The sequence below is a fragment of the Triticum aestivum genome, chromosome 7A, assembly GCF_018294505.1.
Source record: "Triticum aestivum cultivar Chinese Spring chromosome 7A, IWGSC CS RefSeq v2.1, whole genome shotgun sequence".
NCBI lineage: Eukaryota > Viridiplantae > Streptophyta > Magnoliopsida > Poales > Poaceae > Triticum > Triticum aestivum.
Window position 1 is genome coordinate 646,162,868 of NC_057812.1, and position 72,089 is coordinate 646,234,956.

A 72,089-nucleotide genomic window follows, 5' to 3' on the forward strand; every position below is an offset into this window, starting at 1 on the left:
GTGTCGAACTAAAAGTTAATTAGCTAAACCAAAGGACGCGATTATCTGGTGAACGATCGCTAAGGGTAAATTGGCAGCGAACGCCCCATTTGCCATGTTGAAATAACAATAGTTGCCAAGCATTTTGTAAGGAAATGCCATGTGATGTACGGGAAATTGCCATATGTAGGGAAAGAAATACCCGTGATATTTTTTTTACATGCATGTGATCTAGATCCAATGGCTGTGAGCGCGTTCCCTGGCACTGTCTTTTTAGCGAATGTCCGCACGTTAGCATTTCTAAAATAAAGAAAGCATTCGCCCATCAAGATCTTTTTTTAGTCGTGGATCATCGAGATCTTGTGTGCATGGACAGCTTCCAATGATCATATATATCATAGAATTGGGAACGAGTAGGTGCACTGTACAACATATATACACTCAAGCACCGGTGCACGCCAATAACTTAACTAGCTACTTGCATAGATAAAAAGGTACTTTCTCCATACTAAAATAAAGGACGTTTTTACGGTTTCAATTGAACTAGGAAAATGTCTTATATTTTAATACAGCGGTAATACAAAAGGGACATTAATGTTAGAATAAAATCTTATTTACGGGCCGTGGTATTACTAGGGCGCACGTACACCGCTTATATTAGCCACTGTGCTGCTACGGCTACTCTTTGAGCAGTGCTAGCGCGCCTTCCAGGACGGCGTGCAGAGGCATGTGTATCCATATCCATGTATGTGTTGTACTGTGATACACTGATACTGTTGTGCACGGTGACTAGTATACATATGGACATGCTCACATGCATGTACGTACTTCGCGGGCGTGCACAAGCGCACGTTCCGGTTGCAGAAGCGACAAATTGGAGTGTGCATGCTAGCTACTGCTCGGTCCTTTGCTTTTGAAAAGAATGCAGCACCGTGCCGGCCGTGGACTTTTTTTTCTTTTCAATATCATGTACAGCAAACTAATCTATTTGCTTATGGTATTATCACTTCGTTGTCACGATGTCGTCTTGAGCGCTAAACTTGGTCTTTGGTAGTGAAGGCATCTTCAACGAGGATCGCTAGAATACGCATAGATGTTGAATCGAGAGGTCCTGACACTGTTAGTCTTCCAACTCGGCTCATCAAATTGGTCCGGGCCAGTCTAGACACTCGAGATTTCACAAACCGCACGCGAACTGGAGGGAGGCCTAGGGGAGTCCGGACGTCTACCCCATCCTCTCTTTCTTCTACCGATCCGCCTAGCCCGTTGTCAGTCACAGCTCACAGTAATTTAAGGGACGCGGTTGGATGACGGGGCTATATATCCACAAATATGTTCCTGTACGCGAACATTTGACGAAGTCCGTTTGGTGATCCGCTTTCAAGATGATAACCGTATGTGATGAGAGACGAGAATTAGACAACTCCCTGGCAAGGCTAAGCACGTGCGTTTAGGTCTCTCTAACCCCAAGAGGATCTTGCTGCTGCTAGCTGCAAGTCTGCAATGCAAAGAGTATAATTTGGTTAGCACTAAGGCCCTGTTTGCATTGTCGTTTTCAGTCCAAATACACTTGTAAAGAATACAAGCCTCCACCCGTCGTTTTCGTTTCCTCCTGGAAACTGCACTCGGCCGGTAAAATACACCCGTATAGAAAATACACCCGCATTTCAATACATCCATTCCAAGCGCAGCCTAAGAGTTTCAGGTCCCGTGGTAGCTAGTTTTTTTTTTTTTGAGGGTCCCGTGGTAGCTAGTTAGGACAACAGAATATACCAATACTAGTTATCTACTAACATTTGGCATTGCCAATATTTGGCAAGCTAACATTTGGTAAAATTAAAAGTTGCCAACATTTAACAATTTTAATCTTTTGTGAGATTGGCAACGAAAATTGATATACAACCAATGTTTAGCCAACATCTGACCGTTGCTAAAATTTGACATGCCAACTTTTGTCATCAAAACAATTAGGCTCCTATTGCTACGATGTACTTAAGGAACTTGTAGCGCCAGCAGTGCCAGTAATGGTTTGAAGGCTGGAGGGTCTCTTGTACGCACGTCAAGATCCCTGGCCACGTACTAGGTTGATCATAGGTTATCATACCACTAGACCGAATAGAACTGAGCACATCTGCAGTCACTGGTGCACACTACTTGCGCTGCCCGGACAGTACATGTGCGTATACGTTTTGACTTTTCTCCCTCGAAATGCGTCCACGAGCTAGGGCAATTCATCAATCCAGTAGAGCACAAAGCTCAAGCGTACGCGTACGTCCATGTAGAGTACCTACTGCTGGCTATTGCTTCAAAAGCGAAGTATAGGGGTCGTACATGTGCACAAGCCTAATGTTTTTATTTTTTGAAACAAGGCAAAAGGCTTGCCATTTTCATTAATAAAGAAGAGGGTTTAAGACAAGGCTCCCTAGAGAGGGTAAAAAAAAGTCCATCACTCTCGCGGCATTACAACGCCCAAGTTTTTCGCTCCCGCCATCACCCATAATCTAACTTCCTCCTTAATGTTTCGCACTAGCACCGCGGTGGGGGTCGCCGAGTTGCGGAAGACTCTCGCGTTGCGCTCCTTCCAAATCTCCCAAGAGACGAGCATCAAAAGGGAGGTCATCGCTGACCGCGAAGGGGCCCTCGATTGGGCGATCTGGAGCCACCAGTCTTTCACCGAAGTAGCAGTGCTCCACTCCGTAGGGATGACGTCTTGGAGCCCAATCCATTGGACAATGTCGCACCACACCCTTACAGAAAAACGACAGTGGCAAAGAAGATGTGTGGATGATTCTCCGGTTTGCATACAGAGGGGGCAGAGACCACAGTTTGGCCATCCACGGCGCGCGAGTCTATCAGCAGTCCAGACTCTATTTTGCATCACGAGCCAGGTGAAAAATTTGCATTTCGGCAGCGCCCAAGATTTCCAAACAGTCACATGCATGGGCGAGCGTGTGTGTCCTTCAAATTGCGCATTGTAGGCTGACTTTGCTGAGTAGGTGCCGTCCATAGTGAATTTCCAAGTAATCCTATCAGGGGCATCAGCCACAAGATGAGTGGCACTGATCTTCTCCCAAAGGGAGGCGAACTGCTGAATGTGTTCCAGGGAGAGACCTTGATGCAGTTTAATTTGACTCACCCAGAAGTTGTTTTGCAAGGCTTCCTGGACCGTTGACTTTTTCTTTTTGAAACACTCAAAAAATTTGGGAGCAACATCTTTCGGCCTCCAACCGTCAAGCCAAGAGGACTCCCAAAAAAGAGCAGTAGCTCCATCTCCAATGGTGACGGTCGTGGCTGTGGCGAAAAGGACCTTGTCCGCCTCGGTACATGGGTTTCCCAGACCAATCCAGGGCTTCGATGGTTCGCACAAGCCTAATGTGGAGATAATTCATCACACCAATTACTCGACTCTCAGGACTGAAGCTACCACGAGGTATATAGACCATATTTCTCTTGACATGGTACACCATGGGCGAGTGGAGATGGCTACATGGGTGAAGAAAACAATGGACGGTGATGGAGCAACCAGGAGGTTGGATCTGGAATTCTGAAGTGGTGTTGGTGTAGCCAGCCCAACAACTGTCGTATGAAAAACGGAGATTCCGGCCATCTCAATGAGAAAAACTGAGATTCCAGCCGGGACAGTGCACACGTGAGATGTGATGGGACGTGACGACCACGCGCGCCCTCACCTCCGCCCGCCGCCTCCGCCGCCGCAGCCGGCCACCCCCCTCCAGCGACCAGCTCGCAGGGGGCAATTCACCCCGGGATCCACACAAAACCTTAATTTTCCTCGACCCTGGGGCTACGTCAAAGACTAAACTAAGCTCACAGACAGAAAACTAGACCAAAAGCGGCCAAGCTGGGTCGTCCACGCTTCCCGTTGCAAAAAACTTATCTAAGTGGTCACTAAATTAGTTGATCCATAGCACTAAGTACTGTACACAGAAGGTTTGACTGGGATTCAGTGTTCAATGATCCCTGGACTAATAACTAAGCATAATCTCTCATTGCCATCGTCTCGTTTTACTGCTGACTCTTGAGTGATAGTAGTTTCATTTGGAGATGAAGATGTAGACGGTGAAATCCTGCGATAACGAACCTATCGGATCACGAACCATAAACTACATGCCTGCGTTTACTCCCTGAGACTGTCCAGCGTAAACCAGCAGATCAAGTGAGCAAGGTGAAAAGTTTTCAGTCAGTTCAAGCAGGTCATCAGGTGAGTGAGAAGCGCAATCTTAAAGCACTCTGTATTCCACAGGTAGAGCTTAGACCGCGGTTAGTTTAGACGCCTGTTTCTGGTCCGGCGGTCGCTCGATCACGTGCACTCTTGCATCGTGTGAAGTTTTCTACTCGAATTTCGCTTTGCGTGTGCTTTGGACTTGGGATCATGGGGATCGGGGCACTCTCTAGTGTCGTTGACCCGATGCGCCATGATCATTTTTTGGGGGTCGGTGAGCTAGCAGCCAAGCACACGTGAAGCAGGGAGATCGAGTGAGCTCGAATCAAGGTCAGTGGCGTGTGTAACGTACCAGAATATCAGTTTCAGTTTGTCAATGAAGTTGGAACCTTCCTGGCACCCACAAATTCAGAAAAGAAAAGACCAAGTGAGGAAATGGATGGGCATGACACTGCTTACAAGTGCAGAGCACATAAAACAGAAAGAAAGAAAAAAACACCATGTTGGGAAAAGCTTTTTTGATAGTTTATGTACGTCCCACGAATGATCACTGACAAATGCATGCAAGTTGCATCAGAGCAGTAGCTCCTTGGTGAATTTGAGAGAGAGGAGCCACTTTACGCTTTACATTCTGTCAGAGAATCAAGAACATTGCACGATCGATCTTCATTTCATTCTGCAACCGGTACAACTCTCCAACTCAAATCTCCATGGATCCGCATTTGGCCATGTGCCGTGCCTCCCCCGCTAAGCTGTCCTCCTCTCGTCGTGTTCGATACATCAAAAGCATCATGCGACACCGCGCCGTGCGTGGAGTCACACTTTGGTCTTTTGACCACGGAAAGCTAAAAAGGAAGGCGATATGCAGGGAAAAGAATTATCCCGTACGTAGTACTCCCTCGTTCTAAATTACTTGTTGCAGGTATGGATGTATCTAGATGTATTTTAATTCTAGATATATTCATTTCTGCGACGAATAATTTAAAACAGAGAAAGTACGTGCAAAAGTACAACTTCCCTGTATACATACATGCCGATGGATCAACCACTTGGTTTTGCATGCGCATTGCATGTTTTTGGCATCTTGCTGCATGCATGCATGCACGTCTACCCACGCCACGTTCTTGGCTCCATATGAAAACGTCTGTTTCAGGCTGTATGGATGGAGCAGGTACGTCCACGTAGAAATTGACAACTTGCACCGTGTGGAGATACGCTTGCATGGCTATACTGAACTATTTTTCTTCTCGAGAATATAATACACTGGTTGACATGCACAAGCAAACTACGTGTGCACGTTCACGTGTGTACACATGTATAAACATAAATAATCGTAAATACCATGTTTCTTAGAAAGGGACTCTTGTGGTGCATCAGGCATGAGGTATCGATGAGCGGATCGCTCGTGTACATTGGCCAAGCCCACCCGCCTTGTGGTTGTGCGGGAGGGTTTCAGAGTTTTTTCTTAAAAAAAAAGGGTTTTTATCAATTATGCTATTGGTTGTGTTCCACTACTCAGTTTTGCCATTAGAAATTTTAACTGCTCAAAAATGCCATCGCTTTGTTAGACACATGCTTAAAAATGTCACTAGACATCATTTTTGTGATCTCAAATCTCTTTTGTCATGTTATAATGACATAAATACCTACGAACCACCATGCCAGCTCTCCCTCTATCTCACTACAATAAAGTGTGGGACCCACTTGATCCCAACAGTGTTCTTATTTTCTTTAAAATTATTCGCTTTGTTACTCCTGACAAGTGGGGCCACACCTTTCATTGTGAGACAGAGAAAACTGACATGTGGGTCTAGGCTTATTTTTGTCATACAACATGGTCAACGAGTTTGACGTGAAAATAACAATGTCTAATGGTATTTTTGAGCAAACATCTAAAGAAACGATGGCATTTTTTAGATATCTAATGTCATTTTTGAGCAAGCATCTCATGGATCGATGGCATTTTTGAGTAGTTGTAATTTTTAATGACAAAACTAGGTAATGGGACATAACTAATGGCATAAATGATAAAAACCCAAAACACAGTACAGACGCAAGCTACACACGCGCATATACTCATCCTTATGAAGGCACATGCACATATTTTATCCCTATGAGCACATCCGAAAGGCTGAGCCAGCATATCATCTTGAAATTTACGACTCCTCCCACTGAATACGCATCGCCGAAAATTCTGAAATAAATCTAAAAATAAATGCGAGCAAACATCTAATGGCATTTTTTAGATATCTAATGTCATTTTTGAGCAAGCATCTCATGGATCGATGGCATTTTTGAGTAGTTGTAATTTTTAATGACAAAACTAGGTAATGGGACATAACTAATGGCATAAATGATAAAAACCCAAAACACAGTACAGACGCAAGCTACACACGCGCATATACTCATCCTTATGAAGGTACATGCACATATTTTATCCCTATGAGCACATCCGAACGGCTGAGCCAGCATATCATCTTGAAATTTACGACTCCTCCCACTGAATACGCATCGCCGAAAATTCTGAAATAAATCTAAAAATAAATGCGAGCACCAGGACTAGAACTCTGATGGGCTGAGGATACCACGGTCCCTCTAACCATTCAACCACGGGTTGGTTCATGAAAGGCTTCAGAGTTGTTTCGCAGCTGAAGAGAGCAGTTTGTCACCTCTCCTGTCTTGCCCGCTCAGCAGTGGGGTTGGTTCATTTGGGTGCGCGCTGAACTGGATCTTCTTCCCGCGTGAGGTTTGATGGACAAAAAAGTTGGAAAAAGTAAATGGCCTCTACTATTTTTCAAAAAGTGACACGAAGAGCACGCCCTAAAAAAAATGGATGATGCACTTGCTTTGTGGTTGGGAAGGCCGTGAGCAAATTGAGTTCGCAAGGTTCACCCACTCAAGGGTCAGGACGGCCGACACTAGACTTAGAGCAACTCTAGCATACCCCGCAAAAGACGCGAAATTGTAAAATTTTAGTGAGAAATGCGGGTTCGGTCCAATTTTTCGTTCAGAACAGAACCTGCATACTCGTTCGGTCCTAAAAAATTTGGTCGCGGCACGCAAACCGCACACCCCGGCCACTATATCTACGGTTCCGCGGCGCGTTTACGGGTCGAAACTCTATCCCCCGCCGCCGCCGAGCCACAAAATTCCCCACCCCCTTCTCCACATTTCTCGCCGCCGGCGACCACCTTCCGCCTCCAGCCGCCATGTGGGTCCGCATGTGGAGCTCTGGACGCAGCTCCGGCAGCAGATCCGGCGGCGGAAGCGGCCCCGAGCGCGAGCGGCGCGTCCAGTCGGACGGCGCGAGGAAGCACGGGGCGAGGAAGTGGACCAACCGCGGCCTCTCGCTGCCGCCGAGCTTCCGCGTCCGCGAGACGGACGAGTACGACCGTCGGCACGGCCGTACCCCATCCTCTGCCACGTCCTTCTCATCTGCGGCGAGATCTTCCTATGTCGGGAGCTCCTCCTCTTGCGGCGCGGGCCATCTCCCCGTGAAGAGGGAGTGGTCGGAGGAGCCGGAGGACTTTGTCCCCGTCAAGGAGGAGCCCGAGGAGCTCAGCCGCCGCGGAGTCGTCGGGTCGGAGGACTTCGTCGCCGACGTCGACGTGGTTGCGGCCGCCATTGCCGAGCGGAGCGTGCGCGAGGAGGCGGAACGCCGGCTCCACCACGAGGAGCTCGAAGACCTCCAGTTCCAGCAAGCGGTCGCGGCCAACCTCGCCGCCAAGGAGACGGACGACGAATGGCGGCGCATCCGTGAGAAGTAGAGAGCGAAGTACATCGACCTCGGCAGCTCCGACGAGGAGGAATGAGCTCCTCCACCTCCTCGTCGTCCATGGCCGTGAGCTCGCCGCCGTGAGATCCCCACCCCTCTAGTACTAGTACTGATGTAATATGTAGTATGAACTAGTGTTTGTAGTGTTTGATCATGTAAAATATATGTAGTACGTGATGAACTACTCGCGTCCACGAGATGCAATTTCTCCCGCGAAATTGTTTTTTCAAATTATGTAGTTTCATCTACGATTTCTGTTCGGCCGTGCTAGTTCTCGACTCGCAAACGAGATCTTCATGAAACTGCAAACGCGTTTTGCGGGTCAAGATTTTGCGGGGTCTACTAGAGTTGCTCTCACGGGCGAGAAGTAAAAGAAATGGCTTCACATGATAACCCGCAAAAAAAGTGGTTTCACATGATGCGTGACTACATCTTGAAACGGCATGGAAATGGCGAGAGTCTTTGATGGGTTAGGGTGGGACCTCTTATTGGGCGCCTTCAGCGCCTAATGTAGTACGTGATGAACTACTCGCGTTCACGAGGTGTAATTTCTTTCGCAAAACTGTTTTTTCAAATTATGTAGTTTCATCTACGATTTCTGTTCGGCCGTGCTAGTTCTCGACTCGCAAACGAGATATTTGTGAAACTGCAGACACGTTTTGTGGGTCGAGATTTTGCGGGGTCTACTAGAGTTGCTCTCACGGGCGAGAAGTAAAAGAAGTGGCTTCACATGATAACCCGCAAAAAAAATGGTTTCACATGATGCGTGACTACATCTTGGAACGTCGTGGAAATGGCGAGAGTCTTTGATGGGTTAGGGTGGGACCTCCTATTGGGCGCCTTCAGCGCCTTATGTAGTACGTGATGAACTACTCGCGTTCATGAGGTGCAATTTCTCCCGGGAAACTGTTTTTTCAAATTATGTAATTTCATGTACGATTTCTGTTCAGCCGTGCTAGTTTTCGACTCGCAAACGAAATATTTGTAAAACTGCAAACACGTTTTGCGGGTCGAGATTTTGCGGGATCTACTAGAGTTGCTCTCACGGGCGAGAAGTAAAAGAAGTGGCTTCACATGATAACCCGCAAAAAAAAAGTGGTTTCACATGACGCGTGACTACATCTTGGAACGTCGTGAAAATGGCGAGAGTCTTTGATGGGTTAGGGTGGGACCTCCTATTGGGCGCCTTCAGCGCTGCACAAGGGAAGTGGCGCCCGCAGACAGTCAAAAATAGAACGCAACTGGGAATCGATCTCGCGCCGTCAACCTTCCCCACAGACAGCCTAACCATTGGACGAGCCAACTAGTAGTGAATATTAACAGTGCAAGATATTTTAAGAATAGAAATGTATACGCGCTATTTATTGCGTCTTACATTGTAGCGTTTGTATTTTCTAGTTATTTGAAAACATGTTCACATATTACAATTGACATTCATGAGCATGCAAAAAAAGTTCGTGTATTCGAAAAATAGTTCACCAAATCAAAAAAGTTCATGTACTAAAAAAAGTTCACAAATTCAAAAGAAGTTCATCGATTTTTAAAAAAGTTCATCAAATTTAAAAAAAAGTTCATCGAATTTGGAAAAAGTTCATCGATTTTGAAAAAAGTTCATCAATTTTGAAAAAAAGTTCATTGATTTTGAAAAACGTTCAAAGTTTTTAAGAAAAAGGTAAAAAATTTGTAAAAAGCTCATCAAATTTGAAAAAAAAGTTCCTTGATTTTGAAAAGGCTTCATCAATTTGAAAAAGTTCATGAGTTTCGTAAAAATCAGTTCATGGATTTAGAAAAGAAATTCATCTATTTGAAGAAAACAATTACGAATTTGGGGAAATAAAGTAGAAAAGGATAGAGAAAAGGGGAAAAAAGAAAAAAGAGGAATAAAGAAATGGACGAGAACATGTATATTATCATATCTCGCGAGGTGGTCGAGTTGGTTTGGTGTCGATTGTTCATAACCTACAACGCATGTTTGATTCCCAGCTCGTGTGGTTTTTTTTGCATCTTGTCTAGTGTGTTTTAGAAAAGAGGGAAAAATTGCAATATGGGCTGGCCCAACTAAGCTGCTGCAGGCGCCGGTTAGCGAAAAACAGTAAAAACCTGCGCCGGCAGCACCAAATAGGAATTGCCTGGGTTAGGTTTACGACCAGAGTGTAAATTTGGGCCAGGACCAGATTTCTGTTGCCAACCCGAAAGTTGCCGGGCTCTCTGCAATAAATTGGCGCTGCTTTGGTCTCGCTTATAGCGAGAGAGCGTTCCCTCGCCTCAGTGCGATCCTAAATGGTCAGCAATCGTCAATATTTTTTCTTAGTTTAAATATATATTTTGAAATTTTCTAATTTCATATATTCCAAAATCCTTATTTTCTTATAAGTACAAAAATGTTCACCTGAATTTGGAAAATATTAAACCAGTGTAAAAGCATTCTTGGCTTAATTGCAAAAAATGTTGTTAGCATTATAAAAATATTTGCGATATTAAAAAATGTTCTCGCGTTTTAAAAAAATGTATGTGACATTTTCAAATGATATTCAATGTAAAAAATACTTTTGTAATTCAAAAAAAACTCATAACGTCCAAAAAATTTGTATGTGCCATTTTCTAAAAAACATACAACATAAAACAATGTTTGTGTAGTTCAGGAAAAATGTTTCATGTCATTAGAAAAATTTAAATGAATATTAAATAAAACAATTAGGAAGGAAATTTTGCAAAACCTCTCCCGGAAAACCTCTCCCACCGGAACCCGAAATGGGCCTGGGAGCTCCTAGTCGGCACTTGAGACGCCCAATCATAGAACTGGCGTTCATGCAACTTCACTTGGGCAGGCCTAATAAAACGCATTTGCTGGTCGTAGCTTTCCTTCGCTTGCTCGTCGCATGTGGTTTGCTCGTTCATGGTTGACCATTGGCTTTAAAAAAAATAAAGACCATGAAATTGATTTTTTTGAAAAGAAGTACGTTCAAAATTTCAAAAATGTTAGTGTTAAAAAAACTGTTTTTAAATTCAAAAAATGTTCCTGTTTTCAAAAATAATTTGCATTTTTCAAAAATTTGAAAAATTGTTCGCATTTATCAAAAATTGTTCTAGAATTTAAAAAATATTCTTGTTTTAAAAAAAATGTTTGAATGTTTTAGTTTCAAATTTCTGACTATGTTCAAAAAATGTTCATATTTTAAAAATTCGTTTATAAATTTTAAAAATTGTTCATGTTTTCATTTTTCAGGAGTTTAAAAAATGTCCAAAACTTTCTTAAAAATCGTGTTTTCAAACTTTGTTCAGGAATTTTCAAATATGTTCACGTTTCCCAAATTTTGAAGAAATGTTCCTGTTTTAAAAATTATTCGCATTTTTCAAAAATTTCGGAAATTGTTTGCAGTTCTTAAAAATTGTTCTGGAATTTCAAAAAAAGCTCTTGTTTTACAAAAAATGTTTGAATGTTTTCTTTTCAAATTTGTGACAATGTTCAAAAAATGTTCATGTTTTTAAAATTTGTTCATGTTTTCTTTTTTTTTTTCAGGAGTTTGAAAACATGTTCACAAGTTTCTTAAAATTCGTGTTTTCTAATTTTGTTCAGGAATCTTCAAGTATGTTCGTGTTTTGGAATTTGGAAAAATGTTCCCGTTTCAAGAAAATTGTTCATGATTTTCAAAAAATTATCCTGTTTTTCAAAAATATTATAGTTCTCCAAAATATTTTTCACCATTTTGGCAAGTGTTTACGTCGCACGGAAAATTGCTTCCGAAATTCATAAACTAATTGGGATCTGCGTAGCGTGTTTGGTTCTTAAAGTTTGATACTCCATCATTGTCAAAGACGGCTTCTAGCTCAGCTGGCAGGAAGGGAGCTCCTAGTCAGCGCTGCAAGCGCCGGTTAGCGCTAACAGCGCTCGCCGCGGGAGCTAGCAGGCCGGCCCAAATCGAGGAGAAAAAACTATAGAAAAAGAAAACCTAGTGGTGTAACATGCAAAAACTGGGACTCAAACCATTCACCTAAGGTATAGCAAAATAACACACGGACCACCGGACTGAGAAGCCAAGATTGTCAACTACCATAAAGGAGGTTCATTTGACCCTTGCTCTAGAGATATATTATATAACCAGAGTTAATTTTTTGAAAAAGAAATTTCACAAAAAAACATGAATTCTGAAAAAGGATTCATGAAAAATGGAAAAAGATCATCAATTTCGAAAAAATCTTCATCCATTTTGAAACAAGTTCACAAATTTGAAAAAAAATCATTGTTTTCGAAGAAAAGTTCATCGAATTCAAAAAAGTTCATCAAATTCCAAAAATGTTCATGGATTTTGTAAAAAAAGTTCATCAAAATTAAAAAAGTCCGTGGATTCAAAAAATCATCGATTTGAAAAAAGTTCGTCAAATTAGAAAAAGTTCATCAGCTTTTTTACAAAAATCATTGATTTGAAGAAAACATTCACGTATTTGCGAAGAGTTCATCGAACCTTTAAGAAGAAGAAAAAACAGAAAACGAGAAACAAAAAAAGGAAAAAGGAAGAAAAAAGAAAAAGGAAAGAAAAAAATATGAGAAAGATAAATGGTATCAGATCCCAGTCGCTGGCGCGGTGGTTAGACCAGCTTACCTGCATGCGGGAGGTCTCGTTTTTTATCTACAAACGGCGCTGTTTTTGCGAATTAAGACATAAAAAAAATGGGCCGAGTCCAGTTAAAGTGGCTGCAAGCGCCGGTTAGCAGAAAACCGAAGAAACGGGCGCATGCAGCACCAAATAGGTTCTGCATGGTAGGAACGCATCGTCTATAGCAGTTGATCTTGTGTTCGAATCCCCTGTGGCGCAATTTTTCTTTTAAGCTATAGTGCGTGTCGCTATCTTTATGGGTCGGCCCAGTTGAAGACATGCTTGTGTGAAACCTCAGCAACTTGACGCAAAGAGCGTCACATAGGAGGTCCCTAGTACCAATGCTCTTTCTGTCTTGCCTGAAACTTTCTACCCTATTGTAGTTACAGGCCCGGGCCATTTTGTGTATTTTTTTATTAACTACTCCCTCTGTTTCTAAATATAAGTCTTTTTAGATATTTCAATACAAACTACATACAGATGTATATAGACACATTTTACAGTGCGGATTCACTCATCTTGCTTCGTATGTAGTCCCTTATTGGAATCTTTAAAAAGACTTACATTTAGGAATGGAGGGAGTATATTTTGTTCCGGTTCGCTGAGTTCCGTTTGTCGGGTTTAGATCATGGTTTTCTTTTACTTTTTTGTGTAGGTTTCTTCCAGGTATTGGCCAGGTTGTTTTGTTTTGTTTTTTATTTTCTTTAATATTTTTCTTCACCGTTTTTTTCTGTTTTCTTATGTTTTTTGTCCAGTTTTTCTTGCTTTCACTGTCTTCTTTGATTTATTTCTGTGGTTTTTTCTTTTCTATTTTTTTCATTTTTTTGTTTCCTTCTTAGTTTTCATCACTTGTTTGTCGTCGAGTTTGTTTCTTTTTCACTTTCTCCTAGGTTTTCACTGTTTTCTTCGGGGATTCCATTTTCTCCATTTCTGAGGTGTTTCTTTCTTACAGTTCTTTGGTTTTCACCATTTTTTTATGGCACATGTCTGCTTTTAGCATACATATTTTTATATTTTACTTATGCAATAAGGACATTTTTGTACATTTTTTATATTTACTATATACATTTAACATTTCTAACAAACTAATGTTTGATAACTACTCTTTTCATACACATTTTAGATTTTTGCATATATCATAACAGTTTTTAATACATAGTTAACATTTTTAAAATATATGATTTATATTTTTTACAAGTTCACCATTTTTGTAAATTTACGTTTTTGTTCAAAAGACTTCATACATGTTATGCATTTTTCTTATACATCAGGAGCGTATTTTAGAACAAGTTTTCCTTTCTCGAAATAATTGATTAACGTTTTTTTTTCAAATATTAGTGTTTCAGGACTGCTTTTTCGTAGACTTTGTAAATTTTTTGGTATACCTTAGGAACGTTTTTTAATGCATATTTAACAAAATTAAATTATATGATTAACACTTTTTGATACACGGTCAATTTTTTAAAATTTTGTATTTTTATACTAATTTTTTAAGACACATTATTTTTTTTATATACATGTTTAACATTTTCCAAATAAAATATTAGAATTTTTAAAACTTATTTTGTAATGTATACCTTTTTCCATACTCATTATACATTTTTTATACATTTTTCATATACATTGAAAACATTTTTTCTATACAGGTTTAACATTTTTTAAATACATGATTAACGCTTTTCAAAAATGTATACAAAGTATAGTTTTTCTCATATATCTTTTTAGAATATGGCCATATGGGAAACGCTTCTCATCAGCCGGCCGATAATCACGCACGCGTCCGCCCCATCGGTTTTCCGTCACGCGTCCCCTATGGATCCCACCACCACGTCTTTTGCAACAGTAGACCTCTACCTTGTATCTTATCCCCATCTCGCTTGATCCTTTCGTCCCAACACAGCACCTCGACGGAGATGCTTGCGCACGTCATGCGCTCGCCCGTGCTTCCCGCCGGCCTGCTCCGGCAGCCATCGTTCGCCGGCGAGGCAGGCCTTCGTCGCCCCACTTCCATACCTCCTCTTTTTTTCACCGCCTCACTTGTCGTCGCCTAGGCAGTCGGACGGCCGATGACGTTAATTATGCCTGAGCTCCACAGGGCCTAGTCGTCGTTCCAGTGGCGTGCGACACAATGCCCGACCTCTCTGTCGGTGATGTCTGTGTCAGGGGAGTCCTCCTGCTAGATCCATCCCAGCTCTGCGCGACATGTTCCGAAACAAAGTTTTTGTTGCAAATAGTCAATGGTGTTTTTGAAACATAGCTCTTGTTGAAAGAGGGATGATACGATAGAGATGGTTTGCAATGTCATCAATGTTTCTGTAACAAAACTCTTATTGCAATAGTCATTAATGTATTTCTAAAACAAAGCTTTTGTTGCAATAGTCATCGTTGTTTCTGAAACAATATCTTGTTGCAAAGAGAGATTGGACCCTGAGCAACCTAGATCGAACGGCTTGCGTGGCGGCGGATCTTTTAGAAAGATCCACCGGCCGATACGTAGCACACCCTTAGCCGACCGATCTTTTTAGAAGATCGGCCGGGTCGCGAGCCGTCCGTTTAGCCGCATCGAGTGGCCCACCAGCGCCTTCATTATTGCAACACAACTCTTGTTGCGGATTTTTTTGCAACGGAGAACTTGCCGCAGAAATGTTTGCAACAGAGGTCTTTTTGTGGATTTTTTTTGCAATAAGGGTCATGTTGCAGAAAGTTTTGAACATTTTTTTTTCTTTTTGCAAAATAGGCCTTGTTGCTGATATTTTGCAACAAATGACTTGTTGCAGAAACTCACAGCTTCGTAGTGCTCAGCATAACAGACAGGAGGCGGCAAGAAGCGACCACGACGGTAAAAAACATGAGCCGGCAGCGGATATGCCTCGAGCAGGAGCTCAGTCTGGTTCAGCAATGGAGGAGGGGTGTTGCGTACCGTAGTGTCATAATAATGGCACCGCTGTTGTTCACCTTATCCTACCTTTGGTTAGAGGAGGTGGGGGATGATGCTGAGCCGTGCGGCTACTCCTGTTTGGCTCATGAGGAGGTTGAACAGCGGCTAGGGCAGGAGCACAGTGCCGTGGCGTGCCGCGGGAAGCTGCAGAGCTGCTCAATGGAACATGTCACGACGCCATGCTCTACCCGGTGTGGAATAAGGAGGATGGATGCGATATGGAAAGAAGTAGAAGACGACCATGCGCATGGAGATGAGGATGGAGGAGGGAGTCAACGGGATTATAAAACGTATGGTTGTGGCTTGCTGCTAGGATAAGGAAGTGAAGAACGGTTCATGTGGACCCTACATGACATGTGCTAAGCATAGAAGGTGGCGGATGCAACTGGATGATCAGCCAGCCGAGGGAAAACATTTCCCAAACAAAAAAGGTGAAAAAGACAAAAAAAAACAGAGGCAGTGCATTACCGGGTGGCTGGGCCGGCCCAGTATGACACTCGCTTTGGGCGATGCTATCACCGAACTCGCGTCAAGCGAGGTATAGGTGTGCCCACGTATGAGTAACCCTTTAACAACGAAATCACAAGTTACCGGTCACCCCCTTGCAAAGGTCGTCACTCCCACCGGAGTAATGCTACATTCAGGGATTTTTACAGGGGTTTTACGGACTGGTTGAGATTTGGCATTGTGATTTGTTTAAGGGGGTGGGACAGGCCCCACCCACCTAAAAAACAGCGGCGCGAAGAGAATTAAGGGTATGGCCCGTAATACTCCTGTAACGAGCCCGTTGATTTAGCATTTTTGCTCCCACCGTCTCTCGCACTGAAAAGTGGTGCATTGCATGTGTGCAACTTGTCATAACCCAGGAGTTTTTTATTTTTCTTTCATACATATGTTTATTTTAAAAAAAATCTAGAAACTGTGCATCCAAATTCCCAACTGTTTGCACTGCTGAATTTCTAGCGTCGAGATCTTTGAAACTATATCCCATGTTAATTGGTTTCAACGAACTTGTTTTCACGAAAATATGTGCTTCTCGTGGAAGCACACAAAAAATCCATGCAAAATGGAAAATCACCATTTTTTCTCTTTCTGATAATCACAACTCTCGGGAACAAATATGTGTGTCCACATAAGCGAATATGCGCTTCTCCTAGAAACACAAAAAAATCCGCACAATTTTTTCCACCAAATTTTTCCTTTCCGAGAAGCACAACCTCCAGAAAAGCTATGTTGTGCTTCTTGTGGAAGCAAAAAAAAACTCACGACGAGCCAAAAAAATTCATGCAAAACAAATATCATAATTTTTATCCCTTTCCGAGAAGCACATTTGTGATTCTGGCGGAAAAAAGATGCTCCTCCACAAGCAGAAAATTTCTACTCTCTCATGGAAGTACACAAAAATCCTGGATTTTCTTTCATTTCCGAGAAGCACAACTTATGAAAGTAAATCTGTGTCCCCACAAAAAGCAAATATGTGCTTCCTATGAAAGCATAATTTTTTTTCTCACAAAAAAAATCATGTTTTTTCTCCAAAATATAGGAAAAACTAGGCATAGACCGAAAAGCCAAAACCCCCTCCAAAAAACTCATCTAAAACCTAACAACGCGTACAGGACAAAACGTGAAATCTAGAGGGTATGGCCACCACATGACATGTGGCGATGGATGGACGCACCACTTGACACGCTTTAAGGCCACCAAAAATGACCGTTGAAGGTTACTCGTTAACCTCATTTTTTTTGAGCAAATCTGCTAGGCTTTATTCATTAGTCGGTATTGCTACTGGTATTACATCAATGTCATGTGGTAGCCCCAACCAAATGTGGCGGCCATGATCCAACTTTACAGCATGCCTAGCTAGATTATGAGGCTCAACATTTTGAGCCTCTAGATTCGAATTTAAAACTGTAGGAATTAAATGAAGTTTGCCAAGAAACTGTTTCTTTCACTACTCCACCATAGTTTCCTTCCCATCTATCTTTGATATGCTTCACCACTGTAGTTTCTGTTGGGGAACGTAGTAATTTCAAAAAAATTCCTACGCACACGCAAGATCATGGTGATGCATAGCAACAAGAGGGGAGAGTGTGATCTACGTACCCTTGTAGATCGACAACGGAAGCGTTTGGTTGATGTAGTCGTACGTCTCCACGGTCCGACCGATCAAGCACCGAAACTACGGCACCTCCGAGTTCTAGCACACGTTCAGCTCGATGACGATCCCCGGGCTCCGATCCAGCAAAGCGTCGGGGAAGAGTTCCGTCAGCACGACGGCGTGGTGACGATCTTGATGTACTACCGTCGCAGGGCTTCGCCTAAGCACCGCTACAATATGACCGAGGTGGAATATGGTGGAGGGGGGCACCGCACACGGCTAAGGAACGATCATGAAGATCAACTTGTGTCTCTAGGGGTGCCCCCTGCCCCCGTATATAAAGGAGCAAGGGGAGGAGGCCGGCCGGCCCCTATAGGCGTGCCAGGAGGAGTCCTCCTCCTAGTAGGAGTAGGACTCCTACTAGGAGGGGGAAAGAAGTGGGGAGGGAAAGGGAAAGGGGGGCGCCGCCCCCCTCTCCTAGTCCAATTCGGACCAGGGGGAGGAGGCGCGCGGCCCATCTCTCGCAGCCCCTCTCTCTCTCCACTAAGGCCCATATGGCCCATTACTTCTCACGGGGGGTTTCTGGTAACCCTCCAGCTCTCCGGTTTTCTCCGAAATCACCCGGAACACTTCCGGTGTCCGAATATAGCCGTCCAATATATCAATCTTTATGTCTCGACCATTTCGAGACTCCTCGTCATGTCCGTGATCACATCCGGGACTCCGAACTAAATTCGGTACATCAAAACTCATAAACTCATAATATAACTGTCATCGAAACCTTAAGCATGCGGACCCTACGGGTTCGAGAACAATGTAGACATGACCGAGACACGTCTCCGGTCAATAACCAATAGCGGAACCTGGATGCTCATATTGGCTCCTACATATTCTACGAAGATCTTTATCGGTCAGACCGCATAACAACATACGTTGTTCCCTTTGTCATCGGTATGTTACTTGCCCGAGATTCGATCGTCGGTATCTCAATACCTAGTTCAATCTCGTTACCGGCAAGTCTCTTTACTCGTTTCGTAATACATCATCTCGCAACTAACTCATTAGTTGCAATGCTTGCAAGGCTTATGTGATGTGCATTACCGAGAGGGCCCAGAGATACCTCTCCGACAATCGGAATGACAAATCCTAATCTCGAAATACGCCAACCCAACATGTACCTTTGGATACACCTGTAGAGCACCTTTATAATCACCCATTTATGATGTGACGTTTGGTAGCACACAAAGTGTTCCTCCGGCAAACGGGAGTTGCATAATCTCATAGTCATAGGAACATGTATAAGTCATGAAGAAAGCAATATCAACATACTAAACGATCGGGTGCTAAGCTAATGGAATGGGTCATGTCAATCAGATCATTCACCTAATGATGTGATCTCGTTAATCAAATAAAAACTCCTTGTTCATGGTTAGGAAACATAACCATCTTTGATTAACGAGTTAGTCAAGTAGAGGCATACTAGTGACACTCTGTTTGTCTATGTATTCACACATGTATTATGTTTCTGGTTAATACAGTTCTAGCATGAATAATAAACATTTATCATGCTATAAGGAAATAAATAATAACTTTATTATTGCCTCTAGGGCATATTTCCTTCAGTCTCCCACTTGCACTAGAGTCAATAATCTAGATTACACAGTAATGATTCTAACACCCATGGAGCCTTGGTGTTGATCATGTTTTGCTCGTGGAAGAGGCTTAGTCAACGGGTCTGCAACATTCAGATCCGTATGTATCTTGCAAATCTCTATGTCTCCCACCTGGACTAGATCCCGGATGAAATTGAAGCGTCTCTTGATGTGCTTGGTTCTCTTGTGAAATCTGGATTCCTTTGCCAAGGCAATTGCACCAGTATTGTCACAAAAGATTTTCATTGGACCCGATGCACTAGGTATGACACCTAGATCGGATATGAACTCCTTCATCCAGAATCCTTCATTTGCTGCTTCCGAAGCAGCTATGTACTCCGCTTCACATGTAGATCCCGCTACAACGCTTTGTTTAGAACTGCACCAACTGACAGCTCCACCGTTTAATGTAAACACGTATCCGGTTTGCGATTTAGAATCATCCGGATCAGTGTCAAAGCTTGCATCAACGTAACCTTTTATGATGAGCTCTTTGTAGGGAGTGTGCGATGATGATCATATCAATCTTGGAACCACTTCCAACACACATCGTCACTTCACCCTTAACTAGTCTCTGTTTATTCTGCAACTCCCATTTCGAGTTACTAATCTTAGCAACTGAACTAGTATCAAATACTGAGGGGTTGCTATAAACACTAGTAAAGTACACATCAATAACATGTATATCAAATATACTTATGTTCACTTTGCCATCCTTCTTATCTGCCAATCACTTGGGGTAGTTCCGCTTCCAGTGACCAGTCCCTTTGCAGTAGAAACACTTAGTCTCAGGCTTAGGACCGGACTTGGGCTTCTTCACTTGAGCAGCAACTTGCTTGCTGTTCTTCTTGAAGTTCCCCTTCTTCCCTCTGCCCTTTTCTTGAAACTAGTGGTCTTGTCTACCATCAACACTTGATGTTTTTCTCGATTTCTACCTTCGTCAATTTCTCCATTACGAAGAGCTTGGGAATCGTTTCCGTTATCCCTTGCATATCATAGTTCATCACAAAGTTCTACTAACTTGGTGATGGTGACTAGAGAATTCTGTCAATCACTATCTTATCTGGAAGATTAACTCCCACTTGATTCAAGCGATTGTTGTACTCAGACAATCTGGGCACATGCTCACTAGTTGAGCGATTCTCCTCCATCTTTTAGCTATAGAACTTGTTGGAGACTACATATCTCTCAACTCGGGTATTTGCTTGAAATATTAACTTCAACTCCTGGAACATCTCATATGCTCCATGACGTTCAAAACGTCTTTGAAGTCCCGATTCTAAGCCATTAAGCATGGTGCACTAAACTATCAAGTAGTCATCATATTGAGCTAGCCAAACGTTCATAACGTCTGCATCTGCTCCTGCAATAGGTCCGTCACCTAGCGGTGCATCAAGGACATAATTCTTCTGTGCAGCAATGAGGATAAACCTTAGATCACGGATCCAATCCGCATCATTGCTACTAACATCTTTCAACACAATTTTCTCTAGGAACATATCAAAATAAACACAGGGAAGCAACAACGCGAGCTATTGATCTACAACATAATTTGCAAAATACTACCAGGACTAAGTTCATGATAAATTTAAGTTCAATTAATCATATTACTTAAGAGCTCCCACTTAGATAGACATTCGTCTAATCATCTAAGTGATTACGTGATCCAAATCAACTAAACCATGTCCGATCATCACGTGAGATGGAGTAGTTTCATTGGTGAACATCACTATGTTGATCATATCTACTATATGATTCACGCTCAACCTTTTGGTCTCCGTGTTCCGAGGCCATATCTGTATATGCTTGGCTCGTCAAGTATAATCTGAGTATTCCGCGTGTGCAACTGTTTTGCACCCGTTGTATTTGAACGTAGAGCCTATCACACCCGATCATCACGTGGTGTCTTAGCACGAAGAACTTTCGCAACGGTGCATACTCAGGGAGAACACTTCTTGATAATTTAGTGAGAGATCATCTTATAATGCTACCGTCAATCAAAGCAAGATAAGATGCATAAAAGATAAACATCACATGCAATCAATATAAGTGATATGATATGGCCATCATCATCTTGTGCTTGTGATCTCCATCTCCGAAGCACCGTCATGATTACCATCGTCACCGCCGCGACACCTTGATCTCCATCGTAGCATCGTTGTCGTCTCGCCAATCTTATGCTTCCACGACTATCGCTACCGCTTAGTGTTAAAGTAAAGCATTACGGCGTGATTGCATTGCATACAATGAAGCGACAACCATATGGCTCCTGCCAGTTGCCGATAACTCGATTACAAAACATGATCATCTCATACAATAAAATTTAGCATCATGTCTTGACCATATCACATCACAACATGCCCTGCAAAAACAAGTTAGACGTTCTCTACTTTGTTGTTGCATGTTTTACGTGGCTGCTACGGGCTTAAGCAAGAACCAATCTTACCTACGCATCAAAACCACAACGATAGTTTGTCAAGTTGGTGCTGTTTTAACCTTCGCAAGGACCGGGCGTAGCCACACTCGGTTCAACTAAAGTTGGAGAAACTATCACCCGCAAGCCACCTATGTGCAAAGCACGTCGGGAGAACCGGTCTCGTCGTAAGCGTACGCGTAATGTCGGTCCGGGCCGCTTCGTCCAACAATACCGTCGAACCAAAGTATGACATGCTGGTAAGAAGTATGACTTATATCGCCCACAACTCACTTGTGTTCTACTCGTGCATATAACATCAACATATAAAACCTAGGCTCGGATGCCACTGTTGGGTTTCGTAGTAATTTCAAAAAATTTCCTACGCTCACGCAAGATCATGGTGATGCATAGCAACGAGAGGGGGGAGTATGATCTACGTACCCTTGTAGATCGACAACGGAAGCGTTTGGTTGATGTAGTCGTACATCTCCACGGCCCGACCGATCAAGCACCGAAACTACGGCACCTCCGAGTTCTAGCACACGTTCAGCTCGATGACGATCCCCGGACTCCGATCCAGCAAAGTGTCGGGGAAGAGTTCCGTCAGCACGACGGCGTGGTGACGATCTTGATGTACTACCATCGCAGGGCTTCGCCTAATTACCGCTACAATATTATCGAGGACTATGGTGGAAGAGGGCACCACACACGGCTAAGAATATGATCACGTGGATCAACTTGTGTCTCTAGGGGTGCCCCTGCCTCCGTATATAAAGGTTCAAGGGAGGGGGGCCGGCCGGCCAGGAGAGGTGCGCCAGGAGGAGTCCTACTCCCTCTGGGAGTAGGACTCCCCCCTTTCCTAGTTGGAATAGGATTCATGAGGTGGGAAAAGAGAGAGAGAGAGAGAGAGAGAGAGAGAGAAGGAGGGGGGCGCCGGCCCCCTCTCTCCTTGTCCTATTCGGACTAGGGGTGGAGGGGCGCGTGGCCCAGCCCTGGCTGCCTCTTCTCTTCTTCCACTAAGGCCCACTAAGGCCCATATACCTCCCCGGGGGGTTCCGGTAACCTCCCGGTACTCCGGTAAAATCCCAATTTCACCCGGAACACTTCCGATATCCAAACATAGGCTTCCAATATATCAATCTTTATGTCTCGACCATTTCGAGACTCCTCGTCATGTCCCCGATCTCATCCGGGACTCCGAACTCCTTCGGTACATCAAAACTCATAAACTCATAATATAACTGTCATCGAAACCTTAAGCGTGCGGACCCTACGGGTTCGAGAACAATGTAGACATGACCGAGACACGTCTCCGGTCAATAACCAATAGCAGGACCTGGATGCCCATATTGTCTCCTACATATTCTACAAAGATCTTTAATGGTCAGACCGCATAACAACATACATTGTTCCCTTTGTCATCGGTATGTTACTTGCCCGAGATTCGATCGTCGGTATTTCAATACCTAGTTCAATCTCGTTATCGGCAAGTCTCTTTACTCGTTCCGTAATACATCATCCCGCAACTAACTCATTAGTTGCAATGCTTGCAAGGCTTCAGTGATGTGTATTACCGAGAGGGCCCAGAGATACCTCTCCGACAATCGGAGTGACAAATCCTAATCTCGAAATATGCCAACCCAACATGTACCTTTGGAGACACCTGTAGAGCACCTTTATAATCACCCAATTACGTTGTGACGTTTGGTAGCACACAAAGTGTTCCTCTGGTAAACGGGAGTTGCATAATCTCATAGTCATAGGAACATGTATAAGTCATGAAGAAAGCAATAGCAACATACTAAACGATCGGGTGCTAAGCTAATGGAATGGGTCATGTCAATCAGATCATTCAACTAATGATGTGATCCCGTTAATCAAATAACAACTCTTTGTCCATGGTTAGGAAACATAACCATCTTTGATTAACGAGCTAGTCAAGTAGAGGCATACTAGTGACACTTTGTTTGTCTATGTATTCACACATGTATTTATGTTTCCGGTTAATACAATTCTAGCATGAATAATAAACATTTATCATGATATAAGGAAATAAATAATAACTTTATTATTGCCTCTAGGGCATATTTCCTTCAAAGGTCTCATCGTAGTCAATCCCTTGAACTTGCCGAAAACCTTTTGCGACAAGTCGAGCTTTGTAGACAGTAATATTACCGTCAGCGTCAGTCTTCTTCTTGAAGATCCATTTATTCTCAATTGCTTTCCGATCATCGGGCAAGTCAACCAAAGTCCATACTTTGTTCTCATACATGGATCCCATCTCAGATTTCATGGCTTCAAGCCATTTTGCGGAATCTGGGCTCACCATCGCTTCTTCATAGTTCGTAGGTTCATCATGATCTAGTAGCATGACTTCCAGAACAGGATTATCGTACCACTCTGGTGCGGATCTCACTCTGGTTGATCTACGAGGTTTAGTAGTATCTTGTTCTGAAGTTTCATGATCATCATCATTAGCTTCCTCACTAACTGGTGTAGGTGTCACAGAAACAGTTTTCTGTGATGCACTACTTTCCAATAAGGGAGCAGGTACAGTTACCTCGTCAAGTTCTACTTTCCTCCCACTCACTTCTTTCGAGAGAAATTCCTTCTCTAGAAAGTTTCCGAACTTAGCAACCAAAGTTTTGCCTTCGGATCTGTGATAGAAGGTGTATCCAATAGTTTCCTTTGGATATCCTATGAAGACACATTTCTCCGATTTGGGTTCGAGCTTATCAGGTTGAAGCTTTTTCACATAAGCATCGCAACCCCAAACTTTCAGAAATGACAACTTTGGTTTCTTGCCAAACCACAGTTCATAAGGCGTCGTCTCAACGGATTTTGATGGTGCCCTATTTAACGTGAATGCGGCCGTCTCTAGAGCGTATCTCCAAAACGATAGCGGTAAATCAGTAAGAGACATCATAGATCGCACCATATCTAGTAAAGTATGATTATGACGTTCGGACACACCATTACGCTATGGTGTTCCGGGTGGCGTGAGTTGCGAAACTATTCCACAATTTTTCAAATGTACACCAAACTCGTAACTCAAATATTCTCCTCCACGATCAGATCGTAGGAATTTTATTTTCTTGTTACGATGATTTTCTACTTCACTCTAAAATTCTTTGAACTTTTCAAATGTTTCAGACTTGTGTTTCATTAAGTAGATATACCCATATCTGCTTAAGTCATCTGTGAAGGTGAGAAAATAACGATATCTGCCACGAGCCTCAATATTTCATAATCAAGTGGTTCCAAAAGTCCATCAGTATGGAGTTTCTTCATGCGCTTTACACCGATATGACCTAAACGGCAGTGCCACAAATAAGTTGCACTATCATTATTAACTCTGCATCTTTTGGCTTCAACACTATGAATATGTGTGTCACTACTATCGAGATTCATCAAAAATAGACCACTCTTTAAGGGTGCATGACCATAAAAGATATTACTCATATAAATAGAACAACCATTATTCTCAGATTTAAATGAATAACCGTCTCGCATCAAACAAGATCCAGATATAATGTTCATGCTTAACGCTGGCACCAAATAACAATTATTTAGGTCTAATATTAATCCCGAAGGTAGATGTAGAGGTAGCGTGCCGACTGCGATCACATCGACTTTGGAACCGTTTCCCACGCGCATTGTCACCTCGTCCTTAGCCAATCTTCGCTTAACCCGTAGTCCCTGTTTCGAGTTGCAAATATTAGCAACAGAACCAGTATCAAATACCCAGGTGCTACTGCGAGCATTAGTAAGGTACACATCAATAACATGTATATCACATATACCTTTGTTCACCTTGCCATCCTTCTTATCCGCCAAATACTTGGGGCAGTTCCGCTTCCAGTGACCAGTCTGCTTGCAGTAGAAGCACTCAGTTTCAGGCTTAGGTCCAGGTTTGGGTTTCTTCTCTTGAGTAGCAACTTGCTTGCCGTTCTTTTTGAAGTTCCCCTTCTTCTTCTCTTTGCCCTTTTTCTTGAAACTAGTGGTCTTGTTGACCATCAACACTTGATGCTCCTTCTTGATTTCTACCTCCGCAGCTTTCAGCATTGCGAAGAGCTCGGGAATAGTCTTATTCATCCCTTGCATATTATAGTTCATCACGAAGCTCTTGTAGCTTGGTGGCAATGATTGGAGAATTCTGTCAATGACGCAATCATCTGGAAGGTTAACTCCCAATTGAATCAAGTGATTATTATACCCAGACATTTTGAGTATATGCTCACTGACAGAACTGTTCTCCTCCATCTTGCAGCTATAGAACTTATTGGAGACTTCATATCTCTCAATCCGGACATTTGCTTGAAATATTAACTTCAACTCCTGGAACATCTCATATGCTCCATGACGTTCAAAACGTCGTTGAAGTCCCGATTCTAAGCCGTAAAGCATGGCACACTGAACTATCGAGTAGTCATCAGCTTTGCTCTGCCAGACGTTCATAACATCTGGTGTTGCTCCAGCTGTTGGAAATATGCCCTAGAGGCAATAATAAAAGTATTATTATATTTCAATGTTCATGATAAATGTCTTTTATTCATGCTATAACTGTATTATCCGGAAATCGTAATACACGTGTGAATACATAGACCACAACATGTCCCTAGTGAGCCTCTAGTTGACTAGCTCGTTGTGATCAACGGATAGTCATGGTTTCCTGACTATGGACATTGGATGTCGTTGATAACGGGATCACATCATTAGGAGAATGATGTGATGGACAAGACCCAATCCTAAGCCTAGCACAAAAGGTCGTGTAGTTCATTTGCTAGAGCTTTGCCAATGTCAAGTATCTCTTCCTTTGACCATGAGAGCGTGTAACTCCTGGATACCGTAGGAGTGCTTTGGGTGTATCAAACGTCACAACGTAACTGGGTGACTATAAAGGTGCACTACAGGTATCTTCGAAAGTATCTATTGTTTTATGCGGATCGAGACTGGGATTTGTCACTCCGTGTAAACGGAGAGGTATCTCTGGGCCCACTCGGTAGGACATCATCATATGCGCAATGTGACCAAGGAGTTGATCACGGGATGATGTGTTACGGAACGAGTAAAGTGACTTGCCGGTAACGAGATTGAACAAGGTATTGGATACCGACGATCGAATCTCGGGCAAGTAACATACCGATAGACAAAGGGAATTGAATACGGGATTGATTAAGTCCTTGACATCGTGGTTCATCCGATGAGATCATCGTGGAACATGTGGGAGCCATCATGGGTATCCAGATCCCGCTGTTGGTTATTGACCGGAGAACGTCTCGGTCATGTCTGCATGTCTCCCGAACCCGTAGGGTCTACACACTTAAGGTTCGATGACGCTAGGGTTATAAAGGAAGCTTGTATGTGGTTACCGAATGTTGTTCGGAGTCCCGGATGAGATCCCGGACGTCACGAGGAGTTCCGGAATGGTCCGGAGGTAAAGATTTATATATGGGAAGTCCTGTTTTGGTCACCGGAAAAGTTTCGGGCGATATCGGTATTGTACCGGGACCACCGGGAGGGTCCCGGGGTCCACCAAGTGGGGCCACCTGCCCCAGAAGGCTGCGTGGGCCAAGTGTGGGAGGGGACCAGCCCCTAGGAGGGCTGGTGCGCCCCCCACAAGGAGTCCAAGGCGCAAGAGAGAGTGGGAGGGGGCAAACCCTAGTCCAGATGGGCCTTAAGGCCCATATTGGTGCGCCTCCCTCTCCTCTCCCCCCTTGGCCGCCTCCCCTTTGCCATCTAGGGCTGGCCGCACCCCTTGGGGGTGGGAAACCCTAAAGGGGGCGCAGCCCCCCCTTCCCCCTATATATAGATGAGTTTGGGGCTGCCATACACATGAGTTCTCTCCCTCTTGGTGCAGCCCTACCTCTCTCCCTACTCCTCCTCTCCCATGGTGCTTGGCGAAGCCCTGCGGGATTGCCACGCTCCTCCACCACCACCACGCCGTTGTGCTGCTGTTGGATGGAGTCTTCCTCAACCTCTCCCTCTCTCCTTGCTGGATCAAGGCGTGGGAGACGTCACCGGGCTGTACGTGTGTTGAACGCGGAGGTGCCGTGCGTTCGGCACTTGATCATCGGTGATTTGAATCACGACGAGTACGACTCCATCAACCCCGTTCACTTGAACGCTTCCGCTTAGCGATCTACAAGGGTATGTAGATGCACTCTCCTTCTACTCGTAGCTGGTTTCTCCATAGATAGATCTTGGTGACACGTAGGAAAATTTTGAATTTCTGCTACGTTCCCCAACAGTGGCATCATGAGCTAGGTCTATTGCGTAGATTCTTTGCACGAGTAGAACACAAAGTAGTTGTGGGCGTTGATGTTGTTCAATATGCTTACCGTTACTAGTCCAATCTTGTTTCGACGGTATTGTGGGATGAAGCGGCCCGGACCGACCTTACACGTACTCTTACGTGAGACAGGTTCCACCGATTGACATGCACTTGGTGCATAAGGTGGCTAGCGGGTGCCAGTCTCTCCCACTTTAGTCGGAACGGATTCGATGAAAAGGGTCCTTATGAAGGGTAAATAGCAATTGGCATATCACGTTGTGGTTTTGCGTAGGTAAGAAACGTTCTTGCTAGAAACCCATAGCAGCCACGTAAAACATGCAACAACAATTAGAGGACGTCTAACTTGTTTTTGCAGGGTATGCTATGTGATGTGATATGGCCAAGAAGAATGTGATGAATGATATGTGATGTATGAGATTGATCATGTTCTTGTAATAGGATTCACGACTTGCATGTCGATGAGTATGACAACCGGCAGGAGCCATAGGAGTTGTCTTTATTTATTGTATGACCTGCGTGTCATTGAAGAACGCCATGTAAACTACTTTACTTTATTGCTAAACGCGTTAGTCATAGAAGTAGAAGTAGTCGTTGGCGTGACAACTTCATGAAGACACGATGATGGAGATCATGATGATGGAGATCATGGTGTCGTGCCGGTGACGATGATGATCATGGAGCCCCGAAGATGAAGATCAAAAGGAGCAAAATGATATTGGCCATATCATGTCACTATTTGATTGCATGTGATGTTTATCATGTTTATGCATCTTGTTTGCTTAGGACGACGGTAGTAAATAAGATGATCCCTTACAAAATTTCAAGAAGTGTTCTCCCCTAACTGTGCACCGTTGCTACAGTTCGTCGCTTCTAAGCACCACGTGATGATCGGGTGTGATGGATTCTTACGTTCACATACAACGGGTGTAAGACAGTTTTACACAGCGAAAACACTTAGGGTTAACTTGACGAGCCTAGCATGTGCAGACATGGCCTCGGAACACGGAGACCGAAAGGTCGAGCATGAGTCGTATAGTAGATACGATCAACATGAAGATGTTCACCGATGATGACTAGTCCGTCTCACGTGATGATCGGACACGGCCTAGTTGACTCGGATCATGTAATCACTTAGATGACCAGAGGGATGTCTATCTGAGTGGGAGTTCATAAGATGAACTTAATTATCCTGAACATAGTCAAAAGACCTTTTGCAAATTATGTCGTAGCTCGCGCTTTAGTTCTACTGTTTTAGATATGTTCCTAGAGAAAATATAGTTGAAAGTTGATAGTAGCGATTATGCGGACAGTAGAAAGCTTATGTCCTTAATGCACTGCTCAGTGTGCTGAACCCCAAACGTCGTTTGTGGATGTTTCGAACATCGAACATACACGTTTTGATAACTACGTGATAGTTCAGTTAAATGGTTTAAGTAGAGGCACCAAAGACGTTTTCGAAACGTCGCGGAACATATGAGATGTTTCGAGGGCTGAAATTGGGATTTCAGGCTCGTGCCCACGTCAAGAGGTATGAGACCTCCGACGATTTTCTTAGCCTGCAAACTAAGGGAGAAAAGCTCAATCGTTGAGCTTGTGCTCAGATTGTCTGAGTGCAACAATCACTTGAATCGAGTGGGAGTTGATCTTCCAGATGAGATAGTGATGTTTCTCCAAAGTCATTGCCACCAAGCTGCTAGAGCTTCGTGATGAACTATAACATATCAGGGATAGATATGATGATCCTTGAGGTATTCGCGATGTTTGACACCGCGAAAGTAGAAATCAAGAAGGAGCATCAATTGTTGATGGTTGGTGAAACCACTAGTTTCAAGAAGGGCAAGGGAAAGAAGGGATACTTCATGAAACGGCAAATCAGCTGCTGCTCCAGTGAAGAAACCCAAGGTTGAACCCAAACCCGAGACTAAGTGCTTCTGTAATAAGGGGAACAACCACTGGAGCAGATTACCCTAGATACTTGGTAGATGAGAAGGCTGGCAAGGTCGATAGAAGTATATTGGATATACATTATGTTAATGTGTACTTTACTAGTACTCCTAGTAGCACCAGGGTATTAGATACCGGTTCGGTTGCTAAGTGTTAGTAACTCGAAATAAAAGCTACGGAATAAACGGAGACTAGCTAAAGGTGAGCTGACGATATGTGTTGGAAGTGTTTCCAAGGTTGATATGATCAAGCATCGCACGCTCCCTCTACCACCGAGATTGGTGTTTGCGTTGAGCATAGACATGATTGGATTATGTCTATCGCAATACGGTTATTCATTTAAGGAGAATAATGGTTACTCTGTTTATTTGAATAATACCTTCAATGGTCTTACACCTAAAATGAATGGTTTATTGAATCTCGATCGTAGTGATACACATTTTCATGCCAAAAGATATAAGATAGTAATGATAGTACCACTTACTTGTGGCACTGCTGTGTAAGTCATATTGGTATAAAACGCATGAAGAAGCTCCATGTTGATGGATCTTTGGACTCACTCGTTTTTGAAAAGTTTGAGACATGCGAACCATGTCTATTGGTGTATATGCATGAAGAAACTCCATGCAAATGGACCGTTCGGACTCACTTGATTTTGAATCACTTGAGATATGCAAATCATACCACATAGGCAAGATGACTGAAAAGCCTCGGTTTCAATAAGATGGAACAAGATAGCAACTTGTTGGAAGTAACACATTTTGATGTGTGCAGTCCAATAAGTGCTGAGGCATGCAGTGAATATCGTTATGTTCTTACTTCACAGATGATTCGAGTAGATGTTGAGAATATTTACTTGATGAAACACAAGTCTGAATTATTGAATGGTTCAAGTAATTTCAGAGTGAAGTAGAAGATCATTGTGACAAGAGGATAAAATGTCTATGATACGATCATAGAGATGAATATCTGAGTTACGAGTTTTGGCACACAATTAAGACATTGTGGAAATTGTTTCACAATTAATACCGCCTGGAACACCATAGTGTGATGGTGTGTCCGAACATCATAGTTGCACCCTATTGGATATGGTGCGTACCATGATGTCTCTTATCGAATTACCACTATCGTTCATGGGTTAGGCATTAGAGACAACCACATTCACTTTAAATAGGGCACCACGTAATTCCGTTGAGATGACACCGTATGAATTATGGTTTAGAGAAACCTAAGTTGTCGTTTCTTAAAGTTTGGGGCTGCGACGCTTATGTGAAAAGTTTCAGGATTGATAAGCTCGAACCCAAAGCGGATAAAATGCATCTTCATAGGACACCCAAAACAGTTGGGTATACCTCCTGTCTCAGATCCGAAAGCAATAAGGGATTGTTTCTAGAATCAGGTCCTTTCTCGAGGAAAAGTTTCTCTCGAAAGAATTGAGTGGGAGGATGGTGGAAACTTGATGAGGTTATTGAACCGTCTCTTCAACTAGTGTGTGGCAGGGCACAGGAAGTTGTTCCTGTGGCACCTACACCAATTGAAGTGGAAGCTTATGATAGTGATCATGAAGCTTCGGATCAAGTCACTACCGAACCTCGTAGGACGACAAGGACACGTACTACTTCGGAGTGGTAAGGTGATCCTGTCTTGAAGGTCATGTTGCTAGACAACAATGAACCTACGAGCTATGGAGAAGCGATGGTGGGCCCGAATTCCGACAAATGGTTAGAAGCCATGAAATCCGAGATAGTATCCATATATCAGAACAAAGCATGGACTTTGATGGACTTGCCCGATGATCGGCAATCCATTGAGATAAATGGATCTTTTAAGAAGAAGACGGACGTGGATGGTAATGTCACCATCTATGAAGCTCGACTTGTGGCGAAGTGTTTTCCGACAAGTTCAAGGAGTTGACTACGATGAGATTTTCTCACTCGTAGCGATGCTTAAAGTCCGTCGGAATCATGTTAGCATTAGCTGCATTTATGAAATCTGGCAGATGGATGTCAAGACAAGTTTCCTTACTAGTTTTCGTAAGGAAAGGTTGTATGCAATACAATCAGAAAAGTTTTGTCGATCCTAAGGATGCTAAAAGGTATGCTAGCTCCAGCGATCCTTCTAAGGACTGGAGTAAGCATCTCGGAGTTGGAATGTACGCTTTGATGAGATGATCAAAGATTTTGGATTTATACAAAGTTTATGAGAAACTTGTATTTCCAAAGAAGTGAGTGGGAGCACTATAGAATTTCTGATGAGTATATGTTGTTGACATATTGATGATCAGAGATGATGTAGAATTTCTAGAAAGCATATAGGGTTATTTGAAAGGTGTTTTTCAATAGAAAACCTGGATTAAGCTACTTGAACATTGAGCATCAAGATCTATAAGGATAGATCAAAATGCTTAATAATACTTTCAAATGAGCACATACCTTGACATGATCTTGAAGGTGTTCAAGATGGACCAGTCAAAGAAGGAGTTCTTGCCTGAGTTGTAAGGTACGAAGTTAAGACTTAAAGCTCGACCACGGCAGAATAGAGAGAAAGGACGAAGGTCGTCCCCTATGCTTAAGACGTAGGCTCTACAGTATGCTATGCTGTGTACCGCACCTGAAGTGTGCCTTGCCATGAGTCAGTCAAGGGGTACAAGAGTGATCCATGAATGGATCATAGGACAGCGGTCAAAGTTATCCTTAGTAACTAGTGGACTAAGGAATTTTCTCGATTATGGAGGTGGTAAAAGAGTTCGTCGTAAAGGTTACGACGATGCAAGCTTGACACCTATCCGGATAGCTCTGAGTAGAGAGACCGGATACATATAATGGAGCAATAATTTAGAATAGCTCCAAGTAGAACAGTTGTTTGGAATAGCTCCAAATAGAGCGTGGTAGCTGCATCTAGGAGATGACATAGAGATTTGTAAAGCACACACGGATCTGAAAGGTTCAGACCCGTTGACTAAAACCTCTCTCACAAGCAACATGATCAAACATAAAACTCATTGAGTGTTAATCACATAGTGATGTGAACTAGACTACTGACTCTAGTAAACTCTTGGGTATTAGTCACATGGCGATGTGACCTGTGAGTGTTAATCACATGGCGATGTGAACTAGATTATTGACTCTAGTGCAAGTGGGAGACTGTTGGAAATATGCCCTAGAGGCAATAATAAAAGTATTATTATATTTCTTGTTCATGATAATGTCTTTTATTCATGCTATAACTGTATTATCCGGAAATCGTAATACACGTGTGAATACATAGACCACAATATGTCCCTAGTGAGCCTCTAGTTGACTAGCTCGTTGTGATCAACAGATAGTCATGGTTTCCTGGCTATGGACATTGGATGTCGTTGATAACGGGATCACATCATTAGGAGAATGATGTGATGGACAAGACCCAATCCTAAGCCTAGCACAAAGATCGTGTAGTTCGTTTGCTAGAGCTTTGCCAATGTCAAGTATCTCTTCCTTTGACCATGAGAGCGTGTAACTCCTGGATACCGTAGGAGTGCTTTGGGTGTATCAAACGTCACAACGTAACTGGGTGACTATAAAGGTGCACTACAGGTATCTCCGAAAGTATCTATTGTTTTATGCGGATCGAGACTGGGATTTGTCACTCCGTGTAAACGGAGAGGTATCTCTGGGCCCACTCGGTAGGACATCATCATATGCGCAATGTGACCAAGGAGTTGATCACGGGATGATGTGTTACGGAACGAGTAAAGTGACTTGCCGGTAACGAGATTGAACAAGGTATTGGATACCGACGATCGAATCTCGGGCAAGTAACATACCGATAGACAAAGGGAATTGAATACGGGATTGATTAAGTCCTTGACATCGTGGTTCATCCGATGAGATCATCGTGGAACATGTGGGAGCCATCATGGGTATCCAGATCCCGCTGTTGGTTATTGACCGGAGAACGTCTCGGTCATGTCTACATGTCTCCCGAACCCGTAGGGTCTACACACTTAAGGTTCGATGACGCTAGGGTTATAAAGGAAGCTTGTATGTGGTTACCGAATGTTGTTCGGAGTCCCGGATGAGATCCCGGACGTCACGAGGAGTTCCGGAATGGTCCGGAGGTAAAGATTTATATATGGGAAGTCCTGTTTTGGTCACCGGAAAAGTTTCGGGCGATATCGGTATTGTACCGGGACCACCGGGAGGGTCCCGGGGTCCACCAAGTGGGGCCACCTGCCCCAGAAGGCTGCGTGGGCCAAGTGTGGGAGGGGACCAGCCCCTAGGAGGGCTGGTGCGCCCCCCACAAGGAGTCCAAGGCGCAAGAGAGAGTGGGAGGGGGCAAACCCTAGTCCAGATGGGCCTTAAGGCCCATATTGGTGCGCCTCCCTCTCCTCTCCCCCCTTGGCCGCCTCCCCTTTGCCATCTAGGGCTGGCCGCACCCCTTGGGGGTGGGAAACCCTAAAGGGGGCGCAGCCCCCCCTTCCCCCTATATATAGATGAGTTTTGGGGCTGCCATACACATGAGTTCTCTCCCTCTTGGTGCAGCCCTACCTCTCTCCCTACTCCTCCTCTCCCATGGTGCTTGGCGAAGCCCTGCGGGATTGCCACGCTCCTCCACCACCACCACGCCGTTGTGCTGCTGTTGGATGGAGTCTTCCTCAACCTCTCCCTCTCTCCTTGCTGGATCAAGGCATGGGAGACGTCACCGGGCTGTACGTGTGTTGAACGCGGAGGTGCCGTGCGTTCGGCACTTGATCATCGGTGATTTGAATCACGACGAGTACGACTCCATCAACCCCGTTCACTTGAATGCTTCCGCTTAGCGATCTACAAGGGTATCTAGATGCACTCTCCTTCTACTCGTAGCTGGTTTCTCCATAGATAGATCTTGGTGACACGTAGGAAAATTTTGAATTTCTGCTACGTTCCCCAACACCAGCAGCAGGCCTGGCACCCAGCGGTGCTTCCAGGACGTAATTCTTCTGTGCAGCAATGAGGATAATCCTCAAGTTACGGACCCAGTCCGTGTAATTGCTACCATCATCTTTCAACTTTGCTTTCTCAACGAATGCATTAAAATTCAAGGGAACAACAACACGAGCCATCTATCTACAATCAAGCATAAACAAGCAAGATACTATCAGGTACTAAGTTTCATGATAAATTTAGGTTCAATTAATTTACTTAAAGAACTCCCACTTAGATAGACATCCCTCTAATCCTCTAAGTGATTACGTGATCCAAATCAACTAAACCATGTCCGATCATCACGTGAGATGGAGTAGTTTCATTGGTGAACATCACTATGTTGATCATATCTACTATATGATTCACGCTTGACCTTTCGGTCTCCGTGTTCTGAGGCCATATCTGTATATGCTTGGCTCGTCAAGTATAACCTGAGTATTTCGCGTGTGCAACTGTTTTGCACCCATTGTATTTGAACGTAGAGCCTATCACACCCGATCATCACGTGGTGTCTCAGCACGAAGAACTTTCGCAACGGTGCATACTCAGGGAGAACACTTCTTGATAATTAGTGAGAGATCATCTTATAATGCTACCGTCAATCAAAGCAAGATAAGATGCATAAAAGATAAACATCACATGCAATCAATATAAGTGATATGATATGGCCACCATCATCTTGTGCTTGTGATCTCCATCTTCGAAGCACCGTCATGATCACCATCGTCACCGGCGCAACACCTTGATCTCCATCGTAGCATCGTTGTCGTCTCGCCAATCTTATGCTTCCACGACTATCGCTACCGCTTAGTGATAAAGTAAAGCATTACAACGCGGTTGCATTGCATACAATAAAGCGACAACCATATGGCTCCTGCCAGTTGTCGATAACTCGGTTACAAAACATGATCATCTCATACAATAAAATTTAGCATCATGTCTTGACCATATCACATCACAACATGCCCTGCAAAAACAAGTTAGACGTCCTCTACTTTGTTGTTGCAAGTTTTACGTGGCTGCTGCGGGCTTAAGCAAGAACCAATCTTACCTACGCATCAAAACCACAACGATAGTTTGTCAAGTTGGTGCTGTTTTAACCTTCGCAAGGACCGGGCGTAGCCACACTCGGTTCAACTAAAGTTGGAGAAACTGTCACCCGCTAGCCACCTTTGTGCAAAGCACGTCGGGAGAACCGGTCTCGCGTAAGCGTACGCGTAATGTCGGTCCGGGCCGTTTCGTCCAACAATACCGCCGAACCAAAGTATGACATGCTAGTAAGCAGTATGACTTATATCGTGCACAACTCACTTGTGTTCTACTCGTGCATATAACATCAACATATAAAACCTAGGCTCGGATGCCACTGTTGGGGAACGTAGTAATTTCAAAAAAATTCCTATGCACACGCAAGATCATAGTAATGCATAGCAACGAGAGGGGAGAGTGTGATCTACGTACCCTTGTAGATCGACAACGGAAGCGTTTGGTTGATGTAGTCGTACGTCTCCACGGTCCGACGATCAAGCACCGAAACTACGGCACCTCCGAGTTCTAGCACACGTTCAGCTCGATGACGATCCCCGGGCTCCGATCCAGCAAAGCGCCGGGGAAGAGTTCCGTCAGCACGACGGCGTGGTGACGATCTTGATGTACTACCGTCGCAGGGCTTCGCCTAAGCACCGCTACAATATGACCGAGGTGGAATATGGTGGAGGGGGGCACCGCACACGGCTAAGGAACGATCACGAAGATCAACTTGTGTCTCTAGGGGTGCCCCTGCCCCCGTATATAAAGGAGCAAGGGGAGGAGGCCGGCCGGCCCCTATAGGCGCGCCAAGAGGAGTCCTCCTCCTAGTAGGAGTAGGACTCCTACTAGGAGGGGTAAAGAAGTGGGGAGGGAGAGGGAAAGGGGGGCGCCGCCCCCCCTCCTAGTCCAATTCGGACCAGGGGGAGGAGGCGCGCGGCCCACCTCTCGCAGCCCCTCTCTCTCTCCACTAAGGCCCATATGGCCCATTACTTCTCCCGGGGGGTTTTCGGTAACCCTCCAGCTCTCCAGTTTTCTCCGAAATCACCCGGAACACTTCCGGTGTCCGAATATAGCTGTCCAATATATCAATCTTTATGTCTCGACCATTTTGAGACTCCTCGTCATGTCCGTGATCACATCCGGGACTCCGAACTAACTTCGGTACATCAAAACTCATAAACTCATAATATAACTGTCATCGAAACCTTAAGCGTGCGGACCCTACGGGTTCGAGAACAATGTAGACATGACCGAGACACGTCTCCGGTCAATAACCAATAGCGGAACCTGGATGCTCATATTGGCTCCTACATATTCTACGAAGATCTTTATCGGTCAGACCGCATAACAACATACGTTGTTCCCTTTGTCATTGGTATGTTACTTGCCCGAGATTCGGTCGTCGGTATCTCAATACCTAGTTCAATCTCGTTACCGGCAAGTCTCTTTACTCGTTTCGTAATACATCATCTCGCAACTAACTCATTAGTTGCAATGCTTGCAAGGCTTATGTGATGTGCATTACCGAGAGGGCCCAGAGATACCTCTCCGACAATCGGAGTGACAAATCCTAATCTCGAAATACACCAACCCAACATATACCTTTGGAGACACCTGTAGAGCACCTTTATAATCACCCATTTACGTTGTGACGTTTGGTAGCACACAAAGTGTTCCTCCGGCAAACGGGAGTTGCATAATCTCATAGTCATAGTGTCATGTGGGGCACGTCTTACAGACGTGGGCCGCGCGGCCAGGAGCAGCCGACGGCCGCATCAGGCAAGGCGCAGGCTGGACAGGAGTCCTGATCCGGGCACATTAGTTCCTAGACTAGTTTATTTCGTATAGGTTTCTAGTTTGTTATTAGCCCATGGGGCCTTTATATATCAGATAGTTAGCACCCTTTAGGGATAAGCAATAAAGTTATTTCCTTCTATCTTCCCCTCCCGCATCATAGAGCAGCCAGGCAAAAACCCTAGCGCTCCTATCCACCGCGACTACGAACTACGTAGTCGAGGTCCTGCTGTCTTGGGCACCGAGGCCCTTGACAACTTGGTATCAGGTTCCAGGCGATCCTCCTCCTCGTCCACGCTCCATCCGCCGGCCGCTTTCCCCCCTGTGTCCGCGCCCAGCTCCCCGACATCGCCACAATCCGCTGCCGCCTCGGTCACTTCCGGCATGGCAGAACCGACCACCGCGGATCTGGCTAAGATGATCGAGGCCTTGACGGCCACGGTGATGTCCCTGCAGTCGTCCGTCACCGCACTCCAGAAGGACAAGTCCTCCTCTTCGTCCAGCGCTGCCGCCGCCCATGATGGGCAGCACCACAATGATCGGCCGCCCAGGTTCCAGAAGATGGACTTCCCCAAGTTCGACGGCAAGTCTGATCCGCTCGCCTTCATCAACAGATGCGAGTCCTTCTTCCATCAACAACGGATCGCCGAGGAGGAGAAGGTGTGGATGGCGTCCTACAATCTCGAGGGTCCTGCCCAACTATGGTATATGCAGGTCCAGCGCGACGAGGGCACACCTCCGTGGCGCCGCTTCTCCGAGCTGCTCAATCTCCGCTTCGGGCCACCGCTGCGCGCTAACCCGCTGGGCGAACTAATGGCGTGCAAACGCACGACGTCCGTCGTCGACTTCCAGGAGCGGTTTGAGGCACTCCTTCCCCGGGCAGGCACCTTATCCGAGACACAGAAAGTGCAGATCTTCACCGCGGGACTCCAGCCACCCCTCAGCCTCGACGTGGAGATCCATAACCCACAGTCCCTCGCCGTCGCCATGAGCCTCGCCCGCAAATTGGAGCTGCGCGACCAGTGCGCGCTTTCCGCCGCGCCACCGGTGCGTTTTCCACAGAAGGGCATCCTGCCGACACCAGGACCACGCCTCGCGCCCCCCGCTCCGGCCCCACCAGCCGCACCTCAGCAGGGCCACAATCTGCCGGACGGACGCCCAATCAAGCGTCTCTCCCAGACAGAGATGGAGGAACGCCGTCGCCTGGGCCTTTGCTTCAACTGTAACGAGAAGTTTGGCAGGGGCCACAACCGCGTGTGCCAGCGCATCTTTCTCCTCGACTTAGCGCCGGACGACGACGACGACGACGCGGCCTCCGCCACTGATGATGCATCGCGGGCCGACCCTCAAATCTCGCTCCACGCGATCGCCGGCGTGCGCACGAGTGAAACCATGCAGATGCAGATTACTCTCGGAGGTGTCTCCCTCCTCGCCCTGATCGATTCAGGCTCCACCCACAACTTCATCGCCGAAGAGGCGGCCGCTCGTGCTACGTTACCGCCCCCCACCACAGAGAAGATGCGCGTCACGGTGGCCAACGGCGAGCGCGTTCCGTGCCAGGGCGCGTACCGCGTCGTGCCCTTCCGCATCGGCCACGAGGAGTTCGCGGAGGATTTCCTCGCCTTGCCGCTCGCGGGCTACGACATCGTCCTGGGCACGCAGTGGCTGGCGTCGCTCGGACCGATCCTGTGGGATTTCCGAGCCCTCTCCATGACATTCTGGCGGCGGGGCCATCGGGTGTGCTGGCACGGCATTGCAGGACCGGACGGGCCAGCCCTAAAATCATGCAGCGGCCGCGACTTCCTGGACGCCATCATCACCGAGTTCGACGGCATCTTCGCCGACCCCTCCGGCGTGCCCCCGCCCCGCAGCCGCGATCACGGCATCACCCTGCTACCTGGTTCCGCCCCGGTGGCCGTCCGTCCGTATCGATACCCGGCCGCGCACAAGGACGAGCTGGAGCGTCAGTGCGCCGCCATGCTCGCCCAAGGTATCATCCGTGCGAGTTGTTCCGCATTCTCGTCCCCGGTACTGCTGGTCCGCAAGGCCGACGGGTCCTGGCGCTTCTGCATCGATTATCGCGCCCTGAACGCCATTACTGTCAAGAATGCGTTCCCGATTCCGGTGGTGGACGAACTCCTCGACGAGCTACGGCACGCTCGTTTCTTCACCAAGCTCGATTTACGTTCCGGCTACCACCAGGTGCGGATGCGTGCGGAGGACATCCCGAAGACAGCTTTCCGTACTCATGACGGCCTCTACGAGTTTCTGGTGATGCCGTTCGGACTCTGCAACGCGCCGGCCACGTTCCAGGCCCTCATGAATGATCTGCTGCGGCCATACCTGCGCCGTTTTGTTCTCGTCTTCTTTGACGACATCCTCATTTTCAGCGAGACATGGGCTGACCATCTCCGACATGTGCGCACCGTCTTCACGGTCCTGCACCAGCACCGGCTCTTCGTCAAGCGCTCCAAATGCGCGTTCGCCGTTGAATCAATCGCATACCTGGGTCACACCATCTCCGCTGCAGGCGTGGCCATGGATCCGGAAAAGGTGCAGGCAGTAGCGGACTGGCCGCAACCACGCTCGGCGCGCGCGGTTCGGGGCTTTCTCGGCCTTGCGGGGTACTACCGCAAGTTTGTCAAGGACTTTGGCGTGGTTGCCGCGCCCCTGACGGCCCTCCTTCGCAAGGATGGTTTCTCTTGGTCGCCGGAGGCGGCAGCAGCTTTTACCACCCTCAAGACGGCAATCACCACGGCTCCCGTCCTCGCGTTACCGGATTTTACACGGCCGTTCATCGTCGAGTGTGACGCATCGACGTACGGTTTCGGGGCCGTCCTTCTTCAGGACCACCACCCGGTGGCTTTCTTTAGCCGGCCAGCCGCGCCACGTCACCGTTCCCTGGCAGCGTATGAACGGGAACTCATCGGCCTGGTGCTCGCGATTCGCCATTGGAGGCCGTACCTATGGGGGCGTCAGTTTGTGGTAAAAACGGATCATTACAGCCTCAAATTTCTGCTTGACCAGCGTTTGGCCACCATCCCGCAGCATCATTGGGTTGGCAAACTCCTGGGATTCGACTTTACGGTGGAGTACAAGGCAGGTAGTACCAACACGGTGGCGGATGCACTTTCCCGCCGTGACACGGAGGAGACGACGATCATGGCGGTCTCAGGGCCTCGTTTCGACTTCATCAATCGCCTCCGGCAAGCGACGTCCACTGATCCGGCGCTCGTCGCACTGCGGGAGGATATCACGGCAGGTGCGCGGCAACAGCCTTGGGCGCTCTCCGACGGCCTCGTTACTTTCAACGGCCGCCTCTACATTCCGCCGTCATCCCCGCTACTCCAGGAGATTCTCAGTGCCGTGCACGATGATGGGCATGAAGGCGTCCTGCGCACATTGCATCGTCTCCGCCGCGATTTCCACGCACCTAACCTTCGCAAGACGGTGCAGGAGTACATCCGCACTTGCGGTACTTGCCAGCGGTACAAGTCCGAGCACTTGCACCCCGCTGGGCTGCTACTGCCGCTGCCGGTACCCACGGGCGTGTGGACTGACATCGGCATCGACTTCGTGGAAGCGCTTCCTCGAGTAGGCGGGAAGTCTGTCATCCTCACCGTGGTGGATCGCTTCAGCAAGTATTGCCATTTTGTGGCGTTAGCCCACCCATACACGGCAGAGTCAGTGGCACAGGTGTTCTTCGCTGAGGTTGTTCGTCTCCACGGCGTGCCGCAGTCCATGGTCTCTGACCGCGACCCCGTCTTCACCTCCGCTTTTTGGCAAGAGCTCATGCGCCTCACGGGGACAAAGCTGCACATGACGTCAGCATTTCACCCGCAGTCGGATGGTCAAACGGAGGCTGCTAACAAGATCATTGTGATGTATTTACGGTGTCTTACCGGGGATCGTCCCAAGCAGTGGCTCCGGTGGCTTCCCTGGGCTGAGTACATATACAACACCGCCTACCAGACAGCAACCCAAGAGACTCCGTTCAAGCTTGTGTATGGCCGTGACCCTCCCACTATTCGCTCTTACGAGCCCGGCGACACACGGGTGGCTGCAGTGGCCAGGAGCATGGCTGAGCGCGACGAACTTATCGAGGACGTCCGCTATCGTCTACAACAGGCACAGGCGGTCTATAAGTCCTACTACGACAGACGTCATCGGGACATTCGGCATGAGGTGGGCGATTGGGTTTGGCTTCGCCTTCGACAGCGCGCCGCGTCCTCTCTCAACTTGCCAACCAGGGGCAAGCTCAAGCCACGATTCTATGGGCCGTACCGCATTTCAGAAGTGATCAACGACGTGGCATACCGTCTTGAGCTTCCGGCACGCTCGTGCCTCCATGACGTGTTCCACGTGGGCCTCCTCAAGAAGTTCTTCGGCATTCCTCCAACTACACCGCCGGGATTGCCTTCGATCCACAACGGGGCGGCTGTTCCAGAACCAGAGCGCGTGACTCGTGCGCGCCTAGCACGCGGCGTTCGCCAGCTACTCGTCCACTGGAAGGGTGAAGCAGCTTCGTCAGCTACATGGGAGGATCTTGACAGTTTCGTCGAGCGCTACCCCGCTTTTCAGCTCGAGGACGAGCTGCTCGTCGAGGGGGGGAAAGATGTCATGTGGGGCACGTCTTACAGACGTGGGCCGCGCGGCCAGGAGCAGCCGACGGCCGCATCAGGCAAGGCGCAGGCTGGACAGGAGTCCTGATCCGGGCACATTAGTTCCTAGACTAGTTTATTTCGTATAGGTTTCTAGTTTGTTATTAGCCCATGGGGCCTTTATATATCAGATAGTTAGCACCCTTTAGGGATAAGCAATAAAGTTATTTCCTTCTATCTTCCCCTCCCGCATCATAGAGCAGCCAGGCAAAAACCCTAGCACTCCTATCCACCGCGACTACGAACTACGTAGTCGAGGTCCTGCTGTCTTGGGCACCGAGGCCCTTGACACATAGGAACATGTATAAGTCATGAAGAAAGCAATAGCAACATACTAAATGATCGGGTGCTAAGCTAATGGAATGGGTCATGTCAATCAGATCATTCACCTAATGATGTGATCTCGTCAATCAAATAACAACTCCTTGTTCATGGTTAGGAAACATAACCATCTTTGATTAACGAGCTAGTCAAATAGAGGCATACTAGTGACACTCTGTTTTCTATGTATTCACACATGTATTATGTTTCCGGTTAATACAGTTCTAGCATGAATAATAAACATTTATCATGATATAAGGAAATAAATAATAACTTTATTATTGCCTCTAGGGCATATTTCCTTCAGTTTCCTCCCAATCTATCTTTGATATGCTTCACCACCGTTTGACAATCAGATGCAATCACCAAAATTTGGAGCTAGATCTTCCACAAGAGATAAACCTTCCCTCCATGCAATAGCTTCAAGTGTAGGCGGATCTGTCAACCTTCAAATGACATACACAGAAGATCCAAGGTATCCTCCATTGTTGTTCCTGCACACAGCCGCAACTGCACCAACTCCACATGAAACAGAGGCGTTGACATTGATCTTGGTGTACCCTACAATAGCCAGAATCCATCTCCTCGGGGCTGCAATCACCGGATTAATCACCTGGTTCTGTGTTTGCTGCTGACCCTCTTCCAACTCTGAGATGAAATGGGTAATGAACATATATGTCGACGGAGGGCTTTGATTTATTCCTTCGTGAATCAGCTCCCGTCTCGCCCGCCATGGGAAAGGGTGACTGCTACCTTGATAAACTTCTCATGGGAAAGTTGCCCAATCACAGTAAATAACCACCTCTTTGCATTCTGTTCGGTATTGATCATTAATTCATCAATTAGCTCCTGGTCAACCAATGACCAAACACATCGAGCAGTCGTACACTCCATCAGGCTATGCTTCCATAAGTCCGGAGTTCCACAGATAGCACATGTGCAACTCGTAGCCATATTCCCATGCATTCTGACATCTTTCGTTTGTATAGATTGATGCGCAAGTCTCCACAAGAAAACTCTGATCTTTGCCGAAACATAAGTTTTCCATAAGTGAACCCAACCCGACTCCTCTTCTTTGCGGTAAGAGACTCCCGGACGAGATTCCAGCCAGTCCTTGCGCCGTTTCTTGGTTTCAACTATCATACGATAAACATGATCTGACACTGAAAATGCCCGATTTCTCAAACATCCAAGACCAGTAGTCCTGCACATTCCTTACACAAATCGGGATCTAAAAGATTGCCTGTGCATCGAACGGCAGAAACACCTGCTATACTAGCTCCATATTCCATCGTGCATTACCTGAATCAATTAGTTCAACAACTAGTTGAGGTGAGTTTGCCACTCTAGACACGAGTGGCCTCATTAGCTCTGTTCTAGGGATCCAGTTATTGCTCCATTTCGCCATCGAAGTCCCATCACCTACTTCCTCCGTTCCGAATTACTTGTCTTGGATACCTTCGTATCTAGACAAATCTAAGACAAGTAATTCAGAACGGAGCGAGTATTTGCTTGACCAGACCCTGCTTCATAATGTCCTTTAACGGGCGTTTAAAGCGCTGAATAGGAGTTAACGGCTGGCCCATCCCGCGTAGGCCTAGCAGCCCAGCAGGCCACCAACAGCCCACCGGCCTCTCTCGGCCCACACAACCGGAGCAAGCCAGCGCAGCGCGCAGGCGCACCTGGCCACACAAACCGCTTCCCCCAATCTAAACCTAGCCGCCACACTTCCTAAAAAAAAGCCCTAGCCGCCGGCCCGCCACACCCCACCCGCGCGACGTGCTGCCGGCCGCCGTCTTCCCCCCTCGACGCCGCGGCCCACCCAACCGTTGGACCGGAATATTCCGCCTCCCGCGAGGGACGCGCCCCCTTGCCCCGCCGCACCACGCTAGCTAGGGTTCGCTCCCTCTCCCCCTCCCCGCCTCCGCGCCGCCGACGCCGACGGCGATGGCGCAGCGCTGGCGCTCGAAGGCGCGGCGCGACCCGGACCTGGACGACGCCGGCTCGCCCTCTCCCGCGCGGCCCCGCGCGCCCCCCAGCGACGACGAGGACGAGGCGGGCAACGAGGACCTCACCCTCGAGATCGTCGCGCGGGCGCGGCGGCGCGGGGCCGCGGGAGGCCAGCCCGGGCTCGCCGAGGTGCTCCCCCTGTCCTCCGACGAGGAGGTGGACGAGGACGCCGTGGTGGAGCTCGGCGAGGCCGACCCCAGCAGGAGGAAGGACAAGAAGAAGAAGCAGCGCCGCAAGGAGAGGAGGAAGAAGCAGCGCAAGGAGGACGCCGCCGCCGCCGCCGCCGCCGACAAGGAGGAGGTAATTGCTCCTGGCCCACGCTCAGCTCATGATTACGCACTACTATTTTACGTGTTTACTTTTGCAATCGAAGAATCGAACGCACACAGGATTTTTATAGAGGCTTCAGTAGCAATGTCGTGTAGAATCACCTTGAATTGGAAGCTTTGTATGTGGTTCAACTGCCTCAAGTGTGAGCGCACTGGAAGCTTGCCTTTTCAACGTTTGGATCTAGGGGAGCATTCTTCTTTGCTTGCTGCCTTATTGCTACGATCGTTTGGTTAACTGTGCTTTACCAGGAGTCAATGGTCGGTACTACTATCAATTTCCTTCTTTGGAAACGGTATAAAAGGCAGTATGCTGTTCTTTCCTACACAGAAGGCACATACTTTTGGTCTCATACAAATCAAAGTGATACAGTGTTTTTCTTTTTATCCGTTAACAGTAAGTAAAACATGTGCACGCTAAAACATTCGTGAACTGAATAGTGTATTGAAAACCTTGGCTTGTGTAGAACAGCTGATTTTATCTTATTAGTGGATCGACATCTGTGTTTGATGTTCCTTTGTTGGGAACAATATGATAGTCTTCCTGGAGCTGTAGTTGATGAATGTATTTGTCTCTTTCAGCCTCAGGTTGCTGGCGCCCAGGAGGGACAAACTGGGACAGTGGAATCAGTGCCCACCGAAAATGGCGTTGATGCCCCTGTATCCGACAACACAGTTCTGCGGAAGCTTCTTGTAAGTGCCAAGTGAATTTTTCCTTGCAGTGAATTTCCCTGTACATGGGTAACTGTGGTAAGCTGATAGTTATGTTGCTTCTGCTTATGGCCAGCGTATACCAAGATACTTTGATCCTGGGGAAACTATATTGGAGACTTGCTTTAACTGTGGTGAGGAAGGTCATGTAGCTGTGAACTGCCCAATGGAGAAGCGGAAGAAGCCTTGCTTCGTTTGTGGATTGTTCGGACACAATGCGAAGCAGTGCACGCAGGTTGGTCTCTCTAGCTCGGACGAATTATCGCTCCGTGACTTGGGTATGTCCACTCATACCCTTGATGAGCTCACTGTATATGGTTTCCTTTGGCAGAGGTTGTTTCCTTGCTTTTTATGTAGCTGTCTCATTTAGGGTGCAATCATCTCATTTAGGTTTCCACCATGCAATTGTTAAGACCTTGATTAACTTTGTCATTCAATATAATTTAGTCGACAAGTTGTAGGACACTTGATCGTACCCATTTTCAACATTAGATATAAAAAGCCAAAAACATTGGCAGAATGTGTTCTGTTCAAATCCACTCTCCAGTTAATCCTAATTTAAACAACAACTCATTTCTACCCATCATGCAAGTTCGTATTTTGCATTTTTGCTCCAAGTAGTTTGCGCTTTCCAGATCTATTCGTTCACTGTTCATGTGTTGTACTCGTAATACTATTTGAATGGGAGTGATATCCGTGTTTTATGACTGTGATTTCTTTGGAGAGATCTTCCTTTGAGACTGATCATGCATGCATGCATATTCATAACTTATGATCTCATTTTGGTTAAATCTGAATACTTGCAAATTTTTTTTGGCATGCAGATATTCCAGTAGTCTTGACTGTATTGTTTGTATTGTCTGTGCTTGGGGGTTGCACGTGTAGATTATTTTGGGCTCACATGCTAAATAGCGTTGATCTACAAATGCTTCTTGCCAGTGGTTGTCATTGCCAGTAATCAAATATCTCTTAATTCTTTTTGTAGGGTCAAGAGTGTTTCATCTGCAAAAAAGGAGGTCATATGGCGAAAGATTGCCCTGATAAGCACACAAAGAATACTCAGCAGTACACCACATTGTGTTTGAGATGCGGAGAAACCGGCCACGATATGTTTGGATGTTCCAATGATTATCCACCAGATGATGTCAAGGTGAGTTCTCTTTGGCCGTTATTGTCTTCTCCAAGTTTTCGTCTTGCTGCCGCAGATGAGGTGTTCATATGTTGGTTACTTGCCTCTTTATAGCTACAAAAGAAACAAAGTGCTGCTCTGTTTTGGTTTCTGAATAAGGTTATGACAGCCTGAAAGATACACTTTTCCCAAAACTTTTATCTGAAGAAAAAGTCTTATAAGTGTATTGTGCCATGAGCTTGTTGATTATATTGGTAGGATACACTTGTTAATCCTGTTTACTGTGTGGGCTCATAAATTATGTTAAATTTGATGAATCAGGTTGTTTTTCTGGTAGGCTTTTCCTACCATTTTCTATACTAATCCAGTTCCTGGATCTGCATATATAAGTTTTTTCCACTTAGTAATACGCAATACAATATAAATTATTTGCTGAAGTCTAGTCATGAAATTGCAAATTTGCTTTCTCCCTCACCATCCATCTTGCTGGACAATGCAGGAAATAAAATGCTATGTGTGTAACCAGAATGGTCACCTCTGTTGCACCGACTTCTCTGATAGTTGTTCAAAAGAAGTTACTTGTTATAACTGTGCCCAATCTGGTCATACTGGTTTGGTAAGTTTTAATTTTTCTATCCTTCTGTGTCTATCTGTTGCTTTTCAAGCCAGTTGACTAGTAACCAACATTTGGTCATAGGGATGTGCCAAGCAACGTAGGGAGACAAGTGTTGCGACAACTCCGACCTTGTGCTACAAATGTGGCGAAGATGGTCACTTCGCACGTGGCTGCACAAATAGTGCTAAGGTAAGCATCTCATGATTTCCTCTGCTGATAAAGAATGGCTTGGGTATTTATCTTGTGTACTTTATTATTTTTGCAGCCCGGCCGGTTCAAAGGCGAGTTGTCGTCGCATGGTCGTAGAAAGGACAAATGGAAAAATGACTCTGGCCCTAGATCAGCTCCTCATGGATCTCACAAAAGAAAAAGCCCCCTATTCGAGGATAGATGGGAGACACCTCGTGGTAAATCCAGAGCTAGGGGTGGTTGGATTCCTGAGGACCATGACGATCTTCCATCCAAGAAGTACAAAGGAATTGGGTGGGACTCCCAATCTACTCCTAAGAAGCCCTACAATAATCACCACCATCGCTCCTCTGGCGGTGACTATTCTACTCCTCAAGGACAAGATTTTTCATGGCACAACTCGCAATATTCACCAAGTGCGAGAAAACACGGCTCGTCTTCGTCAAGATTCGCCAGCAACACCCATCACCGCTTTGAAAGAAGTTAGGCTGGAGCTTACTTTTGGTTTTGTTGTTCGTTCCATAGTAGATCTCTTAGGGATGTACTCTGCCTGTAATACCGTTTCCCTGAAAGGGCTGTTTTCTGTATCTTCAGAGTTGTATACGTTGTGTCCATTCCTGGTCTGGGCATGCTTTGTGTTGCACTTCAATGGCTGCCTACTGCAAACACGGCATGTCACTCTGCACTCTGCACTCTGCGCCGCTATACAGCGTAAGTTTCTGTGTACTTATACAAGAGCGATATATTATTTCACAGCCCAATGGTTTCTGCCACTATCAGGTCATTTTTGAAGTATTCTATGAAGTCGAGCAACTACCATGGTACTGCGTACGATGCGAGTTGAAATATAAGAGCATCTCCAACAGGTGTGCAACCGCGCTAAAACTGTTTTACAGTGTCGAAATAGCACTTTTTTGTGTACATTAGGGTGTTGGCTTCAATGGCCGCCGCAAAAGATGGCGCGCATGAGTAGCTCCAGCAGACGCGCTAATTTACAGAGCGCACGAGCAGCCGGTGCTTGTAAATATGATTTTTTACATGTCCATTTGATAATATGAGATGTTTCAGAAATTAACAAATGTGAATAAAGACACAACATAGTTCAATATCTGGTCGAACCGACCCAGGTGCTAGCTAACTTCCATCTGGACTCTCTCTTTTTCCTTGTTTTAAACTTTTAAACTATAAACAAAGCTTATCTAATTAACTAACCGGCAAGAGTTCTGAAAGTCGCGCGTGGCTAAAGGAAGTTCAAGTTCTTATTGAGAACCTACTGGACCAGGAGGAGATGTGCTGGATCCAGAGAGGAAGGATGAATTGGCTACTGCATGGAGACAGAAATACGGCCTTTTTTCATAGAGCTGCTACGGCAAGAAAGAAGCGTAATCAAATAAAAAAAAATTAATGGACGACAATGGTGTATGGCGAGAAGGAACAGACGAGTTGAATGCTCTAATACTTGAGTATTTTTCTAACTTGTTTAGTTCTGAAGTGGTTGATGCAGACTCTCAAGTTCTCTTTAAGGTGCAGCGCAGGGTTACCAATGAGATGAATGTCACGCTGACAGCACCCTTCTCGAGCGAGGAAGTTCGTAAAGCTCTCTTTGATATAGGGGACTTCAAAGCCCCAGGGCCAGATGGACTCCATTCTATCTTTTGTAAAAGATTCTGGCCGATGCTTGGTGATGATCTAGTGGAGGAGGTGTTACAGGCCATTAGTACATGCACAATACCTTCAGGTTGGAATGATACTGTTATAGTCATGATCCCTAAAACAAATTCCTCAGAGAAGGTCACACAATTTCGTCCGATCAGTTTATGTAATGTTGTGTATAAGGTCATCTCAAAAATGATTGCGGCTCGGCTGAAACCATTACTTCCAGAAATTATATCTCCTACTCAAAGTGCTTTTGTCCCTGGTAGGCTTATAACTGACAATGTTCTCATTGTCTATGAGAGTCTCCACACAATAAGGAATAAAAAGAGGGGAAAGGATGGATGGTGTGCGGTGAAACTTGACATGCACAAGGCATATGATCGTGTTGAATGGGTCTTTTTGGAAGCTATTTTATTGAAGCTATGCTTTGATGTAAGTTGGATGAAGCTGATAATGTAATGTGTGTCTTCAGTGCAATATAGTGTACGGTTTAACTCGGAGGAGACTGAATGTTTTAAGCCATCAAGGGGCCTTAGGCAGGGGGACCCCCTCTCCCCCTACCTGTTCTTATTATGCACTGAAGGTTTGACAGCCCTGTTAACACATGCTGAAGCAACAGGAGCACTGGAAGGAGTTAAAGTATGTCGTGATGCTCCTGCTGTGACAAACCTCCTATTTGCAGATGACTCACTTATCCTTATGAAGGCTAATAACCAGAATGCTAATACTTTAAAGGCTATACTTGACGCATATTGCTCGGCATCTGGACAGAAAGTAAGTGTGGAAAAATCTAATATTTTCTTCAGTCCAAGTACCCCGGTTGAAAGTAGAGCACAAATCTGTGTTACTTTGGAAATTATGACTGAAACGATCAATGACAAATATTTGGGGCTCCCCGCAATAGTGGGACTTGATAGGAGTGACAAGTTCAACTATCTGATTGATAGAATTGTGGAGAGACTGATGGGATGGAAAGAGAAAATTTTATCGTCGGGAGGGAAAGAGGTACTTCTCAAATCGGTTGCTCAGGCAATACCATCATATGCAATGTCCGTCTTTAAAATCCCTAAAAAAATATGTAAGGGAATAACAGACGCAATGGCGCAATTCCGGTGGGGTGACGACGCCAACCACAAGAGAATGCACTGGTTCGCCTGGTGGAAAATGTGTGTTCCCAAGAAAGAAGGTGGAATGGAATTTAGGGACATCCATTGCTTTAATCTAGCGCTACTAGCAAAACAAGCATGGCGTTTATTGGATGCACCGGAGTCATTATGTGCAACAATTCTTCGAGCCAAATATTACCCTGATGAGGATCTGTTAAATGCTACTCTAAAGAAGAAGGCCTCCTATACTTGGCAAAGTATAATGGAGGGTGTCAAAACACTCAAACTTGGGCATATTTGGCGTATCGGAGACGGACAGAAGGTAAATATGTGGACTGATGCTTGGATCCCTCAGTCTCCTTCAAGGCCGCCCATTACTGTGAGAGGTAATCAGTTACTAACTAAAGTCTCAGATCTAATTGACCCAACAACGGGACAATGGGATGTACAACTGATTAAGCAAACTTTTTGGCCGGCGGACACTGAGAGGATCCTGAATATTCCTCTCCCATCTTTTGACATGCCTGATTTCTTGGCATGGCATCCCTCCAAGCATGGTATCTTCTCGGTGAAATCGGCTTACCTAGAGGTGTGAAAAAACTGTTATGAAAGTAAAGTGGAAAGAGGAAACAGTCCAAGTGCTGCAGCTTCAAACCCGATATGGGATTTCATTTGGAAACTTCCATGTCCAGCTAAGATAAAGATCTTTCTCTGGAGAACTCTACATGGCATGCTTCCTTGCCGTGTAAACTTAGCAGATCGGCATATGAAACTATCCACGAAGTGTCCTGCTTGCGAAGAAGCTGAAAGTGTTTAGCACATGCTCTTTTTATGCCCGAAAGCAAAGCAAGTATGGTATATGCTGGGTCTCCAGGAGGTGATTGAGCGGGGATGCGCTGTCGACCGAGCAGGAGAAGCTGTTCTTGAATATTTGTTATCTGTTCCTGCAAATAAGACAATGGTTCTAGGGCAAGGAAAAGGACCTTTGATCATTGCTATCGCATGCTGGTTCTTGTGGTGGGAAAGGAGGAAGCTGGTTCATGGGGAACATACTCAACAACCAAACCAAATTGTTCTATCTATCCGTGCCCTTGCTGAGAACTTCTCGGCGGCTGCTACTAGTTCTGCAAAAGAAAAGAGAAACCCATGTCAGAGACCGCCAACAGGATATGTCAAACTAAACGTCGATGCCTCGTTTGATGCTGATTCACTTCAAGGAACCGTGGGTGCTGTTTTGCGTGATTGTAAGGGGCTGTTCTTGGTAGCAAGTGACAATGTAGCTGGGGCCTATACAGATGTGTTCATGGCAGAAGCTCTAGCACTCCGGTTTGGTTTAAATCTGGCAACATCGGTTGGCTGTTCAAAGGTGATTGTTAACTCCGACAGTTCAGACGTAATTTTGGCTATGCAGGATGGGGGAAATACGTCAGGCTCCTCTGCTGCAATTTTGGATGATTGTTTCCACATGGCAAAGGATTTCACATGCGTGCGTTATGAGCATTGCCATAGGGAAGCTAATGCTGTGGCTGATGAGCTAGCTAGAATCTGTAAATTTTCTTCCCCTAGTTCCTGGTTTGATGAGGCACCGGATGCCATCATGCCCTTGCTTGTAAAAGACAATGTTTTAATTACTAGCTAATAAAAAGGGGTGATGAGTTTCAGAAAAAAAAAACTAACCGGCAAGATTGATCACGTAAGAACCTGGACTCAAAGAAAAGATAACGAAACTAGTACCACTGGATAAAAGAAAAACTTGACTCTCACGTTGTCACACAAGAACTTGGAGCGGAATTCTTTCCAACGAAAAACCAACTGCATGGTGGCGTTCTAAACGTTGGCTTGATCGCTTCTTCCTCGGGTTCGATTGCTGATGGAAACTTCACGAAAATAGATCCAATATAAAACACATGTTCACTGACCGCCTGTGTTTGCACGTCTGGTACTTTGGTCATATTCTTCTTCCCCGGAAACAACTTGCATTTTTCTGAAACTTGTTGCATCAAATTCCAGCGGGCTAAGTTTCTGTCCTTTTGTGTAGAACATGAAATAGCCTGAAATATTTTTGAACGCGAAACAATAGTTTCGGCACCAGTGATCACATCAAGTGCCATACCAACATCCATTTTTCTTTTCTGACGAAACCAGCATCCACTTCTTACCTGAAGAACAGGAAGAGATGAACAAGAACAATAGGGGATCGGCGGCCCGCTGTGGCTAGACCACGAGTCAAACAGGAACTCCAAGACAAGCAGCCGCTGCTCCATTGAGCCATGACGAGGGCGGTCCTCGTCCAGGGCGCTGGAGAATGGGGGATCGATGGAGGAGGAATTACGTAGGTGGGGCGGCCATGGAGACACACAAGGAAAGAGAAGAACTACAGAACAGAGGAGGGCGAGACTCATCTGGCGGCCATGGCGGCGAACAGGGGAGAAGGAAGAGGGGAACTAGGGATTGCGTACCGGATTGGGGATTGAGTAAAACTTCACGCGCGTCCTCATATCGCTTCGCGCCTTCCACCAAGCCGACGTGGCAATGGTCCAGAGCCACGCAAGCAAAACCACCGGCAAAAACCACTCTAAGGCTGGTCATAGTGGAGAGTAACTTATACGGAGTACTAGTGTCATGCATATGACACTAATCTAAGTTACTATCTTCATAGTGCAAAGTAACATACTAGTAGTGTCATATGTAGCTTCATTTAATGGCTTGTAGACTCATCTTGTGTTGGGAAGCGCTATGTTACAGTAACATATTATGTTACCACTTCTCATTAACTACATGCCACATAAGCAAAAATTTCTCGAAGTGCGCTATGTTACTACTTAAGTTACTCCCACTATGACTAGCCTAATTGGGATTAGAGGGTGTCCTGGCTGGTATTAGAGACCTCACGGGGCTAATTAACCGGTTTTAGAGTTGAGGGGGTGGATTAGCCGGTTTCGGAAACCTCAGGGGGTTATGTGGACTTCTTTCACATGGACAGAAAGCTACAGCAACTAACACCTCTCAGGGTGCACAGGGACTGTTGCCCCATAGGGTATATGGCAAACCTATGTATGTATGGGAGGTGGAGGTTCAGACGGTGTTCCACTTGATCTCGAGCTGTAGCTTGCCGTTCCTGGAGTTGATGAGGTGGTACTTCTCGTTGATCCGCTCGTTGTTCACCACGTCCACCAGGTTGATGTTCACGTGCCCCAGCGACTCCTGCAAACCAAAACAACACACACAGAGAAGCTCCACCGGCGTTTGCTTCTGATCTCGTTTGGATCTTCTCGTCCATGGGGGCCTCGTCCACCACGAACTGGAACTCCTCGTTCCACCTCGGATCTCGAGCCTTCCTGATCACCTGCAAGTAAGTCACATACATACAGCCATGAGTCAGTAGCCGGCGATATAATCTGTGGGTTTTGGGACATGGACTGCAAGATTTTCATGCCGAAATCATAGGACCGTGCGCAGTGTCGATCGACTGCAAGTTTATATTCAGGAGACACTTCGTTGATTAAGAACAGACTCCTCTAAATATTTCAGTTTGTTTTAGTCTAGGCAGTGTCTACTCCGAATGTTTTATTCACAGTTGTGCACAAACAAGTCAGCAATAGCAATGTGGTGTGTTTTCTCAGTTAACTGTCGACACTTGGCAGCAGCAGGGACATAACTTGGTCACGTCTTTCATGACAGTGAACTTATTCTACAACCTGCTCTGCAGTCTGAACGCTACTACTTATGAATCCAGATATGGTTAGCATATTTGTAGGGTTATTTACAACTGTCAATGCTCAGCCGCCCAGCACCTGTCAGTTACTACTTACCACTGCTATCCCAAGTTTCCACTTGCAGAATGGATAACTGATTACAGAGACCTGGCTAAGAAATCTGGCAACCTCCCTCTCTAAAATAAAATAACAATTCAGTTTCTGCAAGTTAACATGCAGTGCCTGTCCGAAGAATTAACGCACTGATTCCATTCACCTCTACATAATGATAAATTGCTCTACTCTGGCTAAACATATTAAGCCATCATTTTCTTTCAAGAACTGTATATGTCTCAAATCTCAATCCTCGTAAAAATTGCTACTAGTAGTGATGGTATGTAGTAGTTACTATAGAAGGCAACTGATGTACAATATTAAATATTTAAATTAGCCTGTCATTGTGTTCTATTTACAGTATAACATAATGAATGTTTTAAGATGGTGATTTATCATCGTAAACTAGCCTTTTCTGCAAACTGGAACTAACAGCAATATGTCACATAGGTTTGAACTGAAGAAGCAGCTTTGCTAGGTTTGACAATGATCATTAAAAAATAATATAACATAAATTCATGGAAGTAGCAGGATTAAAGCTAACCTTGTTTTCCCTCTTTTCGCCCCTAAAAAGAACCACAGCATACGGATTGGTATGACGCTTCCCTTCTACATCTTCTGCATTTTCGACCGAAACTAACAGCACCCCACCACCATCCGGGACATCCCTTCTCAGACTGATATTGCCTTTAACATCTGAAATCAGAGGACTCGTGTTGTTTTCCTCTCTGAAAGGATTAAATGTCAGTTCCACAACGAGCTTTAGTCTATTCTTCATGTTTAGCTGATCATCTGGGTTCATGCTTGTGAGAAGATCTAGTGTGAACAACTTGCTCTCGTAAGGGGTAAGCAAGCGGAGGGGAATTACTTGCACACCCATTTTTTTAATTTCCTCACATCATAGTTTTCTTATTTATAGCATGGTTTTTTAATTTTTAAGAGGATAGAATTTTTTTTATTCATAGGATGACAATTTATTATTATTGAGAGGATGTCATTTTATTTTTAATAGCATGACAGTTTTATTACTAAGTGTGTGACATCGTTATTAACAATAGGATGAAATTTTTATTATTAATATGATTGCATTTTTATTATTGAGAGGATATAGTTTTTATTATAAAGAGCATGGCATTTGTAGTGTTGTGAGGATGCCCTTTTTTAACGGAATGACTATATTATTTCAAGCCTTATCCAGATAAAAAAATTATCTAGAGGATGGTAGTTTCATAAAGTAGCACAACAATTTTTATTAATTTCAGAGCATGAAATTTGTAAATTTATAGGTTTTTGGCTATATTTTTGTTCATGCCATTTTTTATCTAGAGGATGACAACTTTAGTGTTAAGCATGTCAATTTTTATTTTGTAGATCATACAACCTTCTTTTAATTATAATCATTCTAAATTATAAAATTAGAGAGATGACAGTTTTTATAAAGTAGCATGGTATTTTATTCATAAATTAGATCATGTCAAATACGGTCTTTTTTGTTGATGACAGTTTTAAATAAAATTAAATTTAAATGGGCCTCTGGGTCAACCAGGTGTCACGCTCGAGCGGACGAAGTGCGAACAACCTAAAACATTTGTCGGAGGGAAGCCTACCATGTTTTGATCACCTAAAAATTGCCATGTCCATGTAGCAAACTAACTAGATAAGTCGGGAATTAATTACCATCCTTAGAACTATGGAATATGAATAAAACACCCCAAAAACCACACACAAAAAGTTTTATGTGTTATGTCTGCAAAATTCACATGGACATAAGTTGCACTTATCATCTAACACATGGAATTGTCGTGGTCTAGGCATTGAAATTACCACATACACTTGTAATTTTCCATTCCACAAATTATAAACTAATCTCATAGCCCATGTCAAATCCCGTAAACGAAGTAGAATCATATAATTTGTCATTCTTTAAATCATGGGCGAATCTCCAATCACTAGTCCTAGTTGCCACCTCAGCCAAGAAAAGTACCCTATGTTTTGATCTGTGCATTTTAATACAGAGAAGAAGTTGTCATCACAGTGTGGTATGACTAACCAAATGAACAAGAGATGATACCCCACACGTTGCTCCTGGAACTGCTTGAAATTATTTCATTGAGATTTGTTTGTATGAAACATTGGTATTTTGACTAACAATATGTGAAGCTGACATATAATTTATTGCATTTGATTATTCTATAGTTGTAGAATATTTATTAAATATGAGTAGCATGCATGGTGCATGTTAATGTAGATCTTTTCCCCATGATGATGGCATGATGAGATGACATAGTTGGATGTTGAGAGAGTTAGTGAAGATCAATTATTTAGTTCACACATGCTGGCATGGTGAGGTGGCTCCCCGCAAAAAAGGCATGGTGTGGTGACATACTTACATGTTGAGAGAATTGGAGTTAGTGGGCATCAACTATTTAGGTATACATGATAAGGTGTTCATTGACATCCTAAAAGACATGTAACACAAATAAGACCTCCAAAAAAATCACGCAGAGAAGAAACGTTGGTGCCATATGTATGGAAATTTCAAATGAATTGCATTGCACCTAAAAATTCCCATAAAAAAGTTGCCATGTTCTAGGAATTTAAAATCCCCACATCATCTTTCTCTACCGGCTATGGGCCATGGTTGCCACCAAGTATGAAACACCGAAATGCAAATATGTACAAAAGTTAGTTTTGTTTTTAGTGTTTTTATCACTATTCATACAAAGTAGCAATTTTATACCAACATCTCATCCACAACTCAAGAAACAAAAGAGGAAAAACAAGACTAAGTCACTCCACATCTTAATTTGGTATTATTCACAAGCACAACTAGATTTGGATTCTTCAAGCCATGGATCGTTTTATCCAAAAAATCATCAATCTGTTTTGGATATAACTTCATATCCAAAAAAATCATGATCCATATTGTTTTCAGTATTTTCCACAACTTTTCTTTTTTATGTTTTTGCTAGTATGAAACCGATCTTGTTTTGGGGCATATCCTTGTGGTGTTTCAAAAATTCTGCATGGTCATCAAAAGCGGGTGCATACAATAGTCTCAATATATTCAATTATCACATCCAATGCACAAATTATATTATTTCTTAATTTTTATCACTTTTTTACTCTACCAGGCATGTGCACGTGCGTTGCCACGAGGGTCATATTTTTTTAACATAATAACAGGACCATATGGGATAAATCTCGATGCAAAGGAAATAGATAAAATAAGATTATGTTTGCGTTATAAAGTACATACTTTTAAACCATTTTCTTACACTAATAAAATAGGTATGTGTCCATGATTAATTTGTTTTGTTGGGTTACCAAATAAAAGAGAATTGTTCATATTTATTTGCTTATGGGCTGTGAATTTATTGTTTTTTATTAGATTACCAAAAATGTCTGACATGTACCAGGTTTTTCCATAAGAAATAATTTATTTATGGACTATGAATTTATTGCTATAACAAAGATTGGCTTGATGAAAATAATAAGGGGGTGAAAAAAACAAGAAAAATGATGTGGCTAGATCTCAGTCGACCGAGACTTAACCATGTCTCACTCGAGTGACATAACATGTAGAAAAGTAAAAATGAAAAATTTGCATGGATATCCATGTATTATGAATATGGCATCGACTGAGACTTAAAGAAGTCTCAATTGATTGAGATTTAGCAACACCATATGAGAAATCGGTTAAGGGTGGGTGTGACACCCCGAGACCAACGCTCCAGCTGCCTTCCATTTATTTTCATTGTTGCTGAGTGTTTTGTTTATTTGTTGCATTCATCGTCGCATCTTCGCATTGCATCGGGCAGTCTATGTCGTCATTCTTTCAAAACTTGCATCCGTTCATAGTTGTCGGTTCTTCCCATCCCTTCCGTTGTCCGTTCCTAGACCTTTCACACTCGCACGTGCCCATGGCACCTCTGATATATTATTTTCTAAGTGGGATAAAAATATTCTTGGAATAGGGTGAAAGTTAGCGAGTGGTCTTGTTATGTTGTAGGTAGACCGCCTGCAAAATTTCATCACATCCGGAGTCTGTTTGATACCCAAACCGTTAAACTATATCAGCACTATAGCTGGTTAATTTATGGGATGCTTGGGTATTCTGAAACCAATGCCAGGCCTCTCTTCTCTCCTCTCTCTCAGCCTAGCCCGTCTAAACACAGCCCACCAGCCAACATCACCTAACCCTAACCCCCTCTGACCAGAGCCGCACGATCATGATCGTATGGCTCGAAAACATCCTCACACCCCTAAACCCTAGCCGCTGCTATATAAGTAAGGGATCCCCTTCCATTTCTAGAAACCTACTCCCTAGCCATCGTCACACTTCTCAGTAGCCGCCATCCATGGCTCATTTTCCGCGCCGGCAGATCCCCCACCGCCAAGTATCGCTGCCTACTCCCTTAGACGCCACCCAGCCACGCCCTCTAGCCAAACTCGAGCCACCACGTCGTGCACTGCCTCCTCCCGCCGCCATGACCCGCCGCTTGCCCTATCCTGCCCATGCCCGAGCTGCTCCTCCCCGCCGACGCGCTACCCACCGTAGCGGCACCCCCGGAGTCCGCTGCTGTCAGCCCTGGCTCCTCACGCCTCCCCGTCGCCCCACGCCACTCGCTTCGCCGCGTCGCCGCCTCGCCTCGCCCCGCATCGCCCGAGCCGCAACCGTGCCCCGCCCGAGCCGCTGCCAACTTCCGTCGCCCGCTACTCCTAAGGGGCGCGAGCTCCGCCCACCGCCACGAAGACCTGCAGATCTGGGATGGCGCCACCAGGATCTGATCCTCCTTCGCCCTGCGCTGCTGCCCGTCGTCCCGCCGCTCACCGGAGCCCCGTGCCACCCCATCTTCAGCGTCGTTGCCATCTCGCGCCGTCCTCCAGACCTCCTCGACCCGGCACTGCCTCCGGCCGCCCTGGTCCGGCAAGAACCAACAGGGCACGATCGGTCCATGCGAATTGGTGCAAAACCAGCCGGCCCGCGCAAACCGCAACCGAAGCCTACGAACTCGCCTCCTGGACAGGCCCGTCGAGCCCCGATCCAAATGGCCCCACGACATCGGCTCGTCCCGCAGGACTTCTTCATCCCATTTTTCTCGAGGTCCAAATTTCACCAAGTCTTTTAGCAAAATTATCATATATGCATGTTTGAGTAACTGCAACTTTGTGCATGTTGATCCGATGAGGATGATTTATATATGAAATATGTTCTACTATTCGTGCTCTTCTGATGGTGAATGTTGCATGCATAATAGGGTTCATCTACATGTTTTAATCTTCATTGCAAAAGTGCATCCTGATGTTAACTGCTGAAACTGTTAAAAACATTCAAAATTTTCTTGATCATTGCATCTAATCCATAGCTCGTATGCATGTGGTTACTTGATGTGATTTGGTCTATGCAATTTTTAATTTGATGCCATGCCCTTGGTTGCCATGTAGAGTTGTTGTAGCCTGTCTCTTTGTTGCTCTCAAGTTGCCATCATGGCAAAATTATCAACATGTTAACAACATGTTCCATTCTGCAAAACTCATATTAATTAATCTATGCATCATATGAATTTGTGCCCATGGAATAAGTTGGAAATTACCATGTATACTTTATTCTCATGTCCTTTTATTAAATACTAAAATTTCTATGCTTGTTGTTATGTACATCCCAAGTTAGCATCATGATATTACTATCTGCATTCTCAGATTTTCACCAAGCCTGAGATATGCTATATCACAGTCGCATATTGTTTTGATGAATGCCATGAACCTGTTGCTCCTATGAATATGTAATATTGTATGATTTGAGATCCATGATATATACTAGCATGTCATGCAATTTGATGCCATGTTCTAGTACTGTGGAATCTTTGTTTGATGCCTCCAACATGCCCTTATTTTAACTCTGCTCACCTAATTGCCTAGTTTTTCACAAAGTCCTAATTTGTAACAGAACATTGCATTTTGCATGGATCATGGTAAATTAAAAATGATGCTTATGAACCTTACCATAAAGATGAATTGAAGTATGTTATTTTTAATATAAATTCATGTCAATTTTGTGCCCATCTTGTTTCTATAGCATCATGTTTTGTTGCTCCCAAGTAGGCATCACACTATTTTGAGAAGATTGTCATTATAACTTGTGGTGAATGTAATCGTTGAACTGTTGCTCCGTTTTGATCACGTCCTATATGAAACTTGCTTATAATTGCATGTAGTTTCATAATATCATGTTGTATCCTTGATTTGAGTGTTTGTGGTTGATGTTTTCATGCATTTTGCATCAATACCATGTTAAGCTTGTTTAGCTCATATCTTCTAGACCGTAGCTCTGAATTAAATGATCTACATATGCAACTTGATTAGAAAAAATGTGTAGATTATCATGGTGCACTTTAAATTGCTGTTTAACAAATATAACATTGTGTTTTAATCAGATCAGTACCAAATTCTAAATTTGCATATGGGGAGTTTCCGAAATTGTTATATGTTGTTTCCCGCCTCATTTAAACAAGATTAACATGGAATTAATGCAAAATGCATGCAAACATCAACCACAAACACTCAAATCAAGGATGCAACAATATATTATGAAACTACATGCAATTCTAAGTAAGTTTCATATAGGGCATGATCAATATGGAGCAACGGTTCAACAATTACATTCAACACAAGTTATGATGACAATCTGCCCAAAATAGTGTGATCCCTACTTGGAAGCAACAAAACATGATGCTACAGGAAAAGGATGGGCACAAACTTGACATTCCCTTAAAGTAGAGATAACATACTTCAATTCAACTTTAATGTTGAGGTTCATAAGCATAATTTTTAATTTACTATGATCCACGCAAAATGCAATGTTATGTTACAAATTAGGACTTTGTGAAAAACTAGGCATTTAAATTAGCAAAGTTAAATGATGGCAAGTTGGGGGCATTAAACAAAGATGCTATAGTACTAGAACATGTCATCAAATGGCATATCATGCTAGTACATATCATGGAGCTCAAATCATACAACATGGAATATTCATAGGAGCAACAATTTTATGGAATTTATCAAAACAATATGCAACCGTGATGTAGCAGATCTCAGACGGTGAAAATCTGGGAATGCAAACAGTAATATCATGATGCTAACTTGGGATGCACATAACAACAAGCATAGCCCTTTTTATATTTATGAAAATCTTACTCCATTGGCACAAATTCATATGATGCATAGATTAATTAACATGATTTTTGCAAAATCGAATATGTTGTTAACATGTTGACAGTTTTACCATTATGGAAACTTGAGAGCAACAAAGAGACATGCTACAACAACTCTACATGGAAACCAAGGGCATGGCATCAAAGAACACATTTCATATACCAAACCACATGCATACAATGGTTAATCAAAGTTTGAATGTTTTTAACAGTTTCAGCAGTTAACATCAGGATGCACTTTTGCAACGAAGACTAACACATGTAGATGAGCACTATTATGTATTCAATAGGCACAATCATGAAGAGCACGAAAGAGTAGAACATCTTTCATATATAAATCATCCTCATCGGATCAACATGCACAAAGTTGCAGCCAATCAAACATGCATATATGATAATTTTGCTGAAAGACTTGGTGAAATTTGGACCTCAGGAAAATGGGATGTAGAAGTCCCGCGGGACGAGGCGATGCGGTAGGGCTGACGAGAACACGTACCTAGGGTAGGGTCTTAGGCCTGACCTAGACACCCTACCCAAGGACACCACACAAGAATCCAAGGCCTACAAAGTTAAACAAGAGATACCGACTGAAATCCTCAGGAAGTGCAATACACTGGACAGAAGATCTCACTTGGATATCCCAATTCCACTTGACCGTCGTTACCCACTCGGAAGACAAGAATCCACTCGGAGTTCAGAAGCCCTAGAGCCACCCCTGGATGGCAACGGTCAGGCATCGCTCCGTCGTTGTAAAGACCATTTAATACGAGCGTTACCAGTAACATACTTGGAATTATACTCTCATTGAACTGTTGGGGAATGTAGCATGTAATTTTAAAAAATTGCTATGATCACGCAAGATCTATCTAGGAGATGCATAGCAACGAGAGGGGGAGAGTGTGTCCACGTACCCTCGTAGACCAAAAGCGGAAGAGTTAGTTTAACGCGGTTGATGTAGTCGAACATCTTCGGATCCAACAGATCAAGTACCGAACGTACGACACCTCCGAGTTCAGCACACGTTTAGCTTGATGACGTCCCTCAAACTCTTGATCCAGCAAAGTGTCGAGGGAGAGTTTCGTCAACACGATGGCGTGGTGATGGTGATGGTGATGTGATATGCGCAGGGCTTCGCCTAAGCACTACGATGCTATGACTGGAGGAGTAAACGGTGGAGGGGGCACCGCACACAGCTAAGAACAATTGATGTGCTTTGGGATGCCCCTGCCCCCGTATATAAAGGAGGAGGGGAGGAGGCCACCGGCCCTAGGGGGAGCGCCATGGGGGGAAACCGAATAGGACTCCAAGTCCTATTCGGCCCCCTTCCTTTCTTACGGAGGGGGAAAGGGGAAGGGGGTGGAGGAGGAGAAGGAAAGGGGGCGCCGCTCCCTCCCACAGTCCTATTCCGACTCCCCATGGGGGGGGGGGCGGCCACCCCTTGTGGGATGTCTCATCTCTCCCCTATGGCCCATGTAGGCCCAATACTTCCCCGGGGGGTTCCGGTAACCCCTCGGTAATCTGAAAAATACTCAAACCACTCTAAAACCATTCCGGTGTCCGAATACCATCGTCCAATATAGAAATCTTTACCTCTCAACCATTTCGAGACTCCTCGTCATGTCCGTGATCTCATCCGGGACTCTGAACAATCTTCGGTCACCAAAACACATAACTCATAATACAAATCGTCATCGAATGTTAAGCGTGTGGACCCTACGGGTTCGAGAACTAGGTAGACATGACCGAGACACATCTCTGATCAATAACCAACAACGGAACCTAGATGCTCATATAGTTCCAACATATTCTACGAAGATCTTTATCGTTCAAACCGTAATGACAACATACGTAATTCCCTTTGTCATCGGTATGTTACTTGCCCGAGATTCAATCGTCGATATCCTCATACCTAGTTCAATCTCGTTACCGGCAAGTCTCTTTACTCGTTCCGTAATGCATCATCCCGCAACTAACTCATTAGTCACATTGCTTGCAAGGCTTATCATGATGTGCATTACCGAGAGGGCCCAGAGATACCTCTCCGATACTCGGAGTGACAAATCCTAATCTCGATCTATGCCAACCCAACAAACACCTTTTGAGACACCTGTAGAGCATCTTTATAATCACCCAGTTATGTTGTGATGTTTGATAGAACACAAGGTGTTCCTCCGGTATTCGGGAGTTGCATAACCTCATAGTCAAAGGAATATGTATAAGTCATGAAGATACCAATAGCAATAAAACTTAACGATCATTATGCTAAGCTACCGGATGGGTCTTTTCCATCACATCATTCTCCTAATGATGTGATCCCGTTCATCAAATGACAACACATGTATATGTTTAGGAAACTTAACCATCTTTGATTAACGAGCTAGTCAAGTAAAGGCATACTAGGGACACTCTGTTTTGTCTATGTATTCACACATGCATCAAGTTTCCGGTTAATACAATTCTAGCATGAATAAGAAACATTTATCATGATATAAGGAAATATAAATAACAATTTTATTATTGCCTCTATGGCATATTTCCTTTATGAACCCCTGTGTAACTAAGGGCAGCAAGGGGTCGGCGCACTCTATATAAGCTACCCCTCCCCTCTTGTACAAGGGTTCGCACCCCCTGTAACTCATACTCCAATCAACAGAGCCTCTGTGGCACCAAGATGTAGGGCTTTTACCTCCCCCGAAAGGAGCCTGAACTCGCAAATCCGTGTGTACAACCTCATCATAGCTAGGACTCTGCCCTCTCCTACGTACCCCATATCTCTACTGTCAGATCTGTTCCCACGATAGTTGGCGCCCACCGTGGGGCAGGCGTCTAAGCGACTCCCGGTGAGGTTGCAATCTTTGATCTTTTTCAACATGGTTTCCGGTGGTGGTTTGTCTTTGGGCCGTGAGATCCGTCTCGGCGCGCTCACCTTCATTGCCGACGATTCGGCCTGGCTCCAAGAGGCCCCCCTCGACGTTGATGTGCACTTCCGCGCGAGTGCTTGCGGTGTCCTCCTGCGACAGCCGTCGACTCAGTATCGGCCGGCTCCCACGACGTCTTCACTTCCCGCCGCCCATCGCCGCAAGCGATTCGGCCACTCGCGGTTTCAGCGGTGGGTTAAGCATGCAGTGGCCCGTCAGTCAACGACTCCACAGATCGCAGCAATCGAGCCCCACGAGTCTCTGTATGACCTGTTCGATCTGTCGACTGGTCATTCAGATACACTTTCCGAGTGCGAAAGCAATGACCCAGCGGCAGAGGTCCTCGTGATTGGGTCCCAACATAGCCCGCCGGGTTTTCCCCGTGGTGAGGGTGAATTCGGCGGTGCATCGCACAACGATGACGAATACTATCCGCGGGCTCTCACTGCGGAACAAAGAGAAGAACTGCGGCGCAGGGAGGAACAAGCTCTCTAGACCCCCATCGTTGAGGAGACTGTTGGGGAACGTAGTAATTTCAAAAATTTCCTACGCACACGCAAGATCATGGTGATGCATAGCAACGAGAGACGAGAGTGTGTCCACGTACCCTCATAGACCGAAAGCAGAAGTGTTAGCACAACGCGGTTGATGTAGTCGTACGTCTTCACGATCCGACCGATCAAGTACCAAACACATGGCACCTCCGAGTTCTGCACACGTTCAACTCGATGACGTCCCTCGAACTCCGATCTAGCCGAGCTTTGAGGGAGAGTTCCGTCAGCATGACGACATGGTGACGATGATGATGTTCTACCAACGCAGGGCTTCGCGTAAGCACCACTACGATATGATCGAGGTGGATTATGGTGTAGGGGGGCACCGCACACGGCTAAGAGATCCAAGGGATCAATTGTTGTGTCTCTAGGGGTGCCTCCCTCCCCGTATATAAAGGAGTGGAGGAGGGGAGGGGTCGGCCACCCTTGGCGCGCCCCATGAGGAGTCCTACTCCCACCGGGAGTAGGACTCCCCCCTTCCATGTTGGAGTAGGAGAGGAGAGGGAAGGAGAAAGAGGAAGAACGGAAAGGGGGGCGCCGCTGATACATCTCCGTCATATCTACTTTTCCAGACACTCTTGCCCTTGTTTTCGACTCTAACTTGCATGATTTGAATGGAACTAACCCGGACTGACGCTGTTTTCAGCACAATTGCCATGGTGTTATTTATGTGCAGAAACAGAAGTTCTCGGAATGACTTGAAACTTCATGAAGATTATTTTTCGAAATAATAAAAAATACTGGCAAAAGATCAAGACCAGGGGGGCCACACTCTAGCCACGAGGGTGGGGGGCGCGCCTGCCCCCCTGGGCGCCCCCCCTACCTCGTGGGCCCCCTGGAGCTCCTCCGACCTCAACTCCAACTCTATATATTCGTGTTCGGAGAGAAAAAACCAGAGAGAAAGATTCATCACGTTTTACGATACGGAGCCACCGCCAAGCCCCAAACTCTCTCGGGAGGGCTGATCTGGAGTCCGTTCGGGGCTCTAGAGAGGGGAATCCGTCGCCATCGTCATCATCAATCATCCTCCATCACCAATTTCATGATGCTCACCGCCGCGCGTGAGTAATTCCGTCATAGGCTTGCTGGACGGTGATGGGTTGGATGAGATTTATCATGTAAACGAGTTAGTTTTGTTAGGGTTTGATCCCTAGTATCCACTATGTTCCGAGATTGATGTTGCTATGACTTTGCTATGCTTAATGCTTGTCACTAGGGCCCGAGTGCCATGATTTCAGATCTGAACCTATTATGTTTTGATCAATATATGAGAGTTCTTGAACCTATCTTGCAAGTCTATAGTCACCTACTATGTGTTATGATCCGGCAACCCCGAAGTGACAATAATCGGGACCACTTCCGGTGATGACCATAGTTTGAGGAGTTCATGTATTCACTATGTGTTAATGCTTTGGTCCGGTACTCTATTAAAAGGAGGCCTTAATATCCCTTAGTTTTCGCTAGGACCCCGCTGCCACGGGAGGGTAGGACAAAAGATGTCATGCAAGTTCTTTTCCATAAGCACGTATGACTATATTCGGAATACATGCCTACATTACATTGATGAATTGGAGCTAGTTCTCTGTCACCCTAGGTTATGACTGTTACATGATGAAACACATACGACATAATTCTCCATCACTGATCCATTGCCTACGAGCTTTCCATATATTGTTCTTCGCTTATTTACTTTTCCGTTGCTAATGTTACAATCACTACAAAATACCAAAAACATTACTTTTGCTATCGTTACCTTTTGCTACCATTACCGCTACTATGATATTACTTTGCTACTAAATACTTTGCTGCAGATATTAAGTTTCTAGGTGTGGTTGAATTGACAACTCAGCTGCTAATACTTGAGAATATTCTTTGGCTCCCCTTGTGTCGAATCAATAAATTTGGGTTGAATACTCTACCCTCGAAAACTGTTGTGATCCCCTATACTTGTGGGTTATCAAGACTATTTTCTGGCGCCATTGCCGGGGAACATAGCTCTATTCTTTGAGTCACTTGGGATTTATATCTTCTTATCATTATGAAGAACTTGAGAGATCCAAAAACCAATATTTATCCCTCAACTACGAGGGGAGGTAAGGAATTGCCATCTAGCTTTGCACTTGATTCACCTTCTGTTTTGAGTAAGCTTGCGACACCTAAACCTGCTTCTGCTATTGATTCTGATATGTCGCATATTATTGATGATGCCACTTCTGCTATGCATGATACTTATGATGAAACTACTTCTATGCTTGATACAACTATGCCGCTTGGTGAATTTCTTGATGAACAACTTGCTAGGGCTAGAGAGAATGAAATTATCAAAACTGATAATACTGATGAAAGTGATTATGAAGGCTCTCCTAATAAATATGAATTACCTGTTGTGCCTGAGGGCTATGTTATGGATGAAGAAACTAAAAGAGAATTTCTTGCTTGCAATGATAGAAGTGATCTTAAGAAATTATTAGCTAAGCTTAAACAAAAAACTCTGAATGCTAGAATGAAATATGATCCTGCTTATGCTACTTCACCTATCTTTGTTACTGATAAGGATTATGAATTCTCTATTGATCCTGATATAATCACTTTGGTTGAATCTGATCCTTTTTATGGCTATGAATCTGAAACTGTTGTGGCACATCTTACTAAATTAAAGGATATAGCTACCCTATTCACTAATGATGAGAGAACTCGCTACTTTATTATCCTTAAAATATTCCTATTCTCATAAAAGGGTGATGCTAAGATATGGTTTAATTCTCTTGATCCTGGTTGTGTGCATAGTCCCCATGATATGATTTATTACTTCTCTGCTAAATATTTCCCTGCTCATAAGAAACAAGCTGCCTTAAGGGATATATATATTTGTGCAAATTGAAGAAGAGAGTCTCCCACAAGCTTGGGGGAGGCTTCTCCAATTACTTAATGCTTTGCCTGATCACTCTCTTAAGAAAAATGAAATACTTGATATCTTTTATAATGGACTAACCGATGCTTCCAGAGATTACCTGGATAGTTGTGCTGGTTCTGTTTTCAGGGAAAGAACAATGGATGAAGCTGAAATTCTATTGAATAATATGTTGACAAATGAAAATAATTGGACACTTCCTGAGCCAACTCCTGAGCCTATTCCTCAACCAACTCCGAAGAAAAGGGGTGTTCTATTTCTCAGTCCTGAAGATATGCAAGAGGCAAAGAAATCCATGAAAGAAAAGGGTAATAAAGCTGAAGATGTTAAGAATTTACCTCCTATTGAAGAAATACATGGTCTTAATTTACCGCATGTTGAAGAAATATATGGTTTTAATCCATCACCTATTGAAGAAACACATGGTCTTGATAACCCGACACAGGTAGTAAAGGTAAATTCTCTCTATAGATATGATAAAGCTGAAATCCCATTTACTAAGTTTGCTAGCCCATGCTTAGGTGAGTTTGATAAATTTATGGTTAAGCAAGAAGACTTCAATGCTTATTTTGGTAGAGAATTAAAACGCAGTGCTGATATGCTTGAACACTTGGGTGACTATATGGCCAATGTCAAAGGTGAACTTAAACTTATTAGTAAACATGCTTCTATGGTTACCACTCAAGTAGAACAAGTACTTAAAGCTCAAAATGATTTGCTCAATGAATTGAATAGTAAGAATAAGGATTATGTTGTTAGAGTGGCTACTAGAACTGGTAAAATGACTCATGAACCTTTGTATCCTGAAGGCCACCCTAAGAGAATTGAGCAAGATTCTCAGAGAAATAATATAGATGCACCTAGTCCTTCTAAAAGGAAGAAAATAAAATAAAATGATAGGACTTTGCATGCTTATAGTGAACCTATTGCTGAAACACCTGAGAATCCAAATGATATTTCTGTTTCTGATGCTGAAACACAATCTGGTAATGAACATGAAACTAGTGATAATGTAAATGATAATGTTTATGTTGATGCTCAACCTAGTAATGATAATGATATAGAAATTGAACCTCCTGTTGATCTTGATAACCCACAACCAAAGAATCAACGTTATGATAAGAAAGACTTTGTCTCTAGGAAACACGGTAAGGAAAGAGAGCCTTGGGTTCAAAAACCAATGCCTTTTCCTCCCAAACCATCCAAGAAAAAGGATGATGAGGATTTTGAGCGCTTTGCTGAAATGATTAGACCTATCTTTTTGTGTATGCGATTAACTGATATGCTCAAAATGAATCCTTATGCTAGTATATGAAAGATATTGTTACTAATAAAAGAAAGATACCAGAAGCTGAAATTTCCACCAGGCTTGCTAATTATACTTTTAAAGGTGGAATACCAAAGAAACTTGGAGATCCAGGAGTACCCACTATACCATGCTTCATTAAAAGAAACTATGTTAAAACTGCTTTATGTGATCTTGGAGCCGGTGTTAGTGTTATGACTCTCCCTTTATATCGTAGACTTGATTTGAATAAGTTGACACCTACTGAAATATCTTTGCAAATGGTTGATAAATCAACTGCTATACCTGTCGGTATTTGTGAGGATGTGCCTGTTGTGGTTGCTAACGTTACTATTTTAACGGACTTTGTTATTCTTGATATTCCCGAGGATGATAGTACGTCTATTATTCTTGGAAGACCCTTTTTGAATACTGCAGGGGCTGTTATTGATTGCACCAAAGGCAATGTCACTTTTCATGTTAATGGTAATGAGCATACGGTACACTTTCTGAGGAAACAACCTCAAGTCCACAATATCAATTCTATTGGAAAAATTCCATTGATTATTTTTGGAGGTTTTGAATTTCCTCTTCCTACTGTCAAGAAGAAATATGATACTCTTATTGTTGGGGATGTGCATATCCCCGTTGAGGTAACCTAGTGTTATTCGAAAATTCTCTAGTTCATGTTATTCGGAATGAGTTTGTTAACAAGACTTGATCAACCTTGTTATTGGATTACTTTTGATGATTATGAGATGGATGAATTTAGAAAACACAACTCTCCGTACCCTCTTTCTACTTTCTGTTATTTATATTAAATAAAGCAAAAATAGTAATTTCTGTCTGTTTTCTGATTATCCGTGCAATATAAAAATACCCCGAAAATAAAAGTTCTCCAAATGCCCTGAAATTTAAATATGTTTTTTCTGGAATATTTGAGAATATTTGGCACTGAGAACAGAGCAGGGGGCATCCACCTGGCCACGAGGGTGGAGGGCGCGCCAAACCCCTAGGCGCGCCCCCTGCCTCGTGGGCCCACGGTGGCCCTCCTCCACTTATTCCTGCACCCACACACTCCTTCTTCCTCCCACAAACACCATTATCCAGCTCAAGCACGAGTTCTAGCTCATTTTGCTGCGATTTTTGATCTCCTTGCTCAAAGCACCTCTCACAAAACTGCTTTGGGGGATTGTTCCTTGGTATGTGACTCCTCCAATGGCCCAATTAGTTTTTATTCTAGTGCTTTATTCATTGCATATTTTTGCTGCTTAGGTGGCCCTGTTCTTGAGCTTGCATGTCAAATTTATGTGGTTCCAAGTAGTTTTGATGCATGATATAGGCTCTAGGCACTTGTAGGAGTAGTTGCTACCAATTTTGTTGAGTTTGGTTCACTTTTATTTTGAAGTTACTAAAATTTCAGAAATTTTTCAGAGGAAGAAATATGTTTAGGAAAATGTACCAAGGTGGTTCTTCAAGGAAACAAGGACCCAGGCTCGCAATGCGTGATGCTGATGATGTGTCACATCCCTAGTTCTGGTATGACCTAGGCTAGCCCTTCATGTTTGCATCATGTTTACATTTCAGTTAAACTTGAAATAGGGGATGATAAACCCTAGCAGCAATGAAATTCAACCAGGTTCAAACTTAAATCTTTTCAAAGACCCCAAAATGCCCTTTGAAAATGTTCATGATTTATGATAAAGGTGAAAACCCCTGCCAAAAATGATGAGCATATTTCTTGGCCATTTTTGGATTTTTGATTTAATTCATATTGTATTTGAGTTGGAGCAAATATATGTTATAAATATATTTAATGCTTCAATAATTCTGTTATTTTGTGAGGGGCTTTAGAATATTCCTTTCAATCCGTGCAAAAATGATCAGAAGAAACAAAAATGATTTAGTGCTTGAACTAAATCAAAACAATTGAAACAAATAGAAAACAGTAACTAAAAACAAAAACAGAAAGCTTACCTAGGCTTACCTCACGTGGCCTACTCCTGTAGCAGAGGCCCAGTCCACCTGGCCGGCCCACCGAGGGCAGGGGCGTCTTCTTCCTCCTGCCAGAAGGCAGAGGAGAAGACATCCACGGCGCCGCGGCGTGCCACGCCGGCAGCTGCCTGCCTGGCTGCCCCCTCGTCGGCCTGGACTCCCTTCGCGTCGCCACGCGACCCCCAGAGCCGTCTGGCTCTCCCTCTCTTTCCCTCGAACGCTCTCCCCTCCCCTGTTTCTCTCGCACACAGCCACCGAGCTGAGCCGTCGCCACTGTCGCCATTCGTCGTGGCCACCGACCTCCCCATGCCCAGCCATCCTGACCACGAGCTCCGCCTCGCTGCTGTGCACTGCTACGGTGAACCACACGACCCCGGACGCCCTGAAGCCTCGTCATCGAGCTCATCTTCTCCGCACGGCCGCCGGAGATCGCCACCGACGTGCCTTCTGCTCCGAGCCTCCCCCGAGCCCATGTCGACACCTCTGCAACCACTGTGAGCTCCTGCATCGGAACCCCCTCTCCCCGACCTCGATTACGCCCTCTAGTCGTGCCAGCCGCCGTACACAAGCGCCGCCGTCCGCCATGGTCGTTGCTCTGGCAGCCACCGTGCATCTCCGCTCAAGCTTGTGCCTCCGGCGTGCTCCTGGAGCAACGACGAGTCCAACGCAGCCCCTAACTAGCTCTCCCATGCGCTGGAACCACGCGCCCGCACTTGCCCGAACTCCGACCGCCGCGCAAGTCGCTGCCGCCGTCGATTTAGACCACCGGAGCTGCTTCTTCCTGCACCCCTAGACGCGGAGCACTCCAGGCTTTGCGTAGAGCCTAGTTGCGCGCCAAACCGTCGCCGGATGGTGATTTCCGAAGCTCGCCACCGTGTTCTGTGGTCACCGGCGACTTATCGCCGGCGTATCTGACGTGGCTATGTCATTAGCTACTAATGACGCCCCTAATCAACTCCCCGAGCCACTGCCACATGGGCCCCACACCCTTAATTGACCACTGTTAATTCATGTTTAGTTTAATTTAATTACAGTGG

General features: G+C 44.9%; 1 protein-coding gene across 1 annotated transcript; it reads left to right on the forward strand.

The window, feature by feature from the left end:
• The first annotated feature begins 44,375 nt into the window (after window positions 1-44,375).
• On the forward strand, window positions 44,376-48,253 carry LOC123148924 (zinc finger CCHC domain-containing protein 7). The gene is made up of 7 exons (XM_044568447.1): window positions 44,376-44,933; window positions 45,542-45,652; window positions 45,747-45,905; window positions 46,656-46,820; window positions 47,299-47,415; window positions 47,497-47,604; window positions 47,681-48,253. Exons 1-7 carry the CDS (start codon window positions 44,571-44,573, stop codon window positions 48,089-48,091), a joined length of 1,434 nt encoding a protein of 477 aa, XP_044424382.1. The 5' UTR covers window positions 44,376-44,570; the 3' UTR covers window positions 48,092-48,253.
• The last annotated feature ends 23,836 nt before the right edge of the window (window positions 48,254-72,089 follow it).

Excerpts from the sequence above, each read along its gene's own strand:
- LOC123148924 (XM_044568447.1), top strand. The coding sequence starts at position 44,571 with ATGGCGCAGCGCTGGCGCTCGAAGGCGCGGCGCGACCCGGACCTGGAC. Across the intron at positions 44,934-45,541 it reads CCGCCGCCGACAAGGAGGAG|CCTCAGGTTGCTGGCGCCCA; the intron begins GTAATTGCTCCT and ends TGTCTCTTTCAG. Across the intron at positions 46,821-47,298 it reads ATCCACCAGATGATGTCAAG|GAAATAAAATGCTATGTGTG; the intron begins GTGAGTTCTCTT and ends TGGACAATGCAG.